Consider the following 72,089-nt stretch of genomic DNA (forward strand, 5'->3'; position numbering starts at 1 on the left):
ATGAAAGGGGCTGCTACAGTTTTTTCTCTGCCGCATGTCTATCAGCTCCCACTCTCCCTTCGTTGTCTCTGCTTTCAAGAGATTGTTTGAATATCTTCTCTCACGGGCCCTTAAGATGAACAACTGAACAGCATCACCTGTAGAACAAGCGAGCCAACAGCTACAAGAAGATCACAAGCAGACAATCAGGACATCCATGTCTCAGGTCTATTTACTCCACGAGCGTGTTTGTAAGAAGTGTGAAAGTATCTGGGCATTTCTGAAAAATCAAAAACGAGAAAGGTGTAGAGGTCCAGTTTGCAGGAGCTGAGTACATGAGACGGCCATCCATCGAGCACTCGACCAGTGGAGGTCACATAGACGTAATCTGTTTCTGGTCGCGCGTTTTCATCCATGCTGCAAAATGATTGCAAGATAGCAGGTTTAAAGGTAATGGAGGTCCATTGCAATGTGCGTAATTATGATCAAACTATTTTTTTTCCTTTCGCCCGATAGTAATTAATAACAGGTGTTAAATTCCATATTGCAACTTACAATTCATTAATGACAATGTCTGAGAACCCACGATCTTCTCTCTTTGTAGTGAGATCTGTGTTTGTTCCCCACACTCAGCAGGAGCCCAGCTACAAACCTTCAAATCTGCCACAGCTAAAAAATAATAAATTCAACTAGTGCTATTGCTACTAATGCCGGGAATTATTTAGCAGCGTAAAATGTGTATGGATCGTTGCCTGCTGACTGTTAATTACAGATCTACACCAGGGCTGTGCGATATTTATTGTCTGTGATTATATCGTAATTGTTTATTTTAACAAAGTACGAGCTTACATTATAGAGTATGTCACTCAATTTGCAAAACAAATTAAAAAAAACACACATTTTGAGAGTCCAAGCATTCACTGCGTGATGAAACGTAATAGCAAAAAACATCCCTGTGTTTACATATATAAATATGTAAGAAATGATATAGTTAAAGAGGCCTAATATCACACAAGCATCAGTGCCGTTTTCCTACATATTAGCGTGTGCACGCAATTTCGCCATGTGATATTAATTTTATCAACAGTTCAAAAAAACCACGACAGTTAACTATAAGTATGTTGCATTTTAGAAACATATTGTCTGAGTTTTCTGTTTTGCCAACAAAATTATTTCCTGAAATGAATCTTTTTTTGAATTAATAAGTTGATCCAGTGATTCTGTGATCAATTCATAAATCACTTGCTTCGTTTCTAAATGAATCAGCTTTTTTGAATGAATCATTTGAATGAATGATTCAAAAAATCACTCATTAAGACAGACACGTGCTGCCAACTACTGGCGGTTTTGGTATCATATATATTTATTCATGCCAGGCCTAAACCAACCAAGGTTCCAACACAAAAAGACACTCAGCAAAATATTGTTTAATTATCATTACTGGAAAATCCCAAATTAATATTGTGATCATTTTTTTTTTTTTTTTTCAATTTCGGACATCCTTAGTCCAAACAGTGTGTTTGTTGACTCTTACCGTCCTCATCCACAGATATGTTTCCAACACCTGTGCTTTTTCATTCTGAAAGGGGAAATATACGCAATCTGTAAAGATTTCTATAATACTGAGTGGGATTAGTACTATGAAAATGTCATGATTTTGTAAATGTTAAGTTAAAGTTGCTGACCACTCCTAAGATTCCATAGAGAGTGAAGTCCACGGTGACGTTGGTGGGAGTGCTCAGACTTATAACTGGCCTTGTATCACTGTAGCTGATGACTTCCTCTCTCATGGCATTAAGGAGCGATTTAGTTGTTGGTTCTGAGCAGTTAAGTGACTCTACAGATCCTAGCAAGAGAGCTGAAAGAGCAAAACATGAATAAAGCATCTGGCTTTTTATATAAAAATAGCGCACAATGCAGTTTGTGTGTTAATTAATGCATGTTTTTTTTTTTCTGCTGTCAAATCACCTCAATTGTTCTTGCTGCAAAATCACGGTCCTTTGAAATAGATTAAGAAAAAAAAGGAACTGAATGGAAATGAATCTTACATTGTATAATGAAGCAGCTGGTGATCAACTGGAACCAAGTGAGAGTGGCGTACCATGTGATAACCTGTTGAATACAATTGCAATATGTCAAATAATCACAAAAGATAATGTCACTGAATAAATAAAGCAAAACTCTCATTACCAAGATTCTTTAACATTACCAAGATATTAAACTGAACATAAAAAAATGGAATTTTATAATAGAATTGATAAAGGGGGAAAAATAAAATAATAATAAAAAAAACGAATTAAAATAATACAAAAAATAATAAGCAATCAAAAATAATACTATGAATCTCTTAAAACTAGTGTTTTTTTTTTTTTTTGCCCAGTACACATAAAATTAAATATTATAACTCAAAATACAGTCTTACCTCCATTCTTGGAAGACGGATAGAAGCCATCAGTCCTCAATAAATTGGACTGCAAGTAAATGTTTAACAGATTTTTAACTTTGCCAATTTCTTTTTTTATGTGTATATGTTTATATATCATAACGGAGAACAGAGAGAAAACACAAAAAAAATCCTTCTCTTTATATACTACATACTTGTGTACACAAATTAGAATGACCACACAGGGGGCATGCCTTCACATCTCTCACACACAAAAAAATTATTCAAACAAATATATATATAAAACAAAACAAATCAAAATAAACATTAATAATACATTAACTAAACAAAAAATCAATTCATCAAATAAAAACTCACCATCAACCACTGTTTTTGAGAGAGGCCAGCTTGAAGTTGCAGTAGTGAAGATGGGATCAGGCTGGGGCCTGAAGCAGAATCTGAGCTTAATGATTTTCTGTTTAAGATGGACCATACGTATTAGCTTATCTTTCTAAAACAAGAACACTTGTGGATTTAGTGATATATGGCTTTAACATTTACACTAAAAATAATGGCAAACAAATCTCCAAAATGAAGAATAAAACCTCAAATGTTCTCCTGCTCAGGCAGAGACCACAAGGGCTTGATGGATCATAAACCAAGCTAACCAAGGTTGAGAGTTGGGTTAGAGCACTTACACTATGTAAATAGAGGCCATTTGTACAACCTGAATATCTGATTAAAACAATCAGATCCAGCATTGTCTTTCATCTCTTTGCCATCTTCTTAAAAGTTTTGTTCTGACAAAAGATGCTGACAAAGTTTTGCAGAAAAGCTGAATATCAAAAAAAACCAAAAAAAACTAATTATGACATCAACAGCTCCCACCAGCATCAAAAAACACTTAAAACCCAAAGCTGTGTCAACATTAATCTGGATAAATTAGGAAACGCCTCCTTTTTCCACACTGAGACTAAGAGTTTTGCCAAGCAATAACTAAGCTTTTTGAAGACGTTTTCCCAAGTGAATACATTTGAAAATATAATTATCACATTGTAGTGTGGACTGTGAAAACGTGGTTATTTAAAAACAATATTCACTCGCAAAAGATGACGACAGTGGCGTTTTAGAGTATACACAGAAAATTGATATACAAAAAATATTTATAAAAAACACAAAAACACTCTCTCAAAGAAGACAGTTAGACTACTTATCACCACGTACTGTCACAATTATGTAACCTATATATTTTACACACACACACACACACACACATATTGGGTTTTCGTGTTTTATGGGGATTTTCCGTAGATGTAATGATTTTTATACTGTACAAATTCTATCCATTAACCCTAACATTACCTCTAACTTAATCCTTCCGAAGACTTTCTACAATAAAAAACAAACAAACAAACAAACAAACAAAAACCATTTTTGGATGATTTATAAGGTGTTTTCATCATAAGGACCAAAAAATGTCCCCACAATGTCAAACATTTCAGGTTTTACTGTCTTTGTGGAGACATTTTGTCCCTATAACATACAGTTCACCTGGACAAATACATACACAGTTTAGCTCCAATCCGAGAAATCTCAATCTCAGTTCACTAATATATTTTATATTAAATATAAATAGTTGTCTACAGTTTCCAAACAAGGGCACAGCAGTACTAACCATTGTGTCTGTCTGAAAAACAGTAGTGGTGTTCTGTTCATGAATAAATCGGTTTCAGTTGAATAATTCACTGAAAAATTACTCACCGATAAAGACAGTCACTGGTCGCCACCTACTGGCGGAATTATGTCACTTTTTGTTTTACATATTTTACACACATATGTTGGATTTTTTTTGTTTGTTTTATGAAGATTCTCCATAGATGTTATGATTTTATACTGTACAAACTTAAATCTTAAATCACCTAAACCTAACACTTACAGAAAACATTATTTTTTATTACTGATTTCAGTATGATTTATAAGCTGCTTTCCCTCATGGGGACTGTACAGTATAGTGTGTCGCCACCTATATATGGAGGACTATTGGCTCAGTGTGTGCGTTACATCTTCTCTGCTTTAAAAATGTAGGTTCATTAGGAATGTGCATGCTAATTAAGCTCTGTGTTTTAGTTTCAGTTTGTAAAAACAAATACAATTTTAAAGAAATATACTTTCAACGGAGGTTTAATGAGAGAATAACAGAACAATAGTCAGAAAAACAATTAAAAAGAGGCCCTCTAGTGACCATGTAGTGATCTAGCTGGCTACTTTAAAGGGATACTCCATCCCAAAATGAAAATTTTGTCATTAATCACTTACCCCCATGTCATTACAAACCTTTAAAAGCTTCATTAGTCTTCGGAACACAATTTCAGATATTTTGGATGAAAACCAGGAGGCTTGAGACTGTCCCATAGACTGCCAAATAAATAACAGTGTCAAGGTCCAGGAAAGTATGAAAAGCATCTTCAGAATACTCCATCTGCCATCAGAGATTGAACCGTAACTTTTAGAAGCGACGACAATACTTTTTATACACGAAGAAAACAAAAATAAGGACTTTATTCAATAATTTCTTTGTCAACGGTCTCCTCTGTGTCTCTCCATATCACCGTATGCTGCGTATGCTCTTTTGTATCAGCCGTGCCACAAGGATGCGCTGTTTCTACGTGTATTTAGCTTTGATTTGAAAGAAAACAGCACATCCTTGTGGCACGGATGACACAGAAGTCGTTATTTTTGTTTTCTTTATGTACAAAAAGTATTCTCGTCGCTTCATAATGTTGCGGTTGAATCACTGATGGCAGATGGAGTATTCTGACAATGACTTTCATACCTTTCCTGGATCTTGACACTGTTATTTATTTGTCAGTCTATGGGACAGTTACAGGCCTCCCGATTTTCATCCAAAATATCTTAAATTGTGTTCCGAAGACGAACAAAGCTTTTATGGGTTTGGAACGACATGAGGGTAACTGATTAATGACACAATTTCCATTTTGGGATGGAGTATCCCTTTAAAGGTGCAATAGGTGATTGTCTTCAGAAATGTTTTGTTATGCTGGTTGAAAGTCTCTTCACATCCTGATAGCAATCATTAAGTTAAGTCAGTGGTTCTCAACCTTTTTTTCCAACGGGCCGCACTATGGTCCAAGTGCAAGTCTTGCGGGCCGCACGCATATCATTTACATATTACGTCACCAATACAAACCAACCTGATTTATAATATTATAGCCTAAATATTATGATATTTAATCGATTATTGAAATAAATTAATAATTCTACTCCCCATAAATAAACACCGATGCTGTCGGGAGCTGACCAAATTTTGTGAAATTCGGCTCGAAAGGAGTAACAGCACCAATGAAGTTGCGATTGTAAGTTGCAGTCTGTAAGACGCGCACGGGAGCATGACTTGACGCGCGACATTGCAGAAAATTGTGCGTTCACAACATGTAGCCTATGTTGATCCAAATATGGGAAGCACTTTCGAATTTAATAATATGAGGTTCTCTCCAGAGATGGTTTTGCCACATTTCTGCAATTAAGAATGATTGCTGCGTAGTATGGGTGTTTCTATTTGCCTGAACTTCTTCAAGTGAGTTAAGGCGCAAACCGAAAATCCAGCACTCTCCTTCACTGCTGATTCTGTGACTTATTCTTGTTTGTATGTGTTCATTTGCTGGCATTTCCACACTTCTTTTTACTCCCTTAAAAACAAATTTGTCAATTCTGATGCTCAATTTTAACTAATGGCTGTTGATGACTATTTGAATTGAATTCTGCCAAAGTGCGCGCTTGTATGTGTTCATAAAATGCGGAACGTAGGTCTGCTCATGTCTGAAAATAATATATGAAAAAAATAAAGAATTTTACATATAAACATTAAGCTATAGCTTATATTCTTTAGTACATTTTTAATGAATGTAAAAACTAAAATGAATTGTAAAAACTGAAAGTTATTTTTTTTAATTGTGTTCAGCATGGTGGGCCGCATTTGAATTCGTGACGGGCCGCATGCGGCCCGTGGGCCGCGGGTTGAGAACCGCTGAGTTAAGTGGTTTAAATGTATTTATCTGTATTTTTATATTTTGTGAAAGGCGTAGGACCAAGAAATATGCGTCCAATCAAAACACTCTTACATTTTATATTATATACCATAATGGGGTCCAAAAGTCTGAGATTCAAAATCTTATTTTAATATAAGTTTAAACATTTTGAAAAAAATATAAAACAAAGAAATGGTTCATGAAGTGTAAATGGCTTACTGTTTCTAGGTCACTAATTAAATAAGCAAATTTAAGACGTTGCTCACTAAAATGTTCATATTCATGTTAAATTTTAATTTAATCTTTTACTCAAATGTAATTTCTAATAAAACAATCTATTAAATCAGAAATATTTGCAAAATAGAAGCATTTTATTTGCAGACTCAGACTTTTGGACCGCACTCTTTATATACAGTGATAGACTTATAAGAGGGATGGTGTCTCCTGTAACCGGAAGCAGATTGTTCATGAGGAGGATGAAGACGGTGTAGCCTAAGATCAAGGTCATCTTAAAGGCAGAGCGATGTTCTGCGGAGGCAGGAGGAAGCTGAACAGATCCACGGTAATCAGGCAGAAGCTGGGGATCAGCAGGTTCACCACATACAGAGCTGGTCTGCGCTTCATGATGATCTAATAAGTGACAACCATTAGAACAAAAAACAACACAAATCAAAGAAATAGTTCATTCAAATTAAAAATTCTGAGCTAACCATGGTCTAACTTGAAATCAGTTAATCCTTGTACAATAGATAACATTTTCATTTAAGACCTGAAAGTGACACAAACATGATAAACGAGTTCATCCCATCTGTACAATCTGTCCATGTTGAAATATGAGTTGACAGATTTTTTGGCGATCATGTCAGTCAATTGCCATTCTCCTTTAGTCTCCATGCACTGTAGATATAGCTACTAGAGACATGCAAAACTACATACATTGATCAAGCAGCATCCATCTGGTATTTATAATAATTGAGATATTGTTATCATGTTGATTAGGGGTGTCACCGTGTCACCAGTATTGGTGATAACCATGATATATTAAAAATTAATAGTTTGCATATGATGTTATGACACATAAACCATCCAATTCCAGTAACTATCTAGTTGGCATCCTAGTGTAAGTGGCGATATTGCAATATTTACATCCCTTTGGGCTTTTAGTCCAAAAGTGTGCTCATTCGGATTAAAAACTTACGAATTATCATATGTTTACTTCAAATATCATTAGAGAGCAGCATTTTTTAAATGAAATGATGTGAGCATTATCGAGCACTAAACTGGAGATGCTCTTATTATTGGGATATACAAGCACCCGCAACGCTACCATTGGGGAAAACATAATAGTCAACTTGGATCATGTGTACTTTAATAACAATAACATAACAGCCTTAACGTAATTTAGGCTGCGTTCGAAAGCTTAGACTGCTGTCTTGTTGCCTCGATGCCTTATCAGGCAATGACTATGCAGGCAGCATTTGCACAAGACACCTCACTAAACTGATTTCGGACAGGCTTCTGAGGCAGTGTAACGGTTTGATGATCTATAACAAAATAGAGCGAGATTTGATGATAACTAAGCAAATATTTAATTACTAAAATACTGATTTCTCGCTAGAAATAACATCAGAGGTGCAAAAAGTTGGTCAGAAACATACATTTACACATAAACTAGCCACCAAGTGCAACTTTCAGATGCCATTTTTATTTTTTGGCTCAACCATCATAAAATGGAACACACAGGAGTGTGGTCACACATATCTGTGCTGCCTTCAAAAATCGGCCCAATGAAGGTATCTCAGGAGACAGGAACTGAGGCTGACGTTGGATTCGGACGTGCCTTGATGCCTTCCTACCTTGGAATGCATCCTCTGAAGACAGTGTTCTTCAGCTTTCAGATGCAGCCTTAAGTTCAGTTAGAGTTGTGGTGACAGTCAGTTGCTGTTTAAGGATACCAAAAGCATTTCTTTTTGGTTGTAGACTTGCACCTTTGGCTAAACTCTCACACGTTATGTTTGTTTCATTCATACTCGACACTGGAGGGTGCCCTCGCACAAAAAGTCCACAACTGAGACTCACAGGAGTAATGAAACTTTTGATGTTTCAGGAAATCTCTATTATGGACAAAGAAATCTGGACTATCACTGTAGCAGAATAAAATGCAAATCAAGATGTTGTTTACTGATTAAATGTGAAGAGAATGCAAATCGACACAGACTTTTATCACTGTGTAGAATACTATAAATTTATAAACATAATAAACATACCACAAAAACACAAAAAACCAATTAATCAAAAATTTCCAAAAATAGTCAACATACACAAACAAATAAAAGAAAATATTCTTAAAAGTATATATATATATAGAAAATGTGTGTGTGTGTATATATATATATATATATATATATATATATATATATAATATTATATATATATATATATATTATTAATAATATATATATATATATATAAAATGAAAGCGATGGGTTTGACTGAAAATATTATTTATTTTCTTTTTTTGATATATAAATATGACAATATATCGTTATAGTTAATTATTTTGGCCATAATAATTGTGAGATGAAAAATCTGATATCTTAATAGCCCATATCTAAACTATCCATTTCATAATTCTCAATAATTTACCCACTTTGTCTATAACATTCACTGTTTGCACTTCATGTCCAGTCTGTTTAAGCTTTTACTAAGTTATTGTCAGTTTAACTCAGTGTAAATTGTTTAATAACCCCATATAATGGTTTGATTTTTAATGCTGTGTTTTGGAACTTAGAATTCATTGATAACAATATTGGGAGTTATTTTTATTTTTTTTCGTGGCAATGTGATTCGGTCTGTTCCACACTCAATATTCCAGTCCTTCAAAATTCATTTTCATTTATATAGTATAAACACTTCTTAAAAACAATTTTACAAATATCAACATATTGTATTTAAAATTAAATTTCAAAATATTATTATTATTTTTTTTAGGACTTGAAGGCAAAGAATAAACAGCAAAGTAATAGTTCATAATAGATACGTAGAGCTCTTACAAACCGCAGCCAGATAAAGGTATCTAAGGTTTGAGCTTTTTCATCCTGAAAGGGAAAACAGACACAATTTCTGTTTAGCCAATTAGATATATGAACTATTTATGTAATGATATTGCATACTGTGATTGGAATATTTGGATATTTACTCACCATATCTAAAATTGCATACATAATGAAACCTCAATTAATATTTGTTGGTGTCCTTGGATTTATAACTGGCCTCACTATGGTTTTGTTGAAGACACTCTTTCTAAGTGCTTGTAGGAGAGACTCTGCGGTTGGCTGGGAGCAGTTTATAGTGTGTGCAGATCTCATGAAAGCAGCTGCAAGATGGGTTCAGCCCCGTAGTTGTCTAGGCTGCAATGACGAACATTTGTTTCTGAATTCACAACACAACCGAATCTCTAATAAATCAACAAAAAGGGTTTCTTGAGCACATTTAGACCTTTTGATTCGATCCATCAACAGTCTGATCAGACCTGACCTACATGAATATCTCCTTCAGAGTTATATCTACAAAATGCCATTAATGCACTTCAATTCCAGTTTATTTGTATAGCACTTTTTACGATACAAATCGTTGCAAAGCAACTTTACAGAAAATTAAGTTTCTACAGTATTTAGTAGGAGCTTATCAGTGATGACTGTCAGTTTACATGCATACGGCAGAAATGTTCGGAAAAATCAATTAAAGACGTAATCAAACAGTCGATGAACACTATTAACAGCAATTACTATATGATGCACTCAAACTTATAGCAAAATGTGGTAGTTCTGTATGTTGTCTCTGGGTTAGCATCATCTGAGGTCCTCTGAGGGGCTGGCATCATCTCTTCTCAGGTGTTCTGGGTCCAGACTGGAGCTTGTGTAAATCCTAGTTACATCCCGTGGCAAAACAGAGAAACAAACAGAGACATAATTAGTGTAGCTGCTGACCAAAGAGGTGTGTTTTTAATCTAGATTTAAACAGAGGAAGTGTGTCTGAACCCAGAACATTATCAGGAAGGCTATTCCAGAGTTTGGGAGCCAAATGCGAAAAAGCTCTACCTCCTTTAGTGGACTTTGCTATCCTAGGTACTATCAAAAGTCCAGCGTTTTGTGACCTTAGGGAGCGTGATGGGTTGTAGCGTGGGTAGAAAACTAGTTAGGTACGCAGGAGCTACACCATTAAGGGCCTTATAAGTAAGTAATAATATTTTGTAACTGATACGGGACTTAATAGGTAGCCAGTTGCTCTTTTACAGTTTGGCTCCTATCTGGATACTTTTAATATTCTAGACCCATTTCAGTCCGGTTTTAGAGCATTGCACAGCACTGAATCAGCATTGCTGAAGGTCTCGAATGACATTCTGCTGTCTATCGATTCTGGGTCTTCTGCCATCCTGATTCTTTTTAGATTTGAGTGCCGCATTTGACACTATCGATCACGACATTCTTTTAAATCGTCTTCAGTGCGTTGTTGGAGTCCAGGGCCAACGCTTTGCAGTGGTTCACCTCATACCTAAAGGGGAGAACTTTCTCTGTGAATATTGGGTCATTCACTTCTCCCACCATGCCTATTCAATGCGGTGTTCCGCAGGGATCCATTCTTGGCCCTCTTTTATTCTCCCTCTACATGCTCCCTTTAGGCTCAATATTCCGGAAATATAATATAAATTATCACTGTTACGCTGACGACCTTCAATTATATCTTCCAATCAAATATGCCAACGACCTTTCCTTAGACCGTCTGTTCTCATGTCTAAATGAAGTTAAATCCTGGATGTCAAATAACTCACTGCAACTAAATGAAAATAAAACCGAAGTGCTTCTACTGGGTCCTGCTGCTACCAACAACTCTGTCAAAACACAGTTAGGTTTTTTAAGTAATAATTTGCACAATCATGCCAAAAATCTTGGTGTCTACTTTGACCCTCTTTTTCAGTTTGACAAGCACATAAATGCAGTTGTGAAGAGTAGCTTTTTCCAACTTAGATCTGTAGCAAAAGTAAAACACTTTCTTTCTAGAAAAGACCTTGAAGTAGTGATTCATGCACTAATTTCCTCTCGACTATAGACTACTGCAATTCGCTCTATATTGGCCCTACCTAAATCTACACTTTCCCGTTTACAGATGGTTCAAAACTCGGCAGCTAGATTGCCTGACAGGAACTAGAAAAAGAGACCATATCTCCCCTGTCCTTGCCTCATTGCATTGGCTTCCCATAAAATTTAGAATAGATTTAAGAGATTCTTCTTTTTGCATACAAAGCATTGCATAACTCGGCCCCGGATTACATTTCTGATCTTGTAAACCTTACACAGCTGTTAGGCAATTAAGATCTGGAGATCAGTTACTTTTATCGGTTCCTCGTTCTCGCTGCAAATCAAAAGGTGATCGAGCTTTCTCTGTAGCTGCCCCAAAGCTCTGGAATGGTCTACCCTTGAGTATTAGGCTTCTCCATCACTGGATGTTTTTAAAACTAGCTTAAAGACATATTTTTTATACCTTAGCTTTTGAGTGATACTGTTTATGTATTTATATTATTTTATTCTTTTTATGTATATATAGTTGGTGTTTTTTGTATAATTTGTCTGTTGTATATGATATTTGCTTATATCTCCACTCTTTTCTATTTTAAATCATGTTTTACTGTAAAGCACTTTGGATCAGCTACAGTTGTGTTAAATTTGTGCTATATAAATAAACTTTGACTTGACTTGACTTGAGTGCAGAGACTGTAGTATTGGGGTAATATGATCATATTTTCTTGACCTGGTAAGGACTCTAGCCGCTGCATTTTGGACTACCTGTAGCTTGTTTATTGAGGATGCAGGACAACCACCTAGCAGTGCATTACAATAGTCCAGTCTAGAGGTCATGAATGCATGAACTAGCTTTTCTCCATCAGGAACAGGTAACATGTTTCGTAGCTTTGCAATGTTTCTAAGATGGAAGAATGCTGTTTTTGTAACATGGGAAATATGATTTTCAAAAGACAAGATGCTATCTAATATAACACCCAGATTTCTGACTGTAGAGGAAGTAACAGTACATCCGTCTAGTTGCAAATTGTAATCCAAGAGATTCTGTGTACTGTTTTTTGGTCCAATAAGTAATATCTTATTTGACTTTAATATGAGAAAATTATTGGTCATCCAATCTTTTAAATTTTTAACACACTCTGTTAGCTTAGATAATTTAGAAGTTTAATCTGGTCTCATTGAGATATATAGTTGAGTATCATCAGCATAACAGTGGAAACTAATCCCGTATTTTCTAATGATATTACCAAGGGGCAACATGTATATTGAAAATAGAAGAGGACCTAGGACAGATCCTTGTGGCACTCCATATTTTACTGGTGATAAAATGAGATGACTCCCCATTTAAATAAACAAAGTGGTAGCCATCGGACAGGTAGGATCTAAACAATCTTAAAGCCTGCCCTTGGATACCTGTATAGGTTTGTAATTGATCTATGAGTATGTTGTGATCTACTGTATGGCAGTGGTTCCCAATCCTGGTCCTGGAGAACCCCCAACACTGCACGTTTTTGGTGTCTCTCTTATCTAACACACATTTTAGGTCTTGGAGTCTTCACCAATGAGCTGATGAGTTGAATCAGGTGTGTTTGAATAGGGAGACATCTAAATGTGCAGTGTTGGGGGTTCTCCAGGACCAGGATTGGGAACCCCTGATCTATGGTGTCGAACGCAACCCTAAGATCAAGTAAAACTAGCAATGAGATGCAGCCTTATCAACAAAAGCCAACAGGTCTGAGAGGAAATCTCCAAATTCTTTTAGGAATTCTGTATATGGACCTGGTGGTCTATACACAGTAGCCAGAGCAAGAGCTACAATAGATTTCTTTTGCATATCTGACAGTGTTACATTAAGCATAAGTATTTCAAATGATTTAAACCTGTATCCTGTTTTCTGGGTAACATTGAGAATATCACTATATATTGTTGCAACACCTCCACCTCGACCAGTCTGACGTGGCTCATGTTTATAACAGTAGTTTGGTGGAGTAGACTCATTTAGACCAATATAATCATTTGGTTTTAGCCAGGTTTCAATCAAGCAGAGTACATCAAAACTATTATCTGTGATAATTTTTTCATTTACAATAACTGCTTTGGGTGTGAGTGATCTAATGTTTAGGAGCCCAAACTTTAAATTATTATTATTTTTTTTAGACATACAGTATATGAAATGCCCTTTGCGACATTTTAAAAATTATAAGGAGAATAATCTTACTGGAATGATAAAAAGCAAAAACGTTTATTTCCAGAATTAAATTTAATATAGAAAATTATAGCAAATAATTTCAAAATGTGTTTATTTTTGTACAGAAGACAGCTGTAAATTACATGCACATTTATTTATTTTTTATTTTTTGCAAATGTTGCTTTGTTGTAACTCTCTGATAGTATCTACAATACTTTGTAAAGGTTTTCAAATTATGTTTTAACATTTTCCCATTATTATATATGACTGTAATCTTTGTAAGTTGTTTTTATTTCTGACAGCCTAAGTTCAACAATTCAAAAGTCATGCATCAAAAGGTTTAAACACAACAGTCTGCACTGCAATGCTACCATGTATTCTCTGCTTAAGTATAAAGTTATAAGTTATAAAGCAAAACCATTGCTACAAAACCATGATCTATCATAACTATTTTCAGCTGAAACCCAGCCTTCTTGTTAATGGCTGAATCTTACCTTGAATGTTGACAGAAGTTCTATATCCATTAAGTTCAGTGTTGTGAGTTATTGGGCCCCAGAGATTTTCATTTCAGAATAATTTCTCAGTTTGACAGGTAATGTGTTAGATGGTGGGTATGTATCCTAAATATAAATAACTGATTTGTTTAGGCAAATTAGTCATCCAGCTAGTGCTACCAGTAAACATTAAGCAAAACTCAACATTTTACTTCTAAACCTTCTGGAAATCTCAGACACTGGAGACACAAGCCCAACATGCAAAATATCAAATGTGTATCAAAATAAATGTGGTGGTAACTGGGATCTTTGAGGTTGAGCATACTTTTGCATACTTAAAGCTGAGGTTAAGAAACGTGGCATTGTCTAAAATTGTGGTATAGATGTGACATTAATATTGCATGGTGTGACACAAAATACGAAAGTCTTCCTCTTGTAGGTCTCCCTCTTCATCAAATTTCCATTTGATGTTTACACAGTTTCCAGGTTAATGAAACACCAGTTACCATACACTCTCAGTAACAAATATACAAACAAGTGTATATTAGAAGCACTTTAGAACAGTGTTTTACACATTATTTGATCTCATTATCGTTGCTTTATATTCATTTTGTTTATTTTTTAATACTTTCCTATCTCTGCTATTTCAGATACTGTCACCCTTGTCTCTTTTGAGAATATTTAATGGTGGAAATTGTACCTGAAACTGGATAGATCAAATCAAAATGCAGAAAACCAATTTTCAAAGTAAGCACTAATCAAAAATTATGATTCAGTTAATCCAGGGCTACTTAATTTACATTCAAATCTGTATTAATCAACAACCACATCTATTTTTTATTTTTTATGTGTTAGATTGAGAGCCTGAGATCTAAAAAAACTGATTTTCACTACACAACCATCTTTGGTGACAGTATTTCTTATCTTGCTGCTTTAGGATTATAAAAAATTTAAATGAGACTTGATGATTTGCAAACTGTTTTGTAAACGGATCTACCTATCTACTAATGTACATGTATGACACCCTTGTACACACCACACATAAATCAAGAACTATAATGAAAAGTACCGAATATTGATGTATATGTACTACTTTTTCTCAAATGTTCAACTCTTCCATTCAGTGACCAATATCGCAGATGACACTCCATATGAATGGATTTCAGATATCAATCTGTTCCATCATGTTGCTGTCAAACATTTATAAATTTTTATACCTCTTAAAATTGCTGAAAGCATATCAATACAGAAAGATCTTTAGATAAAATGTAGTCCTTATTAACAAGAAGAAGAAGAAAGAAAAAAAACAGTAACAATAAAAAAATTAAAATAATCAAATTAAAATCTGATCTGGGGAATTTGGAGGCCAAGACAACACTTTGAACCCTTGTTATGTTCCTCAAACCATTTCTAAACAACCTTTGGAGTGTGTGCTGAAAGAGGCCACTGCCATGAAGGGGTGTACATGGTCTGCATCTTTAGGTTGGTGGTATGTGTCAAATTAATATCTACATGATTTCCCAGCAGAACACTGGTCAGAGAACAACACTACATCTGCTGATCTGCTTTCTTCCCATAGTGCCTCTGCTGTCATCTCTTCCCAAGATAAACAACACACACGCACCCGGTCATTCACTTGATCTAAAAGAAAATGTGATTCATCAGACCAGGCAATCTTCTTCTATTACTCTGTAGTCCAGTGGCTACGCAGCCCTGTACACAGCAAACTGCAATGCACTGTGTGTTCTGACACCTTTTTATCATGGCTAGCATTAAGTTTGTTAACAGTTTAAGCTACAGTAGGTCTTCTGTGTGATCGGACCTGATGGGCTCCCAATGTTCATCAGTGGGCCTTGGGCATCCATTTCCCTGATGCTGGTTAACCAGTTGTTCTTGGCATTTTGGAGATGCTTTGACCCAGTCATCTAACCATCACTATTTCTCAATGTCACTGAGATTTTGCTCATTTTTTCCTGCTTCCAGCACATGTAATTCAAGGACTGACCATTCACTTGCTGCCTAAAATGTCTCACCCCTTGACAGGTGCTGTTGTATTATCAATGTTATTCACTTCACCTTTCATTGGTTTTAATGTTGTGACTGATCAGTGTGCACAGCAGTCATAGACTTTTATTAGTGTTTTTTTTTTACAGTAAATATGCAGTTTTATTGTACCAGTACAGCCAAAATACCAAAATAGTCCTGAAACTAACTGAGAGAAACACAGGTATACATGCAGAAAAGCAAGCGGTCAGTGACTTGACCCAAATGCATCCACTCCTCTGTGCTCTCATCAGTTTTAAATGTTTATCGACCTGCTGATGGATGCATAGCAACTCGTGGCTTATCTTCTTCAGTTCCAGAAGAGTAGGGGTCTTATGTGTCACTTCGCTCTGAGGGGATTCAAAAGCAGGTTCACAACGTTTGGTCTCAGGTCTGTGCTCTACAGGGTCAAGAGAAGTTGTTGAAATAAATGTATTCTGTCTTTACTCAATAACCTAATTAAGCAATTCATGTTTTTAGAGTACTCTTAAATTACTTTTGGAAATGATTACTTAGGAAGAACTTAAAACTCTCTTTATTTTGGCTGTTCCTGTTAGGGGTTGTCATAGTGGATCATCCATACATATATTTGGCTTAGGTGTTAATTTAATAAATAAAAGTAGACAGACTTATTTGATTTTGCATGGTAAGACTCACCTTCAGGAACACAGTTTTGGTCACTGGGTTAAACAAACAAATTTAGCAAGGTGGTTGAGGAAAAGCACCTTGGCCCATCGAGGTAAAGGTCCACAGTGAGTGGAGCCACACTGAATGCTAGAATGTGCAGTTCGAATGAACTGAACTGAACTGATCACATGAATGGGAAGATCATCCATTAACAAACCAGTATGTTGGACATAGAGGTAATATGTGCCTGGGGATTTATTGTCATCCATGCTTCAAAGTAAAACAAAACAACTTTAGGAACAGGTAGCATTTAAATGTTACAGAGCATATCTTCTATTATCCAACGTATTTGTGATAAATTTTGAGTGAGTCTCAAATGTGCTAACAATTCAGGTGGTGTTTCAGGAGATACACAAGAAAGAGTTTCAGATTTGTTTGCAATGTTCAGCATTGACATAAATATAATATTAATTACAATATCAGGAATTCTGTTCCACATTCATCAGGATCCCAGCTCAAACCTTCAATATTCCAAAACTACAAACACAAAATATATATATTTTTTCATTATGATAAAACTTACATGAAAAAGTAGGGAAGCACATGGAGAGGCCTAAAGACAGCTATGGAAAGACTTACCAGATACACCCAAGTGAATGAATCAAATATTTGAGCTTTTTCCATCCTGAAAGAGAAAAATTAAGAATGTATAAAATGTTATCTCACAGTTGCCTACAGATCTGCCATGGTTATCTGGCGTGGTGTTCTTTAAATGAAAAACTTAAAACTAAAAAAATTATTTTATTATTTTTTAAATCTATATAAACAGTAATTCCTAAACTTTAGGGGTTCCTCAGGGTTCAGTGCTCTGCCCGTCCACTTCTTGAAATACACAAACTTACTGAGCCCATAGTCACATTGTATTAATCACATTTTTATAAATACAATATTAAAATCTATACAAGTAAATATGTACCAGCTAAACATTACATACATTTGTTAATTACCTTGTTAATTAAAGCTTTCATAAAGTGATAAAATTATTTGATGTGATTACACATGTAGTTTTAATGAAAATGTAATTTGATCGTACACTGCACAATGTATTTCTGTTACGAACGCACACACAAAACGAAAGATCCAGTTGCAGTGTTAAATGGGGAATCCAAAAATCAATCCAAAAACAGGCAAGAGGTCAAAAACAACAAAAGCAGTCCAAAAACAAGAAACATGAAAAACATTAGGGAACACGAGAAAGCAGGGTGACATGAAACAAGGACTCCATGAAACAGATAGAGACAGACCGGTTTATACGGACAGGTGAAAACGATGAAAGTGGGGACAGCTGAGTGCAATAAACAGGTGTGCAATTAACAGTGATGAATGGGACAAAGGCTTGTGGGAAATGTAGTGCCTGCAGTGGGGTGACTATAGGGAAGTGAGACCACTAGTGGACACCCAGGGAAACACAGACCAGACACTGTGACATTACCCCCTCTAAGGAGCAGCTACCAGATGCTCCACCGAACACAAGAACAAAACAAAGAACACAGAGACCAGGAGGGAGGTGGACTGGTGGAGGATAAGGGGAGGGATGAGGGCCAGGTCCATAGAAGGGAACAGGGACAGGAAATGGAAAAACAACAACAGCAACAACAACAACAACAATGAGACCAGGAGGGAGGTGGACCGGCGGAGGACCAGGGGGAGGGACGGAGGGCCAGGTCCATAGAGGGAAACAGAGACCGGAAGTGAAGTGAAAAAAAAAACAAAAACAAAACAACAACAACAATGACAACAACAACAAAACAAAGAGGCCAGGAGGGAACGGAAAGTTCAGGGGCCCAGGGCAGAGCGACAGGGCAGGAATCCAGGGTGAAGCAGGTGGAACTGGAGCCCACCACAGCCGAGCAGATGGGACTGACGCCCACCAGGGCGGTGCAGAGAACCACCACAGCCGAGCAGACGAGACAGATGCCACCCAGGGCAGAGCAGAGGACCACCACAGCCGTGCGGACGAGACAGAAACCCACCAGGGTGGCGCAGAGGACCACCACCTCCGTGTGGTCGTGACAGAAGCCCACCAGGGCGGCGCAGAGGACTACCACAGCCGAGCAGACGAGACAGAACCCCCCAAAGCAGAGCAGAGGACCACCACAGCCGAGCAGACGAGACAGAACCCCCCAAGGCAGAGCAGAGGACCACCACAGCCGAGCAGACGAGACAGAAGCCCACCAAGGCGGCGGAGAGGACCACCACAGCCGTGCAGTTGAGACAGAAGCCCACCAGGGCGGAGCAGAGGTCCACCACAGTGGGATCGATGGCACAGAAGAGCAAGTCTGGTCAGGTAAGGCTGAAATAGAGAACATGAACAGGTTAAGGGTGGCCTCCGTGGCCATGATGAGATGGTAGATGGTCTCCATGGCCATGACAGGATAGGACGAGTGCTCAGGAAGTTCAGCAGAGACGTGAAGAGGCTCTGGTAGATCCGTGGTGATTTGACTGGGTTCAGGAAGATCAATTGTGGCTTGACTTCATTCAGGAAGATCAACTGTGGCTTGACTTGACTCATGAGGTCTAACTGTGGTTTTGCTTGACTCATGGGTGTTAATGGGGACCTAACTCGACTCTGGAGGGACCACGGGGAACTGACTCGACCCTGGAGGGACCACGGGGACCTGGTCAGTGGGGACCTGACTCGACTCTGGACACTGCATTTTCCAACATGACAATGCCAGACCACATACTGCATCAATTACAACATCATGGCTGTGTAGAAGAATGATCCGGGTACTGAAATGGCCAGCCTGCAGTCCAGATCTTTCATCCCTAGAAAACATTTGGTGCACATAAAGAGGAAGATGCAACAAAAGAAGACCTAAGACAGTTGAGCAACTAGAAGCCTGTATTAGACAAGAATGGGACAACATTCCTATTCCTAAACTTGAGCAACTTGTCTCCTCAGTCCCCCAGACGTTTGCAGACTGTTATAAAAAGAAGAGGGGATGCCACACAGTGGTAAACATGACTGCCTTGTCCCCTAACTTTTTTGAGATGTGTTGATGCCATGAAATTTAAAATAAACTTATTTTTCCCATAAAATTATACATTTTCTCAGTTTAAACATTTGATATTTCATCTATGTTGTATTCTGAATAAAATATTGAAATTTGAAACTTCCACATCATTGCATTCTGTTTTTATTCACAATTTGTACAGTTTCCCAACTTTTTTGGAATTGGGTTTGTATATATATATATTAGGGCTGTCAAATGATTAATCACGATTAATCACATCCAAAATAAAAGTTTTGTTTACATAATATATGTGTGTATACTGTGTATATTTATTATGTATATATAAATACACACACATGCATGTATATATTTAAGAAGAATATGTTATGTTTATATATTAAATATATTTATATAGATAATTAATCTAATTAGAATATAATATATAAATGTATATACATGTAAATATTTTCTAAATATATAATTTATGTGTGTGTATTTATATATACATAATAAATATACCCTGTACACATACATATATTATGTAAACAAAACTTTTATTTTGGATGTGATTAATCGTGATTAATCATTTGACAGCCCTAATATAATATATATATGTATATGTATATGTATATATATATATGTATATATATGTATATGTATATATATATATGTATATATATATATATATATATATATATATATAGATATATATATATATATATATATATATATATATATTAATAAACCTACAGTTTCATGATGTCAGGATTCAAATAGAGTCTCAAACTATGTGTCCCATACTCCGAGAAGCCAACCACATGCAAAGCAAAAAATGTGGTGTAAATCCCACATCGCAAATATGGTGGATTCTGTGGTTTCCTTTTGAAGGGCAAAATTAATAACTGGTACGGAATAAGAATTTATTTACACATTTTAATGAAATGAAAGGATAGAAATTATTTAAAGAAGTGGATATGCTTATAGATATTCAAGGCCATTAACTCAGGGAAGAAAATGGGAGACTTTATACAAACACAAATGTGGGACTATGGACTTAATGAACTAGACACAGGTGAACTGATTAATGCAATTGAGGGGAAACAGAAACTGGGTCAATGAGCAAAAACTAATGCAGGAGAACAGGAACAGAAGAAACAAACTAATGTCATCACTTGTGGTAGTTGCCAAAGCCTCTGAAATGTTAATTTCCAGAAGTAGTGTTAACCGAATCCTGATAACAATATTAAAATGTATGAAAAATGTTGTGTTTGATAAAGATACAAATAAAACATGAAAAATCCCAGTTCAGATTTTATCTATAAAAATACTTGTGTAATAAAATTGTGTTTTCAGCAATTTGAAGTGAAATGTTGTGGAAACACGACAAATAGAACAATCTGGACAGAAATACTTTAAAAACATGCTTAAAATATGTTTTGGTTCTACTTTCAAAAATGACTTCAATGTAAAGTCCCCCATGTTGAGTCATTTGGAGTGAAAGTCTGTTTTTTATCTTCGAAGTCATAAGAAACAAAACTGAACCTAGTACATAGAGTATCAGTGCTTTAGCTGTCAAACTATGAGAGATTATAGCAGACTATAGCAGAATAAAGACTTTTGTATCATAAATATGTGATTTTTACTGAACATGTACACAGAATGAGTATGAGAAATGCTTTTGAAATCTTTCAACAAGACATGAACGTGAAACGAAACTGAAAGTTAGTTTTCACCTCCACCTACTGGACAACAAAGCACAGATAACATAAACATGAAATTAAAACCGATCCTCTTTATGTTCAGAATTATTGCTCCTAGCCTAATTGTGTGTGATTATAAAGTATAAATCATTAAATAACTGTAAAATATTAAATTAGAAAAGGTTTCTTTGAGATATTTTGCTCCAGCTCTGAAACCACTTTCCTTTTCTTTTTCCTGGTGTGAAGAATCCCTCCCTGTTCAAGTATGTAACTCCCACTTTACAACATCTAGTCAGTTCTTAATAAATAACATCAGTTCTGCCCTACATTGTGTTCTTTCTGACAGAAATAAACATCATTTCCACATATATGATTTTTTTTTCAAGAGGGAAATACTATCATATATATATCTTTTTTTTTTCAAAAATGGCAGCTATGGGGCAAAGTGAGCCAAATGTTGTGGGGTAAATTGAGTCAGCATTTTAACTTACCCCACTATAAGGCACTGTAGTTAAGTTAAATCTCTAAATTATAAACTGGTGTTTTAATGTGATATTACTGGTTTAGTTCATCATATACATATTATTTGTAGTTTATTTGATAGGGAAAGTGTACAAGTGCACCAAATCCTTCTCTGATAAGAACCAGAAAATGCTTTTCATCACATTATAATCAGATATATATATATTTCCACCTGTAGTCACTAATGGCCAGCAAACTCTCTGTTTAGTCTGTTTTTAGGAAGGCTACAGCTTTGGTGTTAAACATATTGTTTCAGAGATGCAAACAATTAAATATTGACATTTAAACTGCATTTGGTTGGTTTTTATGTTGTTTAAAGTTACCCTTTAAGAAAAGTACCTTTTTCAAGTATGACTGCTTGTAAGAGGAAATTATTAAATTAGTTTTTAAATTTTATTTATTTTTGATCACATGGGTTTGAATCAGATCCGGTCAGATGGTCATTTTACACCCAGATGGTGCATCTTACACACTAACTCGACCAACTTACAACAAACCCCAAACCATGAGCAACACTATTCTATAATAAGCATTATTTTTATAACCCTTTGTCACAGATACATTCTGATCATTTAAAAGGATATGAATACTTTCACTTGGATAGGACAGATACTTTCATTGTACTTCTGTGTCATTTTCCCTTATCTTGAGGACCACAATAGTAAAAAATGGCTAATCTTACCCCACTCTCCCCTATAAGTATTAGACATTTAATATTTTGCAGCATAAATCTATATTACTGTATATAATAATAAAAAACTAATTTAGAACATTTATATATATTTTTTAACTATTTATAGGCCTACTATTAATTTGGTTTTAATAAAATATGATGTGTTATAGATTACTAGTATCAAGACAAGTGATTATAATGGGAAATATACTTAATTACAAGAATTAAAGTGTGTCAAACTGCTAAACATTGTATATGATGATGTATCTGCTGGCTTGCTGGAGCTTTGAATTCAGGTTTGCAGTGTAAAACCCCCTATAACACCCCCCCTTTCCCCTTTTCCTTTTTTTAAAGGCTTTTTTTTGTCTACAAAGTGTGGCCAACAACAGCAGATTCGGGTACAATAATTTGATTTTGACATTCAGAACATGGATATCTTGTGATTCAGAACAGGGAACATGGATTATCTCACGTACAAGTTGTTAGCACTCTTGGGCTTTTAGAAGGCTGAGTCATTACAGACAAAACATAAAAACAACCAAACTACCATACCTGACGTCACTAAAGGGGATGGACATGGACAAACTCGTTTTTTTTTTATTAAATAAAAATATAGCTTTTATTACCAAATGATCAATACACTCAAATTGAGTAATCTCTTACTTAACAAAATATTAACAAGAGAACACAATTTTTACATTTTATGATTTGACTATATTCAACTCTCATTCAAACTTAATGAGCAGTGCATGGGACATAGCAAAATAACACACAACCTCTTACACAAAACTAATAAGAAAATGTATCCAAAGAGCCATGTAATGCTTTTGTTATGAATATAAAAACTTAGCCTAATAAAACACACCCTTTCATAGTCATTTTTATGTTATCATGGCAAATGAGTTATTTATGTACAGAACACCAAAAGGCACCCTATAGGGATTCTGAACCAAATATATATACATATGTGTGTGTGTGTGTGTGTGTTCTAGTTTATGAAGATAATGGATATAACATTAAAGAAGTGAGATCAAAAATATTTTAAATCATACAAAATATTAATTCCAATATTCCTTGTTTTTTTTCAAGATTTTATTTGTCAGTGGCAACATGGGAACATCGTGAAAACCATTTATAAGAATAAACATAAGACGTAGCCCCCCCGCTGAGTAATTTGTCTCAGTTGGCCTGACTACAGACCCCCTTATTTACAGGCTTCACAGTGGAGCAGTTTCCATGCGGCCCATTATTCTTCCAGCGAACACGGAGGCTCTTGTTTCGAATTCCCCAGGTTCTCTCTGTAGCATTTCACTACGGATATTTTTAAACCAGTCTTCTCAACCAGCACATCAATGTTCTCCACTGAGAAAAATTTGGATCCTCCCACTGAGCTTCGGTGCATCTCCCTGCACTTCTGTTTGAAGCGTCGCACTTTAATGGTTCCAACAGATTGCTTTCTGTGCTCAGGTGGAAGTTGAACATCAGCACCTGCACTCGTTTAGACCCCCACCTTTTCTACCAAGAGAACACCTGAACCTACAAATCAAATGGAGAATGGATGGTTTAAGTGCACTCTATACTGATACTTATTTATAACGATTTATTAATGTTTTAACAGAGGGAATCAAAAAAAATATCCCACAAAAGTCATCTATTTTAGCAAAAACTGGCTTAGCCTTAATTGTTTGTTTACAAATGGTAACATTAACTATGAAAAATACATCTAAACCATTTATTAATCTTAATGTTAATTTCGACATTTACTAAAAGCAATAAGCCAGAATTTGTAAACATTAACAAAATCAAATGAACATACATGGACAGGTGTAATTTTATTAACTACCATTTACAAAGAAATGTATAAATACTGTAACAAATCAAACTCAAACCAATCATATCTATCAGCTATCTGTTGTTCTGTCTGTCTGCAAGACACCCTATAAAACTTCAAACTACAAAGCTTTTTAAACCAGATTCTGCACTAAATGCAGACAAAACAAAGCATACGGACACATTTGTGCATACATTATGTAGTCTTAATAGTCTAAAGAAACACAAAGAATGTTTGACATCTTTTACTGTGTTAAATTTGGTGCTCTTACTGTGCAAAGGAGCCAGAAATGTACTGGTGCCAATCACGAGCTGGCCTGTTTATCACAATCGTATCATCAATTACAATGCTCCCAAGTGTCGTCATGAAGCTCGCTTATTTTCCTCCCTGAAGACAACTGTCCCCACAGGCGATATCATGTCTGTGTCGTGTCGCAGAGGCTCTAGTAGGGAGGGATGCTCTGCTGTCTTATAACCCACCTATATCTACAAGCCAACGCTCTTCAGTTCACTAAAAACGAAACTGAAAGTAAACAAGTACTGTAGGGACAGCTGTTTTCTACAACACAAGAGGGGAACCTTGCTTTGCAAGGTCAAAAAAACAAGAGACTGTTGAATAAAGGGACTAGGGCAGAATAAGTACCTTATTACCAGTAAATTACTGTATTGACATGGTCTTTATGATTTTACTGATTACTGGCATGAAGAACCTCCTGGATTTCCTGATGTCCTAAATCCAACAACCAAAACTGTTTATAACTTGCATTTAAAATAACACATAAAAAAAAATTGCAATGGGTCTGATGATGATAAAATTTCCACAGTCTTTAATAAAAACTGTATTATAAATGCATTTAACCTACAAATTAGGGAACTAAAACTATAATATCTTATAAACTATTAGGCTCTACTGCAATAAGACGTGGGGTCAACCACGTTTTTTGGACTGAATGGCCATTCTTATTCCTTACTTTCTTGATTCTTAGAGAAACTGCCACAAAACCTCTGATAGATGTCAAGAACTAAACGGTCTAACTCATCCAATGAATAGTGAAGAAAAAACGTTAAAAGTTACAGGAAGAAACATTTGTTATTGTTTTATCCTTCCACCTACTGGACAACATGAATATATGCAAAGGGTGCTGCTGAGGTGGGATATGGCTAAGGTTCCGGACAGCTTTGGTGGTATGGTTTTAGGTTTAAGGGTCAAAGGGGGTAGGGTTGACAGTGTAATTATAGACGTTTTTAACTACAGAAATTAAGTTACATGAGAATTACAGGTAGGTATTTTTAATTTGGAAGTACATATAAAAAATGTGTATGCACACAATAGTGCACTGTATCAAATATTGAAAAGTAAGTACATAGTTGTTAAAGAGAGACTTCAGCGAAATATCACAACCGTCAGTGCTGGGTAGATTACTTACAAATTGTAGTCTGATTACAATTTACATGATCAAAATTGTAGTCAGTAATCTAATTACATTACTAATTTCGGGTAATGTATTCTGATGTTAACTTGTGGACCAAATTTTTTAAACAGATTTTAAATGGGATTAATTGTAATGACAAAAACTGAGATAAAAAATATATCATTTGCATTCTTTGTTATCAACATAATGAAAGCACTAAACATGACATTATTCTAGGGTTTCCCAAACTACCGTAAATGAAAGAACTACTCTGGTTTTATGACAGTCATGAAATGAATGGTGCATGATGCATGAATGATGCATGAATTAATGCATGGCAAATGTGAACATTAACCAAATTTTGAGGAACCTGTGAACATGTGAACGTATTGTGAAATTATTGAAAATATTAAACTTTAAATCTCAGGGGACTTTAGGTCAAAGGGGTATGACTGACTCCCTGCATCAAAACACTGATCAACATGAAAATAGCAAATGATACGGTCAAAGGCTTCAAGATTTTAATATTTGTTGTCAGTTATACATCAGGAGTGTTTAGTAAACTGATAGAAGCTATTTATCTATTACCCATTATACATGGTATATTCAAGCTAACATTATATGAAAGGCAGTACAATTTTTTTTTTAGGGGGGGGGGGAAGGGAAGATTTAAAAGATAAAAAAAGGCAAGAGATTTAAAAATAAAAAGGAGAATTAATAGATTATGAATTAATTACTGCCCACTGTGTGATTAATTTGTAATAAAAAAGCAACTGGTAATCTTATTGTATTATGAGGCATGTAATCTAATTACAAGTACTAAGAATCTGATTTTGTAATCCAGATTACATGTAATCAGTTATTATCCAGCATTGACAACAGTCAAAAATAAAGTTTAACGTGAATATAAAACTGCTTGAATGCAAATAACCCACCAAATGTCCTGTCCTGTATGCTGATTGGTCTACAGAAATCCAGTTCTGTTATATCTCTCGATGTATACCGAGCTCCTTACTGATACTCTCATTGGTATTACTTGTATAGTGATGCTATGTTAGGGACTATGTTAGTGATTTGAAAAGAAAATGCCACTATTGAATGAGAACAAAAAACTTGAACTGAAGCTGAGCTGGATAACAACACTATTGTCTTTTGCTGTAGCACTGCTTTAAAACCAGATGAAATTTGTGATGAAGTTTGACACAGGGTATTGTGAACAATAGGGTTTCTGCTACTATTACATAACATAGCCTGCATATATTATGCTTAAGTTTTTGTAATAATAACTGACCTTAAGCATTTTAGCATGTGAGCAGGGCTGCATTCTCAAGGAGGGACTGTCAATGGAAAATGAGATGCATAGTGTCTCCAGAGGTAAGCTACAACAAATGCTTAACACAGAGACTACTTTGTTGCTGGCTGATTGAAAGGAAACGTTTCACTTTAAACTGAAAATAAGTGAAACTTACTTGCAACGATATAAGTCAGCCCAGCAGTTTTTTTTTTAATAGGCCATATTGCATTTCTCAGATATTCAGTACAAACCTGTGTGGGTGCTGGAAACTTTGTCATGCAGCTATAGAGTCATGCTCATGCTCAAAAGTGTCTGCATCATTTGCGGTTTGAAATGTTAGGTTTGATGCTCGCAGAAATTTCTGAGAGAAAGGCGTTTTCATTTTCTACAGCTCTCGGTTTAAAATGCTGTATATGTGACTCCATCAGCACTCCTACTCACAACTGCCAACACATGCATCCACATCTGATGTTATCTTCGTGGCCATGCGCATGTGGAACCTTCACACTATTAAGTAAACAAAATCAAATGCTCTCTGGCACTCAGGGCAGTGTGTTCAAGTGCCTCTGCACTAGGCTGTTTTTTTTTAGTGTTTCAATCACGATGCTTTTGTTCAAAAAATGTGTTATAGGTTTAACTCCATTTAGCAGTTTTACAAATTTTATGAGATTCCTTTGTGGTTATACATTCATATGTAGTACAGAACTCATTCAAGTATATTTACACACACCACAGTGCATTAATCAGCACATTACAATTTACATAATACACAAATTGCTGTGATTTACATTTTAAGATAAATAGTGGTTAGGATACACAGAAACATTTTAGTAGGAAAATAAGAAAATAGTAAACAGGGAGAATAATGAAATCAAAACTAATCTTTACATTTTCTTTTTAGAAAATGCGTGAGTGGTTGTATGTGAATGCAAAACTTGCTGCCACACTCTCAAGTCTCTGAGTCTCAAAATGACTCAGGTCCCTCCATGAATGTAAGTCCCTGGGGATTTTTGGCCAGTTTTATCAAATCATAAGTCTTTTTTTTTTTTATAATAAATGTAATAGCACATAAACCTTCCTCATAAGCCCCACGGTGTGAGGTATCATTCTTGTGTATAGACACAGATGGTGCAAGAATGAGAAATAATACGCTTGTGGTTGCAACACAGGCTCATTGGAAAAAAGTGTCTCTATATTTTTTTGCAAAACGCCAGAAAGGGCGCCTATGCACACAGTTCACACTGCAGTTTCCAGCTGAAATGAACACTAGTTTCAGTAAAACACCAACAACTTTTATTCCTTTTCCACAAAAATTAGGATCAAAGGATCAGATTATATTGATTTTTCATGCCGTTCTTAAAGTAATAATATGGCCATGACCTCAAAACACTTTCATCCCTAGTGCGGTGGATTGTAATTGTGATGTATTGCATCACATAACAAACTCCATATGTATGGTATATGGCACATAGTAAACTTGCTCAGTAGCGCACCTGTACAGCAGCGCACTTGCAATGTGAAACTGCTCCGGATACGAGTTCTGTGCAAACACAAGTCAAGATAAAAGAGCTCAAAGACCTGTAATAAGCTACTTAAAGGGATACTCCACCCCAAAAATGAAAATTTTGTCATTAATCACTTACCCAATGTCGTTCCAAACCCGTAAAAGCTTCGTTCGTCTTCAGAACCACAATTTAAGATATTTTGAATAAAAACCGGAGGGCTTGTGACTGTCCCATAGACTGCCAAATAAATAACAGTGTCGAGGTCCAGTAAAGATATGAAAGTTGTACGTCAGAATAGTCCATCTGCCACCATGAAGTGCAATCTGGGTTTATATGAAGTGACGGGAACACTTTTTGCAAGCGAATAAAAACAAAAATAATCTACTTTATTCAACAATTGCTCTTCCTCTGTGACTCTCCACATCACTGTATTTTGGAGTTGTATAATGGGTACAGATTCATTTTGGAGAATCTGAGCTGAATGCAAGCAGCGACACAAGGATGTGCGGTTCTTCTTTTCAAATCAAAGTTTAAAATACACATAGAAAATGTATCCTTGTGTTGCAGCTGACACAGAAAGTCATATTGCTGCTTGCGTTCAACTCAGATTCTCCAAACTGGTGCTACAGTGATGTGGGAGAGACACAGAGCAGACAATTGTTGAATAAAGTCATTATTTTTATTTTCTTCTCGTACGAAAAGTATTCTTGTCGCTTCATAACGTTACGGTTGAACACCACACACTGATAGCAGATGGAGTCTATTCTGACGATGCTGTTTCATACTTTTCTGGACGCTGCTTGACACTGTTATTTATTTGGCAAGTCTATGGGACAGTCACACGCCGTCCCGGTTTTCAATCCAATATCTTAACTGTGTTCCGAAGACGAATCGAAGCTTTTACGGGTTTTGGAACGACATGGAGGCGTAAGTGATTAATACAAAATTTTTTCATTTTGAGGTGCGTGGAGTATCCCTTAAAATAGCACAGTTGCGTTCAGCAAATGCGTTTTCCCTTCCTGTTTGCTTCTATTAAACACTGTTGGTTGGGTGTCTGCCCGTACAATACCCAGTGCTGGGTAGTAAACCAGTGATTACATGGTTTTCTGGATTCACTCCCATCTGTACTTTCATTGGATTTTACCTCTCCACGTTATTTGCCCGTCATGTGTAGTAAATCTGACCCTATATTTCCTAAAATATAATGTAATGGATTATGCTACTAACTAATATTGTCATTAATTTGTAATCAGTAACATATCACAATTTGTAAGTAATCTACCCAGCACTGCAAATGCTCGGGCTAGAGCAGCATTAACCTCTTAGCAGCACCAAACCAGACATTTCATTCACGGACTGCCAAGACACATTCATCTGTTTTACATCACAACTGAACACACGCAATAAAATATATAAGCACAGCAACATAACATCATTTGCAGAAAAAGACTGTTTTTTTTTCCAATGAGCCTGTGTTATGTAATACTGTACAAAAATACCTCAGGTTTTTCTTTATGGGGGCTTCTGTGGTTAGCACCTCATTATGATTCAGTGTTAAACTCTGTGGCACGTTTACAGTATCGTTGTGAACTCATTAACAGTGAGATTATCACTTACGTGGCCAGTTTGTGATCATATATGATTATTATCTAAAATCAAAACAGTCTTAAACTGTTTAGGATTTCTACGCACTCTCAATAAAACTCCCAAATAGTACATTAGGTTTACATGAACATATATTAAAACAGACTAACTTTAGTGGACAATGCATGATATGGTTTCATGAGGCTGACTATCACTTAATGGCAGGTACTTGCTGTTTATTTCTCATCCGCCCACTCGGTGGCTGTTTTTGCTGAGGGAAAATGATGGCAGCGTATTCCACTCCGTCCTGGGCCGTTGATGTCGCCTCGGCAGGTTCTACTCTGTCATCTCTTTCCCGGTCTATTTTGAAAGTCTAACTCTCCATACTCCACACAGCTGACAAACACAGCCCCGGATGTCCCACACTGCCCCTGCTCATGAAATACAAAAAGGTAAATGAAATGAGCTCTTAGGTTTTTCAGTAGTTTAGTGAAATAAAGAGGTCATGAACCTACCTGTTGGTGTTGTGTTGTTGTGAACTGGAGGGTTTTCTTGCATCTGAAGAGCCATAGAGTTTACATTAGCACATTTTTCTAAACATATAAAAAAATGTTGTAACTTTTTTTTTTTTTTTTTCTGTGTCTTTGTCATGAGGATGTGTTGGGGACTTGCTATTTTAGTAATTGTGCATATTTACTTATTTTAATTGAATATTCATTCATTTTTTCATATTAAATTTCTTTTTACAGACATTTTGTTTATATTTTTCCTTTATTTTAGAGTTTATTTGTGAGACAGTGTAATGCAATGTGTTTTTTAAAATACTTGAAGCTGTGTCCCCGAGTTGTGTATCAAATTTATTTTCTACCATATTTATTTTCCCCTTTAAAAAAGTAATGAACTACTCCATAAATCATTTTATTTTATGTTTTACAGTATTTTTACAGTACAGACAATTTAAAAGTGGACATTTGTAGAAATCTAAAAGGCATCTAGTTTAAAGATTTTGAGCACAAGGCTTGCAAATATTAATCTGTAAAAAACCTCTACCTTGTTACTTTTCTGAAAACATAATTATGTACTAACATTCAAAAGTTTAGTGTTTAGATTTTCAATGTTTTTGAAAGAAGTCTATTCTGCTCAACAAGGATGAATTTATTTGATTGAAAAAAAAGAAATATTGTGAAATATTATTACAATTTAAAATAGCTGTTTTCTATGTGAATATATTTTAAAATGTAATTTATTTCTGTGATGAAAAGCTGAATTTCCAGCATCATTACTCCAGTCTTCAGTGTTGAAAACCTGATCCTTCAGAAATGTTAAATGTTAAAACGACCCATTCTATATGAATCATTCTAATATGCTGAATATTATCAGTGTTGAAAACCTGATGGATTTCTTTTGGACTCTTTGGTTTAAAAAAAAAAAGAATAATTTATTTTAAAAATAACACTTGTCTAACATTTTTGATATCTTTACTGTCACTTATGATCAGCTGAATGTATCCTTGCCGAATAATATATTAATTTCTTTCTAAAAAATACCTTACTGATCCCAAACTTTTGAATGGAAGTGATATATAAAAAGTTCTGATTTTAGCATAAGATGCCACAATGCAATTCAATAACACTTATTTTCTCATGTACAAAATCTTACAAAACATATCTTTAAAATCACCCAAACTGTAAAAGAAATTTGAATTCAAAACAATGCATAAATACTACATTACCTGGTTTTCTTGGATAGGTCCTTACAAGCCAGCACAAATATGCCCACAATGAGACTATAAAATATAAATGAGTAACTAATGCACAGAAGAAAATGAGGAATGGTTTTTGTTCCGAAGACTCCAGTTTAGGGGAATTAGTCACTATGTTTTCATGCACAGCTTCCGTTTCTTTTCCAGTTTCTGAAAGAAAAATCACTTTTTTTCTTAAAATGGCATGCAACACTGAATCTAAATTAATTAATAGCAACTGCACATGCTATAAATATGAGTATTTCACTGAATGAAAAACAGTTTTAAATGGATTCTGTTTTGAACACTGAGCTTTAAAGAGAAAACACATACCTGCTGATTTATTTGACTAATTTGACTTTGATATTGATCTTATTGCTCTCAAAAAGAGAGTTAACACCATCTGGAAGCACTGCGACATTGATATGTCCCTTCATCTTCCAGTGTGAGATTTGTGATGTTAAGTGTGACAGTACGGTTTTCCACAGGACTCAGGGCAAACTTTACTTTGAGGGTGGTGGATTCTTTCCAACTTACTATCTTCTTCCCGTTTTTGTACAGACTAGGTTTGGAGTTTTTATAACATAATCTTGAAAAGTGAATTGAACAGTGATGTTTTCTTCCGACGTGCCATTAACTTCATGTGTTGATTCCACTGGAATAAAAACAGCACTTGATCACTTCAACAGAAATCGTATACATAGACGGTTTAATGGCAGGTTTGAACTCATCTTATTTCATTATTTTTTTTTTTTTGTATATGTTCAACAGCTTTTTTTGTAGTCAAGTTTTCTAGATATACATATAACAAAACCTACGCTGAAAGCATTCACCTGAGTAAGATTTGTACTACAGCAGTCCTCCCCTAAATCATGAAAACTGAAAACTCAGCTAGTCTGTGTCATGATGTTTCTTTTTAGTGTTAAAAAGACCTACTCACTGTTATTTCATTGATGGTACGATAGAGATACGAAACTCTTCAAAAGACGAAAGAGCTGTTGTTCTGCAGATCTCTCTCTCTCATATTTTCCATGAGTCAAAGGAAATTTCTTGGTACTTACAATTGCGTTTTTTTGTACACTACTACACATCCTTTCCATTTTTTAGTTTTTTTATATGTGTAATTGCTTTGGCCTAAAAACTTGAACATTTAAAAATGTGTAAAAGTAAGTATGTAAAAATCACTTAAAAACCAAGTGTAAAGGCACACCTATTCATGTATTGTTCAAAAATACTGATATGTGTGATATGCATTTTCCCGTAGTTTGTGCCTTAATGTAAGAAACATTTCCGAAAGCTGAAGAGCAAATACCGTACAAATCAACAGACAGGAGAGACAAAACCCCAAAAATGATCATGACCTCTTTTACTCACCGTTAAGAGTCAAGTAGAACATGAACGAGAACAGTACGAGTTTCTTCTTGAGGTCACGCTTCATGCTGCAGAAGTGAACGCAGGCAGCCACCGGAGATGCAAACGTCTTTCCGTTTTCCTGCTGATTGTATGCCTTGCACTAACATGCTGTTTAGAATAAAACCTACGTCGTCTTTCAGGGGGAGGTACAGACAGGAACTGAATGCCATTACGCTTTCTTTCTTTCTTTTTTCAATTTTTCGTTCCCTTTTGTTCACTTTCAGATCTCTGGAAACCAAAAACTAGCAGATCTCTGGAAACCAAAAACCAAAAGCAGATGCCAAAAAATAAATGGAAAATAAAATTCTAATAAAATTCTAATAATAGCAATAAGATCATTGTTAGAATAAACAGAAAAATACATGTTCGTGACTATACATATATGTACTGTGACTGTACAGTAGATCCTACATTTTTAGTCAAATCATGTCATCTCACAGTCCCACCACAAGACCACCGACAGACCACCTTGAGTTTCACAATCCCACAGAGGAAATGCAGACTGTGTAAACTGCCACAAAACAGATGTATGGTTCACCGAGACACCTTTAAACAAAACAAACACTTAAAACAACCTGCCCAAAGCTAACATTTATGGAAAATGCCCTTGTTTTAAGAACACAGATGAGGTCTTCAGGTAAAGTCTACCTGCTCTGGGCCTACACAGGTGACCAGTTCAGTTTTACTGTGTTTTGATGACTAACTCATGTCCTCCAGACTTAGTGTATTTGGGCTACTTGTGTTTTTCTAGAAATCAGATTTAAGGCAATGCAATTGTATGTATTTTACCCCTGATGTATAAGGGAAGGAAGATAAGATCTGAACGTGCTTCCCTCCAGAACATGCTGAAACATGTGAATCAGCGCCTCACGTGTTAAAGCGAACGCACCCGACGCCCATGACGCAATCACGTCAGACCGTTCCCCGGATGAAGCCGAGTTGTTATGACAACGACGGTCAACGCACACCAAACGCTTGAAGAGTTTGATTCATGGACGCCGGGGCGAGCGCGTACCTTATAAGACCGAATTATAAAGACAAGTAAGTCGATCTTCTGCTCATTTCAAACGTTTTACGATGAACTTAGCCGACTTAAACAGCAGCTAAGCTTAAGGCTGGCTTTCAGTTGCTTCTAGTTGGTTTACCTAAACGTCCGCTGAGGTTCATCTAAACCGCTTTTTTTCGTTCGGTTCCCCCGGAGGTTCAAGGCGGTTCTGGCGAAAGAGTGTATAGGAGAAATCCTGCGGGAGCAGCTGTATGGAGCGCAGTATGATCCGGAGGAGGCTCCCGCGTTATCCAGAGCTCTAGCAGACTCCATTAAAAACAAGCTGCGAGGTGAGGAACCTGCTGCAGGAGCTCCGCTGGGTTCATCTCTCTCCTATCTGGGGTTACACTGTCAGCGACCAAAGTGTTTTATATAAAAACTCGTTAAACTGCGTTTTTAAAAACGGGTCGCTAGTCCGCTTATATTCTTTTATATCATTATATATCTACCCTACCCTTATTAAAATATATCGGCCTTTCTATTCATCTATCTGTTCATTTCTAAATCTATCTATCTGTCTATTAATCTATCTATCTATCCATCCATCATCCATCATCCATAAATTATCCATCTATCTCATCATCTCTCCATCCTCTCATCAGTCTGTCCATCATCCATCCTCTTCATCTCTCCATCATTCATCTGTCATTCATCTCCATTCATCCATCTGTTCCATCTCTCCATCATCCATCTGTTCATCTATCCATCATCCATCTGTTCATCTCTCTTCCATCATCTGTTATCTCTCCATCATCCATCTGTCCATCCATCTCCATCTATTCTATCTCTCATCATCCATCTATTCAGGCTCTCCATCAATCCATCGATAGCATCTCTCATTCATCCTCTATATTCATCCATCCATCTATTCATCTCTCCATATCCATCTATTCATCTCTCCATCCAATCCATCTATTCATCTCTCCATCATCCATCCATCTCTCCATCATCGATCTATTCATCTCTCCATCATGCCATTATTCATCCATCCATCTATTTCATCTCTCCCATCCATCCATCCATCTATTCATCTCTCCATCATCCATCTGTTCATCTCTCCATCATCCATCTATTCTCTCCAATATCCATCCTCATTCATCTCTCATCCATCCTCTGTCATCCTCATATCATCCATGTCATCATCTCTCCATCATCCATCTGTTCATCTCTCCATCATCCATCTATTCAGTCTCTCCATCATCCATCTATTCATCCATCCTCCATAATCCATCTATTCATTCTCCATCCATCCATCATTATTCATCCATCATCTATTCATCTCTCCATCATCCATCTGTTCATCTCTCCATCATCCATCTATTCATCCTCTCCATTCATCCATCCATCTCATCCCATCCATCTATTCATCATCTCTCCCTCATCCATTCTGTTTCTCTCTCCATCATCCATCTATTCATCTCTCCATCATCCTCTCTATTCATCCATCCAATCTTTCATCCATCCATCCATCCATACTCTATTCATCTCTCCATCATCCATCTATTCATCCATCCATCTATTCATCCATCCATCCATCCATCCATCCATCTATCCATCTCTCCATCATCATCTGTTTCATCTTTCCATCATCCATCTATTCATCCCTCCATCATCCATCTATCCATCCATCCATCATCCCCATCCATCTCCTTCATCTCTCCATCATCCCATCTATTCATCTCTCCATCATCCATCTATCCATCCCATCCGTCCATCATCCATCCATCCATCTATTCATCCCATCTCCATCTCCATATTCCTTCTCTCGCATCATCCATTTCATCTCTCTCATCCCATTCTTATCATCCATCCATCCATCCATCCCATCCATCATCTATTCATCTATCCATCCATCCATCCCTCCTATTCATCTATCCATCCCTCCCTCATCCATATTCTCTATCTCTCCATCTATCTTCTATCTCTATCCTCCCATCTATCTATTCTCTATCATCCCATTCATCCATCCATCCATCTATCTATCTTCATCCATCTCTCATCTATCTCTTCATCTATCCATCCATCTCTCTATTCATCTATCCATCCATCATCCATCTATTCTTCTATCCATCCATCATCTATTCATCTTTCTCCATCTATCTATCATCTATCCATCCCTCCATCCATCCATCCATCCATCCATCCATCATCTACCTATTCATCTATCCATCCATCCATCTATTCATCTATCCATCCATCATCCATCTATTCATCTATCCATCCATCCATCCATCCATCTATCTATTCATCTATCCATCCATTCATCTATCTATCTATCTATCTATCTATCTATCCATCCATCCATCTATCTATCTATCTATTATCTATCTATCTATCTATCATCATCCATTCCATCCATCCATCCATCTATCTATTCATCTATTATCTATCTATCTCATCCCATCTATCATCTCTTCTATATTCATCCACCCTTCTATCTGTCCTAATACTTCAGACATGGTGAAATTTGGAATACATTTGGAGGTCAAAAGTGTAGACTTTGTTATAAATCGTTTATTTTTTATATGAACATATTTTATATGAATGCAGTATTTTGAAAGCAGCACCCAATTTAATGTCTTTAAAAAACTGTAAAAATAATGAGAAGTTATAAGGCTAGGAAATGATTTTTAATCAGTGAGATATTTAATCAGTATGATTTGGTTTAACCGCCTACAGTGTGTATTTAATTTAATTTAATTTGAATCTATTTCTTGCTTTTTGTTTCTCTTTTGTATTATCTATCATTAAAGGGATACTCCACCCTCAAATGAAAATTTTGGTCATTATCACTTACCCCCCATGTCGTTCCAAACCCGTAAAAGCTCCGTTCTGTCTTCAGAACACAATTTAAGATATTTGGATGAAAACTGGGAGGGCCTGTGATGTCATAATAGACTGCCAAATAAATAACAGTGTAACGGGTTCATAAAAGTATGAAAGTTGTCGTCAGAAATACTCCATCTGCCATCAGACGTACAATCTGGGTTTAATTTAGCTACAAAGAAAACAGCACATCCTTGTGGCGCGGATGACAAAGAAGAGCATACACAGCATACAAGCATGGGGGTAAGTGATTAATGATAGAATTTTCATTTGGGGGTGGAGTATGCCTTTAAGTATATATCAGTCTGTAAGGACTTATAGTTTTATTTTGTTCTGTCAATGTTGAAACACACACACACAAAAAACTTTAATGAAGAAAATGCGCACTGCCGGATTTCAGCAGTCTTCGTGTCTGAAACAGAATCATTTTACATACAACCTAACCTTTAAACTTTGCTTTTGATTGATACTTTTGAGTATTGCGTGACAGCAGATCGTTGTGTTTTCAGATGTGGGCTTTGACAGATACAAGCTCGTCGTGCAGGTGGTCGTTGGAGAGCAGCGTGGCGAGGGAGTCAAGTAAGTGCAATACTTCCAAGGAAAATGAATGAAATTGTGAAAATCCCGGATGGTTTCAAACCTGAGCAGTCGTGCTGTGTTTTTTTGTGCAGTAGACCCATGACCACAGATTTATCACATGCAAACGACACATCCTTAGCTGTGACCTTTTGGGTTGTTTGGCACGTATCTGAGGTTTCTACTGATCTTTCTAGGCCATCCTCATTGAGTAAGAGACAGTCTGACTCAGTGCGGTCTTCCTGATGTGAAACCAATATTGCAGGGCATCTGATACCCACAGTTTTTTTGTGTGTTTGCAGATCTGACTTGTCAAGATCTTGTGCCACCAAAACAAAAAACCACAAAACTGCAGTGTAACAAATTTTGTGTTAGTCATATAAGGACACCTTTACACATTTCATTTTATTTAGCACATTGCATATTAAATAAATTATCTTTCTTTTTTAAACATTTATTGTAACGAATTATTCCGTTATTTCCATATTGAGGGGATTCTAATCATGTAATAAAATAATTATTTACATATTATTAATTATATTTTAAATTCGTTTTTCATAATTATATTTATGCATATCTGTTTTTAAGATACAGTTGCATGTTTGTGGCATAAGGACGGGAAACTTTTTTCACTCGTTTTCACAGGATGGCTGCACGCTGCTTCTGGGATGCAGATACAGACAGCTATGCTCAAGATATATTTATGAATGTAAGTGAGGAATCATTTTTACATGAAATGTGATTTTCTTCTCCTGCTTTATTATTTTTATGTTATTTTTTTATGATAGGACAGCTTGTTCTGTGTGGCTGCTGCGTTTGGTGTGTATTATTACTGAAGACACATCACAGAAAGATGTGCTGAGGACCAAACATTTGTAGTGATTTTACAGTAGAATTTTTTGTTTTATTTAATATATAGAACTCTATAGATATGTGTATGCTGTAGATACTATATATTATATATAGGGATATAGTATATATATATATATATATACTGTATATATATATTATATATATATATATCTATGTCTATATATATATATATATATCATATAATATATATATATTTTGGTATATATATATATATATATTATATATATATCCCGCATAGTATAGATGAATATGTATATGTATATGTATATATATTATCTATATATATATATATATTCGGTATATGTATATCTATATATATATATAACCTTCCAATTTAATCTATGATATTCACATTCACATCGATGACCGTTTGGTTTGTCTGTATACCTCATTGTATGATTTTTTCCCTATATACTGTCTTTGTCAATTTTTTTTTTTGTCTTAACAATACTGAAAATGTTTGATTTTTTCAAATAAATATTTATATAAAATACATATTTTTTTTGTCACTATCATTTGCGTGTATTGGTCGTTCAAGTTTTTATATATAATATTATAATATTTTGCTTTTCACACATTAACTTGATTATGAGGTGACTGTGCGATGTGTTGTTTGTTATATTATTAATAAAAATTCTAAAAATTACAGTGATATTTAATATTAATTTATTATTATCATCTAACAAATTATAATAGCTTTAACATGCACTTTCATGGACATAAATGCCACTTTAATGAAAATATTGACATTTTTATGGTTTTAATGTGTAAGGGGACACCCTACTGATGTCTGTGGGACTTACAATAGCCAGTTTATCCACTCTCATCCTGGAATCTAAGGATATGATGAAATACTTTAAAACCAATTGACTTTCTCAACATTGTTGAATGGGATTTCTAAATGACCTTTGACCCTGCAAGGATTATTATTGTGTTTTGTTGTTATGCACATCAGAAAAATCAGCTGTTGCATTTTCAGGAAACGTTTTCAGTGGGAATTTCTTCTTTTCCTCAGCGTAATCTAAAAATTTTGGATGTCATTTCTCCATTTCAACCACTGTTGATGAGATATAATTGTGTGATGAGAGACTGGTGTCCATTTCCCTGCCCATCGGACATTGGCCATTTGTTCTGCAGCTGTCCTGTGTTGCTGAAATAGCAGTCCGTGTGATTTCTGGACTGACAGTGATGGACTAGCTTAGAAAGCCACAGGTGTGCTGTTTACAAACAAATTGGGCTGTGTTATTAATTGTCCAAACAAAAGCCAGTAAAAACAAAACAAAAAACAAAAACTAGAAGTAAAATAAGAAAAGAAGAAAAATTAATAAAAATAAGTAAAAATAAAATAATAAAATAAAGTATTTTTGCATTAAATAAAACAAAGTATAAAAATGAAATAAAATAAAATAAAAAATATAACATTTGCCAGCTGATGTGTTGACACACAAAACTTAACTTCTGAAGGCTATATATATATAAAAATATATAAATGGCATCAAAGGCTTGATCAGTCTATCTGATCAGAGATCATTGCACTAAGATTAAAGGGACTCTCAATTATGAATAAAAATGTAGGGGTACAGGATATTGCTTTGTGGCTTTTAGTATCTCTTCAATGAAATTCTCAGGGACAAAAACAACCTATATTTCTGGCTTCCCAGACTCCATTTTACCTTACCTGAGGGAACTGTGGCATTATCCATCTTTCCTTTATATCCTGACTTTCACCCAATTTTATACATTTCATAAAGAAGGATGCTGCCAGCACATTATGTTATTTATAGATGTGTTTGTGGTTATTGTAGATTTTCAGCAAATGGTTTGAAAACATTCTGCTGTGGTCTACAGACCAATCCTTTTTATTTACAAAGCTTGTCACAAGAAGAGATAGCTGTATATTTCAGGTGAGTTTCACAGTCAGAAATATAATACACTTTTGGACATTAGAGACATAAAATATAAAACATTTCATCACAAAATAAAGCTTTTTTTTTTGTATGGTTTGCGTCTATGAACATTCCATGTAAATGTATATAATGGTGAATGTAATTTTTTTATACACTGAGTTTGGATCATGGTAAAGTCGTCTCCATATGAGATTTCAAAGCAAACATTTTCATTCTTAGCCAAAAATGTGCAACTGACTAAGTCATGGACAAAAAGACCAGGAATGTTCTTTACGCACATACTGTAAATAGAGCCACTTTCGACTAAACAAAACATATTTAAAAAAAAAAAATAGTAACAAATGTTTTCATGTGGATTTTACTAAAGGATCTTTGGTTTGCATTGACATTTTCCATATGACATTTGCGCACGGTTCATGTCTGCAGTATATGCCTTAAGCATTTAGTATAAATTATTTCCATCTGTCTTATTCCTCTTTCTGTAAGCCTGATAATAAAATGTAAATTGTACTCTTATCTAATGTCAAATGTCATATTTTAGGTCATGCAGTTTGCACAGCAAATAAGCCAAATGAATATTCATCCATCTTGCATAATAGAGCCAAAAATACAGGTAGCCTAATATTCACGAATTCACAAACATTACTCTTTCATACATTCACTAAGCATCCTGAACTTTCAAATAACACAAACATCATGTGGAGATGAATGCTATCAGCCAGACTCAATTAACTGTATATCTTATTTTCAGATATTTTATTTTTAAATTTCACTATGAAGCTTTATACAGCAGTTAGCGCTTGAATCCAATTCTTGACTGACTGGTCGGATCTGAGTGTCAGTTCGCTTGATTTTCAGACTGTCTCTCTCAAATATAATGTCTCTGACTGTCTGTGTTATTAGTGATGGGGATTTTCATATGACTCTTTCTGCAGAGTTACATCGTACACCAGTAGGTGTACTACCAGTAGTAGTCTTTTGAGTGAGTTGGTATATTCATTTAAACCCATTTGTTCAAAACACCTCATTCATTCTGTAATGAAATGTGTCATATTTCTGTCATGACAACTACTTCAGAGAGTTAAGCATGGTAACATACATGGCAATGTTAATGTGTTTGGGTCTTGGTGGAATACATCTGCCACGCTGCTGTGGCAGAGCAAGTACTGAGACTTTACTACTGCCAATACATCCAAGACATGCTGCTGTGAGCATGTAGAATAATGGCCGCCCAGAATGCTGCTGAAATACTGCTGGCAGCGCATTTAATATACCATGAAATACCACCCATATATAAACAAATATGAAATCCCCCCATAGCAGATCTACACAGGTGGAGCTGGGGAGGTGGCGGGTTTCTGAAGCATGCTGCAACTGCGACAGCAAGCACTAGCCAGTATTTGAATGCTGAGCAGCAAAGCTCATTGGCTGCTGATGGACCCTAAAACCAGTCAGCTGCACGTTGTGAATCATGTCGGATTGAGTTAGAACACTATTGGCCTAGAGTTTCATGACATAACTTTGAATTTATGAATGATTCATTGAATATTCACTTAGACCACTTCATTAGAACGCATTCATTCAGCGCAAGAACAAGTCTTGAAATAAATTTGTTAGTAGCTATTGACAGTTAGTGCATGAACCCTAAAACGGTTTTTATAATGAGATCATTTCCAGTGGGTTAAAATAAAAAAACAAATCTGCATCACTTGGTAAGCACACAATTGAAAAATGCTGATAAACAACAAATAAAGTGTTACAGTGGTGAAAAAAATATGGGAGAGTCACAGATTTTTTATACTTGATCTCAGAAAAATCACCAAAAACCAATGTATTTTACCCAAGTGTTTGTATACAGCTATCATTTAAAGGTGCTGTGTGTAAGATTTTGACTCTACTAAAGCATAAAACCCATCATACCATAATATGTTTGCAGATATTTAAGAAACACATGCTAAGTTAACATACTTAACATACTTATTTATCTGAAAAAACCAATGCTACAGTCAGTTATTCTTTGAAAACATGTGTTTGGGCAGGAATGTCTTTCTGTTTTGGTTTGTGAAACACCCCCGCCCACACCCTGCCAGATTACCCCCATTGTATCCTCGGCCCCCCCGGGTTGCCAGTTGGTGGAAAACAGCATATTTCATTTCATTCCATCACCAAGTGTGCTCGTTCCTGTTTGGGTCATCAATCTGGCAACCTGCGTGTGTGGCAAGTCTGAGAAGGAGGGGCCGGGTGTGAATAAAACCCTCTCCAATATTTTGGCTTTTTGCCTGCAAAATTACCTAGTTCAACCACAGTTGGTGTCAATCCTACATACAGCACCTGTCTAAGTTTAAATTCATGGTTACTTTTGGAGTTAATTTCATGCACTGAACAATAAACTACAATAAATGATAAGTTGAAGTTCTTTTCTTAGGAAAAGCTGGTCTTATTTTCCGATCTGGCAGTCATCACATGCATAAATCTTCTCCTTCAGTAGTTACTGTGCCATTGCAGGGTGGGATTTCAATCCACAGGTGCTGCGCAGCCCCCCCCACCCAACGCTAACCCGTCCCTGTCATGCTCAAAAGAGCGTTTCCTTGGGACAGGATGCCATTTGTGGTGGCACATCACCTCTTTAAACATCTCCCTGAAGCGGGTGGGCTTGGGCGCACCATGAGGTTGTACGAGAATCGGGTTTTTCCGTTCCTGGCTGAGCTCAGATAGAAGAAGACCCCAGAGATGACCATGGCATATTTCATACACCCGGGAAATCTTAATGTGCTCACACTGTTCTTCTGGTCAAGGAAAACCTCCACATGAGCTGCGATCGGTGTGTGGAACGGAGCCAACAGATGCAAACAAGTGACCACCAGCACAGACTGAGGAGAAAACCTACTGTGTTACAGTGTAATTAGGTCCATATTTAATATGTTTAACCCAAACAGATTAAAAGTCAAAATTCCATTTTTTTTTTCCTTTGTGAAATACATGCCCTATTAAAAATGACCTGAGCATTTCAAAGCGTAAAGCCTCTGAAACGGTGTACCGTCTATGTTGCTCTTGTACGTTATGGGTCACTGATAAAGGGGAATAAATAGGGGAGAAAAAAACAAATATGAATCGTTAGTGTTGCTGAAGTGCGTGACAACATCCAATTTACTGTTAATAACCCGTCAAAAACTTTTCACTCCTGGTATGAATAAGAGTGCTTGAGAGGAAGGTGATTATTTTTCACATTATTTAATCAAACACAAAATTGTAACTCAAATAAAACCGTATCCTATCTGCTCGACAATATAAACTTCCAGCTACTACCGTTTTATTTTTCCTTTTTCTATAATGACTTAAATCTATATTCTCTCTCTTATTACATCTTGGCTGTAACTCTTATGGGTTCTAGAAAGACTGACTCGTACACCCTATAGTGCACAAAAATATTTGGAGTACTTAAGATTTTATTTAAATTCATGTGTATTTGATGTATATGTTGAGTTTGACAGCACTCTATAGGCCTTCGATGTAAGGAAACAAAAAACAGCATCTTTTTATGCGCAAAAAACCAACAAAAAACTGGCGAAGGATTCGGGAAACGGACGGGGGCTGCGTGGATTAAGGTCTTTCTAAATTGGTTAGGGGGTAAGGGTTAGTTTCTGTGTGTTAGCAGTTCTTCTTTCGGCACACCACCTGTTGCTCGCCTATTATTAAAGCATGTCAGCTATTTTTAAAGGATTGCACTGAAACTTACGGGCAAGCAAACAGCCCAAGAGACGAGCCACAAACAGCAATGACCGGCCATTAAAAAAAAACATAAACAAAATCCCAAATGACAGTATGAAAAAGTATGCAGAAGCGTTGCCACCACGACCTTTTTTAACAGATGTAACAGATAGACGTCAATAAGAAGAAGCTGTGAATAAGAAGCTGGATTCAGCCTAGTTTCTCTTTGACTAGCTTTAGCGCTCTAAAATAATAACTGGTGAAAGATGAACATCAAAAATGCATCACAACAAATTTGTATTTTACCATTCTGGCCAATCAGTGGACGATTTGATTGCGATCACAGCATGAGTATGTTTAGAACTTAATTCATATTGAAAATGTGTATGTGTAAAATAAATAGGCTAGTTTCAAATACAGTGCAAATTACTGAAAGTATAATCTCCCATGTAATCGCAGTTTTGGGCCATGGGAAGATTTCAGTAAACAGCTTGTACTGTAAACATGTCAACAATGGTTTGGAGTATAAAATCTAATAATTATATAATTAGAGTGCAGCCCTATTCAGTGCATAAAACTCAAGATGTGTTCACAAAGCACGCAAGTGATGAAGCAGGTAACATATGTTAACAATATGCTTGCAGCTGTATTAGGATTTAATGGGATAATTCACCCAAAAAATGAAAAATTATCCCACAATTTACTCTCAAACTATCTACAGTAGGTTGTATATGACTTCCTTCTTTCAGATGAATACACAATTGAAGTTATATTAAACAATGTCCTGGCTCTTCCAAGCTTTATATGGCAGTGACTGGTGGGTGTTATTTTTCATGGTCCAAAACAGAAGTCCAATAAAATGCATCCATCCATCATAAAAAGTGGCTCCACGAGAGAGAGTGGCATCCAGCGGATGGCATAGGATGTAGCCGTAGCATAAGCTCCGGTGAGAATATGCAAGTCTCGCGAGAATCAAGTTTTGTTTACAGCACAAGGAAAACACAGTATCATCTTGGCTTATATCAAAAATCTCTCCAACACCACATTTTGTCTTTACAAATACTCGTTTGTATTTCTAAGTTCGGGACCAGTATTTTGATTTGCTTCTCCTATACAATTCTGTGTTTGTCGATCTCGCTTACGCCCTAAACATCCTACGTCATCTGCTGGAATGCCACTCTCTAGTGGTGTGCTCAAAAAAAAAAAAAAAACAGGTAGAAGCCAGAGAGTATGGTTGATAAAAGTTTTAAATATGGCTAATTTTCTTACAACAAATCAAATACTTTTCAGAAGGGCCTTTTATTAACCCACTGGAGTCCATGTGGAGCACTTATTATGATTGGATGAATGAAGTTTGTTGGGCTTCAAAAATCTCAACACCAATTCACCTGCCATTATAAAGCTTGCGGAAGAGCCAGGACCATTTTTTTTATATTAACTCCAGCTTGTATAGTCCCAAAGAAAGGAAGTCATAAACACTCCTAGGAGGCCTTGAGGGTGTAAGTCATAGGGTAATTGTCAGTTTTGGGTGAACTATCCCTTTAACACAGCCGTGGCACTGTCATCCATGAGAATTCAAAATATAGGCCAGCTGGCCTACTTACACAGCCTTTTAGTGACCTGCTGGCGCGCGGGTTTTCTGATGCTGACTTTCTCACATTAGAGGAGCTGTCTTGTCCCACACTAGCTTTTGCATCCAGGGACTTGCAAATCTTCTCTAGTTTTAAGCTGCATTGCGCCGATGAGCAAATACAGGCACATGATGGTCACCTGTGGGCATTGAGTGAGGAAAAACAACAGAGTGGTGATTTTTATCGGTGGATGATCAGGTTTGTGTACATCCAGCGTGGCGCTTGAACCAGCATGCAGGTGGCAGATAAAGTGGACATGGCACGCTACTCCTTCCCTTTTGGGAAGAGGAAGGGAGCGAAAAAGCCATGGAGGATGGTGTTGGGAAATGGCACACAATACAGACACGCTCCACACGCTCAAGATCACCCGCTGGCGTGAGTGCGAGTCACTAAATATTTGACCCCTGAGCGGATGGACCAACAGCAATGTAGCACGCTCTACAATCAGTTACTGGTACATTCAAGATGGAGGCGAAACATACGTCTAAAAGAGGAAGTCTTGAAGTAGCAGCCACCTTTGCCAAAAAGGACGGGATTTAGTTACTCCACATTTGCGTTGAGCTCCAAAGGCATCCCCAGAAGAAGCACCACAGCAGGTCCGACACCGCCAGACTCTGAACAGGGTAGAAGTTGGTGGGTGTCCTCATGACCTTGTTGCGAGCAATAACAATGCATGTAAGAATGTTCCCCAGACCAGCTCCCACCAAAAAGATGATCAGGTAGGTGATACCACACAGGCAGAAACACCGGGGAACGTCGGGGCCCCAGATATTTCTCCAGATACTCGTCTTGGTTGAGGCAAAAAGCTCTTCCATCTCCACCTCACTAAGGTTAAACACAATACTGGTGTTGCACAGCAGGTCTTGGACGCATCTTGATACAGAGGAATTCATTGAGGAACAGTTGGGTTTGGCAATCATTCTGGACCTAGTGATGGAAGATGAAAGAGTGGGAGACAAAGGATCAAATTTGCTTGACGATCATGGACAAACTGACACTTTTTGAAAGTGTTTCTACACTCTCAGAAAAAAAAAGGTACACGATGGTACAAATAATGTTCCTCAAAGAACAGTTTTGTACCTTTTCAATAACTGTACCTTGACTGGTACAGTTAAAAGACCTCTGATGATACTGTTTGGTACCTTTCAAGCTACAAATGAACTTAAGGTACATTAAATAGTTCTCACGTCACAGGTACAAGTGTTAGGTGAAAATTACGTTTCATGCATGTGATTGGTTGCTGTATTTTAACGACGATTAGGCATATGCAACAAGACTCTGATTGGTAATCTTGAAGACAACGAGATTTAAAGGTGAGTTTTGACAATTTACGTTTATATTAAGTTCACAAGTTGAAAACGTAAATGTTTCAGCTACTCAACGTGAAATGACATCAAAAAATGTATAACCACCATGTCTACACTGGATTTGTGACAATTATTCTGCAAAATAAATTTTAATTTAGAAAATTTGGACTAAACCGCTCTATTCATATGGATTAGTTTTTTACAATCGCTTTATGAATTTTAAAGCATCAAAGTGGCAGGGCATGGCACGGTCAGTGGAGGGACAGAGATCTGTCAGATTTCATTCAAAAGATCTTTATGTGTTTTGATGAGGGAACTAAAGTCTTATGGGTTTGGAATGACATGAGGTTGAGTAAAGCACTTCGCATCGCTTCATAAAACTGAGGTTAAACCACAGAAGTGAGTGACATATTACTCTGATGTCTTTCTTACAGTTCTGGACCTTGAATGTGGAAGTTGCGTTGCTACCAGTGGAGGGACAGAAAGCTTTTGGATTTCATCAAAAATATCTTCATGAAGACGATCTAAGGTCTTATAAGTGTAAAACAACATAAGGGTGACTAATTAATGACAGTTTTCATTTTGGGTGGAATCCTGGAAAAACACCATAAATCAGATACAGCATGCATTGGGCCAGTTTCCTGGAATAAACTGAAATGCAGATAAGAAAAGAAGAGTTCATTACAATTAATGGTATTTCTTGTTTGCCACTGTATAAAATGACAATTCCCACATTTGAGTATTTAAGTATTTTACATGAAAATAAATATTTAAGCATGCCCATGGTGAACAGGCTTCTCTCATGCATTCTTGAATGTGCAATATAGAGCTAGGGCTACTGTAAGGTGAAAGGTAAGATGTTCACTAAAAAATAAGATGAAAAAGTCACATGGATGTCATTGAATATCATTGTTTCTTTGTGCAACACCATTTACCACCTATTTACCATATAATTTATCCAAAGTGCATTCATGGGACAGCGTCATCTCTTATGTGAACACAACATGAATGCATTGCGGTGCTCTTGTGAAAGTGCATTCCAGATCATTGTTTTTGTAAATAAAATTGTAAATTATGGTTTTGTTTTGTGCAAACTTAGCACTCACATCACTTCATAAAATTGAGGTTAAGCCATTGGGGTTACATGGGTTACTTTAAGGGCCTTGAATATGTAAGTTGCATTGCTGCTTATGGAGGGACAGAAAGCTCTCATTTTTCATCAAAAAATATCTTTGCAGTGCATCTTTGTGGTATGCATGTTTCGTCTTAACACTTTGCTTGTTTCATCTTTAGAGTTTGCTTGTTTTGAAAGTATGGAAAGAATAATGTATGTCTTTATATTTGCTAAATGTCTTTTTAAATGTGGATTTTTTTTTATTTATGCTGTTCTGGTTGTACATCTGGTGATATTCAGGGAGAAAGTGAACAATTGTCACAATCAGACAGATGTTACATGCTAAGAATCTGTAGTAAGATAAAAAAAATATTCAGGGTACAGTTGTAACTAGTCAGTTGGAATATAAATGCAATCAATTTACTTCTGTCTTTTCTAATACTGATTCTTCATTTAGTTCAGGAAGAACCAGCGCACACTATATCCCACTGTGCAGATTTTGGGAACGTCTGACTGGACACAAGTCTTCAGTGAGAAGAGAATTTTCAGAATTGTAAAAATGGAGGGATCTGAAATTTGCAGAGCAGTTGAGGTTGAGGATGGTGTTTTTTGAAAATGTTAAATAAATGCAGGGATGTTGTGTGAAAAGTGGGGGAAAAAAGTTTTCTAGTTTGTTACATAATGTAACATTTTAGTGTAATTGTATTTTATGTACTGTAACCTTTTAGTTTAATTTTATTGTGCTTTTTTTGATACTCTGTTAATTTTCTTTACAGAGTCTTTATTATAATCTGGAAAGATACATTTACACAAATAAATATTTTACTGTTCAACCACTTATTTTATAGTGTGTATTTGATATGTATTTGCAGTTACTGCTATTAAAATATCTTTGGTTTCAGTTGTTGAATGTGCATGTTATTCAATAGGAAAATGGCCTTTAATAGTTCTTGAAGAAACATATTTGGCCACAGTTTAAGGTACAAATGGGCTTGTCACTGGGGTGGTACCTTAAAGGACAATATTTGTACCTTTGATGAAGGTACCAACAAGTTTTCAAAACGAAAAGGTACATTTTGGTTCCTCATGGTACAAATCATGTCCTTTAAGGTACAAATTTGAATGGTACAAATTTATTCCTTTATATTAAGGTACAATTCTGTACCCTTAAAAGGTACTGCCCCAGTGACAAGGGTTTGTACCTTTTTTCCCTGAGAGTGTAGACAGTTTAGAGTGAGACAGAAGGAACTTGAGAGAGTAAATAAGGGACTTTGGGAGATTTCTTATTAAAACTAAAATATTCTCATAAAACTTTTTATCTAATAAAAAAATGGGAAAGTTGATTGTATACAGAGCCCATGGGGTAGACGGTAGACGGTAATGGTAACTGTTATTATTGCAAAAACATGATGCCATGAGGTGAAACTGATGAGGTTATTGTATATTCCATATGGCAATACACATCATGCAAAAAGGCAAATAAAACAAATTTTTTGGAAAGCAAGGCCCTCAATTTCCCTCATTTCCTTCCATAACTGATTTTAAGCTATTTTAATTTATACAAAAACCACAATACACACAAAAAAAAATTTCCCAAATAATAATTCAATCATTCAATAATTTTTTTTTTTTTTTTTTTTTTTTTTTTTTTTACAAATGTATGGACTAGAAAGTTAGTAATGATAGAGAACTGAGATTATGTTAAACCCATAACACGTTTTTATTTTAAATTATGAAAAACACACTATTTAATATACAATTATGTACTGCTGTATTTAACTCTGTTTAGTAACAAATTGATTTTCATAGGTTTCATTTTTTACAGTATGGATAAACAAAGCAAAACTGCTAACACTTAGGTCTCACTTATTAATATTGGTTAATGTATTGACTTACATTAACTAACAATGACCAATACATTTTTACAGCATTTATTACCCTTGTTAATGTTACTTAATAAACAATGCATATGATCATGTTAGTTCACAGTACATAACTAATTATTAAAGATAAAGCTTTTGATTTTAATAATGTATTAATAAAATGTTGAACTTAACATTAACTAAGATTAATAAATACTACAAACAAACAAAACTTTATTGTACAGTGTCAAAAAGAAGCCTACTGTAAGGCATCTTAAAATATAAAAGCCCTCAAATATAACCCATCTATTGGAAATTAGTAGCTATGGAATTTGAAATAATAGGACAAAACTAACCAAAAGCAAAAAAAGTAAGGGGAAAAAGGAAGCAAAGGAAGCTGTATGACCTCAAATTACGGCAGTGAGGTCCCCTAGTGGAGTAGGTGGATGGAGATGTGTAGAATTGGAGGGAAAAGAGTGAAACTGCCACAGGTGCAGGGAAATCTTTATAATGAAGGGCAGAGAATATGAGAATGACTGCTGATTCCCCAGCAGGATCTGACTTCATGGCTGAGCAGCTGTGCTATTAGTGGAAGAGGTTGTGACCATCATTGGAGAGAGCGGGAGGAATGACTTAGAATGAGACACACATTTAGCTTGAAGGATTATATTATAGCAGATTCCTTTCCAAGCCAAAGCGGCTAATATACAGCCACTTTAATGCATTATTTTTTGATGATGTTGGAATCAGCACATATACTGTGCTGATTCCAAGGAATTCAGGGTTTTTAACGATTTATTGACTGCAGTTGACTCAGGGTCCTCAGCAGTTTTTGTTTTATTAGATCTTAGCGCTGCATTCGATACTATTGACCATGAGATTTTACTCTCACGGTTTGAGAAGGTGGTGGGAATCTATAGAATAGCGCTTACATTGTTTAAGTCCTTTCTTTCAAACAGATCTTTTTCTGTAAATGTTGGTCAAGATTATTCGCAACCTGTTTCTTTACTTTGTGGGGTTCCACAGGGGTCCATTCTCAGCCCGATTTTGTTTTCTTTGTATATGTTACCCCTTGGATAATTTTTTCATAAACAAGGAATATAATTTCAATTTTATGCAGATGACATGCAAGTTTATCTTCCTCTGCAAAAGAATAGTAAAAAGCAAATAGAATATTTAATGTATTGTTTACAAGATATTAAACTATGGCTGTCCTTAAATTGTTTAAATCTGAATGAAGTTTGCAGTTTGGAGCTCCAATAATTTATCTGATTTGAGCAGTTTAGCCCCTTTTTGTTAGCCAGTAGTTTGAAGTTTAGGAGTTGTTTTTGAAAGTGATCTCAAGTTTGAGAAACAGACTTATTCTCTGGTTATGTCCTGTTTTTATCACTTGAGATTAATAGCCAAGGTGAAACCATTTTTGTCCATGCGTGATTTAGAAAAAGTTATTCATGCCTTTTTATTCACATGGTTAGATTACTGCAACTCATATGTTGGCATTAAATAAATCATTGCTTAACCACTTACAACTATTCCAAAATGCTGCAGCTTTTGACAGGTTCTCGTTAGAGAGATCATATTACTCCTGTTCTGAGTTCTTTAGAATGGTAAACTTGGTCTTTTTTGTCTATAAATCATAGCATAGTAGGGCTCCATTGTACTTGGTGGAACTGCTTGAGAAATATGAGCCAAAGTGGTCTCTAAGGTGTGCCCGGCTGGTGGAATGACCTCCCAATCTCATTTCGAAAATCCAAGTCTTTACTCATTTTCAAAAAACATCTAAAGACTCATCTTTTTCGCCAGCACTTGACCAACTTATACTAGCACTTACCTTTTATTTTATTGTCTATCCTATTCTTGGAAGAATAAAACAAAACAAACAAACAAAAAAAAAACCTTGCTATGAGTTCTGTGCTAGACTAACTGAGACTTGTCATTGCACTTGTATACTGTTGTTGTTCTCTCATTGGTCTGATTGCTTCTATTGTTCTCATTTGTAAGTTGCTTTGGATAAAAGTGTTTGCTAAATGATTAAATGTAAATGTTAAACGTAAGCTGACCAGCTGGCTTTGATGATTCCTAGAACTAAACGGAGAAGTGGAGATTGAGCTTTTGTAGCGATAGCTCTGACACTCTGGAATAAATTATAATTTTCTCTCAGATCAGTACCCCGTTTAAGTGTTTTTAAACACAAGCTTAAGGAATATTTCCTTGCATTAGCATTTAATGGTGTATAGACATTTGTCTGTATATTGAAATTGTGGAGAGTTTATTTAACTGTCATTTTATTGTGGTTTCAGTGTTGTGTTTTATGTTTGAGACTGTTTTATTATGTGTTTACATACTGTACAGCACTTTGGTCAATGGTCAGTTGTGTGAAAGTGCTCAATAAATAAATAAAAGAAAAAGTACAATTGTGATGGTGGCGTCGTGTTTTTTAGCAAGTGTCCATGATTTTGCAAGTTTGTTTTCGTTGGTGCTAATGATCGCTTGTATGCAATAAGTTGTTTTCCTATGTTGAGCAATGGATTATTTTTGAAACTGAAGTGAATTGTGGCAAACACAGACATGTAAGATCCGTATCACAGACAATAGTAGGGTAAGATTGAGAGTTAGGTTAAGAGTGGTGTGTTGTTTAGCTTTCACTGTTATATTGATGATACTCAACTCTATATTTCTTTGCGGCTTGGCGAAACATACCAATTTGAACAACTAATGGAATGCATAGTCGAAATAAAAAAACTGGATGACGAGTAATTTCTAAATTCTGAAAAAAACAGAGCTGTTAATTATAGGACCTAAAAACTCTGCATGTAATAACCTAGAACGCTGTTTAAGACTTGATGGCTGCTCTATCAATTCTTCGTCATCAGTTAGGAACCTAGGTGTGCTATTTGATAGCAATCTTTCCTTAGAAAGCCATGTTTCTAGAATTTGTAAAACTGCATTTTTCCATCTCAAAAATATATCTAAATTACGGCCTGTGCTCTCAATGTCAAATGCAGAAATGTTAATCAGCGTTTATGACCTCAAGGTTAGATTATTGTAATGCTTTATTGGGTAGTTGTTATGCACGCTTAATAAACAAACTCCAGCTAGACCAAAATGCAGCACCTAGAGTTCTTACTAGAACCAGGAAGTATAACCATATTAGCCCGGTTCTGTCAATACTGCACTGGCTCCCTATCAAACATTGTATAGATTTTAAAATCTTGCTTATTACTTATAAAGCCCTGAATGGTTTAGCACCTCAGTATTTGAACAAGTTCTTGTTACATTAAAGTCCTCCATGTCCACTGCATTCTCAAAACTCAGGCAATTTGATAAACTTAGAATATCAAAGTCAACTGCGGGCGGCAGATCTTTTTCCTATTTAGCTCCTAAACTCTGGAATAACCTACCTAACTTTGTTTGGGAGGCAGACACACTCTTGCAGTTTAAATCTAGATTAAAGACCTATTTCTTTAACCTGGCTTACACATAACACACTAATAGGCTTCTAATATTCAAATCCATTAAAAGATTTTTAGGCTGCATTAATTAGGTAAACCAGAACCATGAACACTTCCCATAACACCCGATGTACTTGCTACGCTAATGGCATCTACGCTAATATTAGTCTGTTTCTCTCCTTATTCTGAGGTCACCGTAGCCACCAGATCCGGTCTGTATCCAGATCAGAGCATCACTATAGTCACCCGGATCCAGTACGTATCCAGCCCAGATGGTGAATCAGCACCTAGAAAGGAACACCACATCTAAAAAACACATCTCAGACCACCACCGGGACAAGACCACAGGACAGAGACAGATCCCCTGGAAAGACCTTGTCTCAGATGACCACCGGGACAAGACCACAGGAAAACAGAGGATTCTTCTGCACAATCTGACTTTGCTGCAGCCTGGAATTGAACTGCTGGTTTCGTCTGGTCAGAGGAGAAAACTGGCCCCCCAGACTGAGCCTGGTTTCTCCCAAGGTTTTTTCTCCATTTCTGTCACCGATGGAGTTTTGTTTTCTTGCCGCTGTCGCCTCTGGCTTGCTTAGTTGGGGACACTTTCATTTACAGCGATATCTTGACTTGATTGCTAAATGATTGCACAGATACTATTTAAACTTAACTGAGATGAATGACATCACTGAATTCAATGATGAACTGCCTTTAACTGTCATTTTGCATTATTGACACACTGTTTTCCTAATTAATGTTGTTCAGTTGCTTTGACACAATCTTTTTTGTTTAAAGCGCTATATAAATAAAGGTGACTTGACTTGACTTGAGCAGTACATTGCTGTAGGAGTATTTTTCTGTAATGAAAGGATGACAGAATTGGAAGTGGATCGATTTTGTGCAGGTGAGATCACTTGGGGAAAGCTTTCCAGGCTTAAAAAAGCTCAGCTTATGGAAATAGTACAACATTATAAAATTGATGAAGTGGAGGGCGATTTTAGGTAGATTTTAGCTAATTAATGAGCTTTTGTTGTATTTTGATGTACCTGATGTGATCGCTGTAACGGCAAGAGAGCACATGAGAAAAAAACGTGAAGCCATTAGAAAGAGCAAGGAGCAGGAGATGGAAAATGAACGTGTGCAATTGGAGCTGGAATGTGATTGAGTAAATAAGCTAAATAGACAGCGACAAAGGGAGCATGAGATAAGATTTTATATAACTAAGTGTTTTGCACTTATGCCTTGATTTCATGCTGATGCAGTTGATGCATTTTTCGAAGCATTCAAGAGAATTGCTGCAAAAAGAGATTGGCCGCAATCTGAGGGGGTGACATTGGTTAGGAGGGAGTTTGATGATAAAGCTCAAGAAGCGTATGTAGCCCTCGATTCTGTTCAGTGCATAGAGTATGAAACTGTGAAACAAGCTGTTTTGTGGGCATATGAGTTGGTGCCTGAGGCCTATAGGCGGCAGTTTCGGAAATTAATATAGGGTCCGAGGAAGAGAAAGATGGGGTCCCTAAGCCTGGAGAGAATTTTGTAGATCTGGGAGATACTTTGTTCTCTCAGTTATTTGGTGGGGTGAGTTGCAAGAAGTTCAGTAGGGATGCTACAATCCAGGGTAAATTTTTTTTTTTTTTTTTTGTGCAGGAGACTGCTGTTTCTTGGGCCGAGAAAAAAGATATAGCTGAAGGCTTATATGGCGTGATGGGATTTTGATGCAAAATGGCACCTTCCCAATAGCCCAACTGAAGATTGGAATTGCAAATTGTGATTCTAAAAAAACTTCTGTGAGGAAATTTTGCGGTTGGCCCATTAAGAACCTATGGCTGGTCATAAAGGTATTCGGAAGACTCACAGGAGGATCTTGCATAATTTAACTGGCCTAAATTGCACAAAAATGTGTAGGGATAGCATATTGTAGGTCATGTCTTACTTGCCAGTTGTTTGGTAAACCCAACCAGAAAATTCCTGTTGCACCTTTGTGTCCTCTGCCAGTGTGTGGGGAACCTTTTTCTCAGGTTCTGATAGACTGTGTGGACCCTTTGCCCAAGACAAAAAAGGGACATTAATATCTTTTTACTATTATGGACTTGATTACTCGCTTCCCTGAAACAATTCCTTTGAGGAATATCAAGGCTCGAACTGTGTTAGATGCTTTATTGTTGTTTTTTTCTAGATTTGGTCTTCCCCGAGAGGTGCAATCAGATCGAGGGTCTAATTTTGTATCTGGGGTGTTCCAAGAAGTTTTGCATGAGCTTGGGATAACTCAGATTGTTTCTTCTGCGTATCATCCTCAGTCTCAGGGGGCCATCGAGAGGTGCCATCAGACCATGAAGACAATGATTAAGGCCTACTGTGCTCAGTTTTCTAGGGGATTGGGATGCTGCAATGCCTTTTTTGTTGTTTCCTTTAAGGGATTCTGTGGATAACTCCACCGGATTTACACCCTTTGATTTGGTGTTTGGCCATGAGGTCTGGGTCCAAGGTCCCTTAAAAGATGCAAAAGAAATGTTTCTGAGGTCAAAAATGAGACCACCTTGTTACAGTATGTGGCTGCTTTTCAGGAACGTCTCTGGTCTGCTTGTGAGATTGCTAAGGAGTCTTTGGGTAGGGCCCAGACCCGTATGAAGGCTCAGTATGATAAGAAGGCGGTGGAACTTACATTTATGGTGAGAGATCAAGTGCTGGTTTTGACACCAATGCAGGGAGACAGACTTGGTGGTATGTTCTGTGGACATTATTCTATTTTGAAGAGGGTTGGGAATTACATGATTAGTACCCCTGGCCAATGGTACAAAACAAGGCTGTGCCATATTAATCATTTGAAGCCATATCACCCCTGTGGGAAGGTGGCGGTTGCAGCCATTTCAGTTAGTTCATCTTTGTCATTAGATGCATCTCAGAGTGGTTCAGTGAAATCATCCAGGGTTCATCCTATAGAGGAAAAGGATGTAAAGTTTGAACCTGTTGGTGCTCATCTTGATAATGCTGCTTATTTGAAGGAGCTTTCCACTCAGCTTGGAAATCTGTCTTTGGAACAACAAGGAGATGTATAAAGTTTGATTGAGGAGTTTCCAGAATTGTTCAAAGATACTCCTGGTCTTACCACTTTGGTGGTGCATGACGTGGAAAATTGGGGAAGGCATTCCAATAAACAGCATCCCTATCACCTGTCACCTAATAGATTGAGTTTAGTGAAGCAGAAACTTGGTATATGGATATATGGAGGAAAGTGGAGTTATTGAGCCAGGACAAAGTGAATGGAGTTCACCAATTGTTCTGGTTCCAAAGCCTGATGGAACTCTGAGATTCTGCGTTGATTATAGGAAGGTTAATCAGGTTATAAAAACTGATGCTTTTCCTATACCACACTTAGAGGACTGCATAGATCAGACTGGCAATGCCCAAGTTGTTTCCAAGTTATATCTTTTGAAGGGGTATTTCAGGTGCATTTGTCAGAGCGAGTAAAGGTAATTGTAACATCTGATACCCTGTACTGTAAGGTTCTTCTGTTTGGGATGAAAAATGCACCTGCCACCTTTCAACAGTTAATGAATTTGGTCACTGCTGGCTTCTGGAATGTGGTTACATATATCGATGGTGTTGAGGTCCATAGTGCCTCATGGTCAGAGCACTTCGAGGATTTGCGATGTCTGTTTTAATGGCTTCGTGAAGCTCAGCTGCTTGTCAATCTACCAAAGTGTGAACTGGGAAAAGGCCAGGTTACTTATTTAGGGCATGAAGTGGGACATGGAAAGGTATTGTCTAGGCTGGCAAAAGTAAGAGCTATTTTGGATCTCCCCATTCCCTGAACTCGTCGAGAGTTAATGCGGGTGCTTGGGATGTGTGGGTTCTACAGGTGTTTCATGCCAAATTTCGCTATCATAGCAGAACCTTTAACCAGGTTGCTGAGGAAGGGGGTGCATTATGTTTGGTCTGATGACAAGGCATTTAGTCAGATTAAAGCAGTTTTGGCTTGTCCACCCATTCTTGCTGCTCCATACTTTGGAAGACCCTTTAAATTGGCTGTGGATGCCTGCTTCAACATGACTCTGGCATTGATAAACCGGTTGCCTATTTCTCTGAGAAATTAAATAAACATTAGAGAGCATATTCTACTATCAGAAAAGAGGCTTTGGCTTTGGTTTTGGCTGTGTGCCATTTTGAAGTTTATGTATCTAGCACCCTCGGAGATTTAGTGGTTTACACAGATCATAACCTCTTGATTTTCCTTGCTAAGTTTCAGACATTGAATCAGCGTGTGTGTTGCTGGAGTCTCTTTTTGCAGCCATATAGTTTGGTTATACAGGATGTGGCTGAAAGAGAGAATGTTATGGTTAATACTTTATCTATGATGCCTGCACATAGTAAAGATTAAAGAGATTTAGGATGATATCTATTTCTAATTTCCTGGTTAGAGGGGTTAAATTTGAATGAATTAGGACATAGCGTAAAATATTATAATTGGTATGTAAGGTTTTAATGAAATGTGTAAAAGGGAAAAGGAGTAAAGGGAAAAGGGAAAATGGTGTTTAAAAAAGTGGTAGGGTGGTAACTTTTGTTTTTCTTTTTGTTTTGTTAGGTATTTTAATAGGAACAGTACTGACTGACAATTGAACATTGCCCAGATGATGCCACTCACCTGTGAATAAGAAGGCGGGGTATATGATCATCAGTGTTTCAAAATAATGGGGGAAGAAAATATGCATAAGGGTTCACGTGAGGGACTAATGCTCTCATTACCCCTTTATCGTTCTCTCCTTCTTTGTTTTGTTTTGTTTTGTTCTAAAATTTTCACCACCACTGTGTTTTATGAAATTAAAGAAAACTTGATTGAAAACTACAGTATATCCATGCTTCTGCTGGATTGAAAAACTTGGACTCCAATAAGGAAAACACGACTGGGTCAGAGTGAAGACGGACTGATTTTGAAGGTGAAAGGCTTCTCTCTGGGCGTTTCGTAGCTGACACACACATCTCCATCCACGCATTTGGGAAAGGACTGACTCCCCTCCCATGTTATTGACATCACGTAGAGAAAGTTGTTTTGTTGCTTGCTATTGAAAATAAAAAAAAAAAACTAGACTGGCCGTGTTAGCTGTTTGTTTTGTTAGGAGTATCATTCGCTGTAACATAGTCAAACATCCAGTCGAACAGTCACAATGAGTATACTTCTTCTTTAAAGCACGACAAAAGACTATTACAACACAATGATTTAGAATGTACTTTTAAAGCTGACATTTGTAATAATGTAATTTAATAGTGTACATAAGTATGTTAAGAAATAGTCATGAAAGTGTCTCTCTTTAAGTTTTTTTATAGTGGACTTTTATTTCATTAACATTATGTTATCTGCAAATACAGTTTTACAAAATATATAAGATTTTTAGTTACACTACAAGGTGCACATTTAGTATAAATAATCACGTTTCTTTTTTTTCAAGGGTAAATACGTATTATGAGAACTACAGTATGTTACACAGCAGATTCACACATTCATACATTCAGTCATAGCAACAGGCTGTATAGTGCAAGTACATGCAAATATAATAGTATGTATTAATGTTCTGTTTCGTTTTCCCACAACTCACTTGCATGAATCAAGAGGGAAATTATGTATAATTTGTGTTTTTTAGCATAATCAAATTGAGAGATCAACAAGTGTGTCAGATATTAAAAAAAAACATAGAAACAGAAAGAGCCCTTATTTTTACACAGTGCCCATGAAACAGTCAGACTGCGAAACAGATCATTCAGTCTGAAACCTACTTTATAAATGTATTCCCTGGAGCATTTCATCACGGGAAAACCACCCAATCAATTAGAATTCGTTCAGCCCTCTAATATCTGACAAGACAGCAATAAAGAAACAATAAAAATTATTAAAATAGAAAATCTTACCTTGTAATCTGGCAACAAATCACGCAATCCAGTATGTTAAAACATCAGTGACATTAAAAAGATAAAGCTGAAGGTTCAGAAGGTTCTCATCAGAATCCCTGAGCTGATATTCATAATGTAAAAATGCAATTCTAGTCTGATAATAAGCCCATCACACAAGGTACTATGGGAGTGTTTTCTTGGTTTATACAGGGAGACAGTTACGCTCTGTATTTCTGTCTCCCTCTCTCTCTCTCTTCGCCCCTTTTTCACTGTATGTAATTGCAAAATCTTTGTTTAACCCTATACAAGCCATGTGCATTGTGCTCTACTGCCTTTGCATCTTTCATCATACTCCGGCACAGTGAATTTAGCACAAAAATAAACTAATTTCATTGAGCTGACTGATTGAACTGTCAGCAGTTTCTATGTTAATTGAGCTGGATAAATGAATAGAATTTGCTAGCTAATTAAATTGAGGGCCTTCGTCACAATGCAGCACACCTCTGGTTTTCAATGATGGTAATGATTTCTCAAAGATAATGAGCACCTGCCATTGTTTTTTCTTCATTCTTGTAGCAGAAATCCAATCTTTCTTAATTATTCCAGCCATCTGATTCAGCCGAGCTTATTCAAATCAAATGCAAACCCAGCTTGTAGGTAAAGGGGTACGTTCAAACAAATACAGAAATTCTTTCATTATTTACTCACCCTTATGTCATTTCAAACCTTATTTTTGTTCTGTGGAATATAAAAGAGTATTTATAGGAATGTTTGCGACAATTATTCCATGCTATGAAAGTCAATAATGTCCTTTCCTGACGAAATGACTTAATTGACTTAATGAACCAAGGTGCCGTTCACACAGGATGTTATGTTTTTGCTTTGCACTGCACTGCTTTTCAATTGTTTTTCTTATGTAAATATTGTGCTAGGCACATGTGTTTTGTCCACTGTTTGTTTCATATTGTTTTATTTTTGTCTTGCTCATGACACAGCATTTTAAAAACATGGTCCTCAAGTTTCAAAATTTGTTTAACCCTTAAAAAAAACGCTTCTGGAGACCTTGCACATTTTTACTTTCTCTGAGTTGGTTCATACAGGGAACAGGGAAATGACACAAAGTGTGAAGGACTTTTAAACATAAAAATAATTCTGTTTCAAGCACCACAATTCGGGGTTATTCTTCACAATTGTTTTTGAAACGACTTTTAACTTAAAATACGATACCTTGCAAAAAAGACGTGAGCGCAAACACGCTTGTCTAGCCTAGCGGAATATTTACATAGAAAAAGTAGCACACTGGAATGATAAAAAGTGTGTCTACGTGAATGGGCCCCTAACTGAGACAATTACAATGTTCTCTGTCCTCTCACTTGGAGATAATGCCAATCTGTGAGAATCTAAAAGTGCCCCTAATAGCCTCTATTACTCATTTAGAGTATTCAAAGCTAAAACATTGGCTATAATGGAAGGAAACGGAAATCTCTTAAATTATCATTAAGTTTTATGATCTGCCCTGCTAATTCTTATAATAGTTTTCACTGCTTTTTCTTTGAGGTTTCAACAAGATTTGAGGCAGAGTTGACCTGCCCTCCACCCATGGGGGTCTCTGAATCGGGTCCATTGAAATGACAGGATGTTGAGTGCTGCCATCCTCCTCTGGTGACAAAGACATGATAGTCATAGTTTATGACAGAGCACTAAAATAACTGTTTTTACAACTCAAAACTCAACCCATGCATCCGCTGTAAAGATTTTTGTAAACCAGAAAGCATTTAAAAATTCATAAAGCATCAACACTTAAAAAATATAGGTTCTTTATTGGTTCCAAAATGGTCCCTTGAAGAACCTTTAACATCAGTTGAAATTATTACAACCTTCTTCACTAAGAAAACATGGTTCTTTTAAACTCTTCAATGTAACATTCTTTGGGGAACCCAAAATGGTTCTTCAACGGCATTGCTGGGAAAACCTCACTTTTGGAAACTTTATTTTTTAATAGTTAATGACTGAGGACTAAAGAAAGTTATTTATTTATTTATTTTGTGAATCTTGGTAGCAGAACTGTCCCATCCATGAGCCTCTCATGAGCAAAGATAGCAAATTCATATCATGTTGCATAATTTCAGAATTTTGTCTCTGAAGAAACTCCTCATGCTCATGCAGCCTAGTGTGACCAAACCGAAAGTGTAGAAAAATATTAGTCGTCTGAGTAACTGGATAATTAGAAATAGATATGCATGTTGTTATGGATACTAGTGACTTTTAGAGGTGTACGTGAGCAATGCAGGGTGTGGATGTGACATCTTCATATGCATGAATGCATGAATAAATTGCATTTCTAATTGGCTGGTACCAGTGTTAATTTTTGTCCCTCTTATTTTTGTTCTTGCTGTGCAGGCTCAAAAGCAACCTGAGCAGAAACACCTTGGGTACTGAACTGAGTGTTCACTCTACATAAAAATTCCACAAAGGCATAAAACTATAATGAAGAAATTAATTTCTATATTATTTCTTATATTTTGCTTTTAATTTCTGGTTGCAAACATGCACAAAACAGAACCCCCTCTGCCATTTTTTTGTTATTAATGTTTTAATTAACTCCATGTGTCTTGTGCAATTTAAATTCATTGTTTCTGAAGTTGCCACACCATGGAAGTGGCAAATCAGAGAGAAATGTGACCTCCAAAGAAGTCAAATACTGATGAAATACAGTTTGTGGGATGGAGATATTTAATGCATACAATTGTTCAATTTCATTACATTGTCCAAGGCGCAGCATTACAAAGAACGGCAAGCAGATCAGACTAGCAATATATTTTGCACAACGGTTAAATAGATAACTTTTTATATTCTTTTGCTGAGGGAGAAAAAAACCTGAGCTATATATACAGATATGGTTGCTGGAAACACGCGTAGATTAAAAAAAATAAAAATAAATTGTCACCTTTCTGTCTCCATTCTGCTGTATTCATGGTTTCTTTTTGTTTTTTCAAAGCACAATTCCATCAGTTTTTTTTAAAATATTAGCTCTGAATGCTTTTTTTAATTGTATGACTCATCTTGTTAACTTTTCATTTCAGTGGAACTGTGATTTCTAAAGGCATTCACAATGAAGCTGAGTTGAGAGGTGTCGCTCCATGTCAAATGGAAAGTCTTTTCCTGGGCCAACTGAAGGGATCTCTTACCAAAACAAATTAACTGAAATCCTCAATGATTAATGGTCAAATTGTTGTTTCAGTCCCTCAACATTTTGAATGACTATATCAATTAAAAGAGAGATATTATTATCCTTCTCTTGCACACAATCAGCGTTGGGAAACATGTCCTCTATTTTTTATCAAATCAGCCGATCACACCAATGATCCAGTTTGGCAACGAATGTCTGAAAGAAGCAAGATGTTGGCATCTCTCCCTTGCATCAATGTGTTCAGCAAATTCAACCTGTCAAAAATATCTACGAGGTGCTAACCACAGGGGGTCGTCCAAGTACCGTGCAAGGTTGGTCTTAATATCAACAAGAAACGTCTTCACCTCTGAACATAATTAATAGAGGCGATGTAAAACGTCTCAGTTACGTATGTAACCCTTGTTCCCTGAAGGAGGGAATGGAGATGTCACGTTGGTGATGACCAAAGAATTGGGATCTCGCCAGAGAGACCAATCCACTTCGAGTGTAACTAAACGAGCCAATGCCACATTGGCATGCGATTATTAAGTGACATTGACATGCGATTATGTAAGTGACATTTACTCAAGTGGAGTAACCCCGAGGGGCCCTATTTGCACATGGAAGTCTCTGAGATGGCTCATGGCTGCATCATTTTAGAGATGGCAGAATGTGGTCTGCCAGGGGAAAACATGGCCTTAGTAACTGTACTGTGGAAATAAACATATGGGATCCCAACCGAGGTCATTCATATGGGCACTAGACTCACACCAGATTTCAGGAATCCATTGGTGGTCTGGGCCGCCGGAGTGCTGGAGGACTCGACAGGGGTCTGCACAGTCAGGGGACCTCTCTGGAAGAACTAGGCATCCAGAACACCCCAAGCCGACTCTGAACCGGGCCTCTCAGCTTGCAACTACCCATTTTAGAAACACAGGAGGAAACCTGTTTGACATGCAGGCTATAGAACCCTAGCGAACGTTTTATGGAGTCGCCCAGACCACAGCTCTACAAATGTTAATGCTAGCGTTTTAGACACCACAAGCCAGCACCCAGGACGATGCGACACCTCTAGTGACCTCCTGTGAGCCACGTGGCAGCCTGAGCGACTGCAGGACATACCTTGTGCTTCGTATGGCCAAGGTCTAGATGGCATCCAATATCTAGTGGCGCCATCCTCTGCTGGAGACAGCCTTCACCTTCTGCTATCCACCCGTAACAGACAAAGAGCTGTTCTGAGGTCCTAAAGCTCTGCGTTCTATCCATGTACAGTGCAGTGCGGGTAAGGACAGATCAAAGCTAGGGCTGGGTCTGCCTCCTCCAGGGGCAGTGCTTGCAGCGTTCACTACCTACCTAGTCCCTGAAGGGAGTGGTAGGAATCTTGGGGCATGTAGCCAGGCCCAGGGTCTTAGTGTTGCATCGTGAATCAGCCGGTCCCCAAACTCAAGGCACGATTCGTCATCTGAAAATGCCTGCCAAGGCCCCCACCCTCTTGATCAAGGCCAATGACGAACCTCGAAGGGGGCAGTTTGTAGGGCTTTTAGCACCAATGCCAAATCCCAAGAGGGTAGGGAGGGCAGGCCTAGATGATTTAACCTCCTGGCCCCCGACATAAGAAACCTGACAACCTCATATGGGCGTTGTGCAGGGGCTGAAATAGCACGCAACATTAAACCTAAAGGTCCGCTTGAGGGGGAAAAGCCTATCTCCAAACCTTTGCTACAAAGAATGAAAAGCACAGGTTTCTACTGATCGAACATCTCCAGGGGTCCTCCCCAATGGGAGGACCCCCATTCGCAGCCAGCGGGTTCCAGCTATCAACAGAGGCGATAGTGAGAGCTACCTCTTGGGGTCGTTCACTTAGAACCGCGCATTCCCATCCAGTGACCACATATGGAGGTTTCAACACAAAGTCCGGACGTGGGTACCAAGGGGCGAAGCAGATCCTTCTTTCTCCGCCTACATGCAAATGCGTTGTCCATGTCGCAGGGGCTGTGGGCGAAACACGTGCCCTATAATTTCTCGTGTGAACCGAGGTCCTGTGTGGGCCAATATGTGCGCCACTAACAAGACATGCTCCTCATCCTCTACACTCATCTTGCACAGTGTCTGCTGCGAAGATGCTCACTGGGGGTGAACACGTTTGCACCGGTCTTCTCTTCTGGGGCCGCGCTTGTGGTGGCCACGTGGCTTATCTTGTGCTCGATCAGCTCTGAGGCCGCGCTCAGGGTCAATGCATGAACTGCTACAAACTCGAGGTCAATTGATTGTTCCCACGCAGCGGGGAACCTGCCCCAGCTCCCCTGACACACCTGCATGCCCATTGTAAACGTTGGAACACCAGCCCATTGGCCGAGGCATCGTTTTGAAATACCACAGTGCTGCATGGATACCTGGTTTCAGGGGCACTCCAGCCTGAATAAACTAGGTATCGTGACCATGGGCTTGAAGGTTCTGCAGCAGGATGTGTAATCTGAACCAGGTGAGTAATGCGTTCTGCCACACCCACCTTGGGACTCAGCCATGGAGCCAGTGCTGAAGTGGGTCTCATATGGAGCAGACCGAGTGGAACTACCACTCACATCACTGCAGCCATATGCCTCTGAAAGATTTTCAATGGGGACCAACGTTCTGCCTGATAAAGTCTTGAGGCATTTCAGCACCGACTGAGCGCACGTTCCTGGGTGAAGGCGGTGCTGTCCTGGCTGACCGAATCCACTCCATGCTGAGAAAAGAGATCCTCTGTGTTAGCACGCAGTTTTGCTCTTTTTCTCATTTGACTGAAGACCTATCTGGCTGAGGTGCCCAAAGCGCAGGACCTTTTACTGACACATGCCTGACCCTCAAATTGCGAACCGCAGGAATGGCCTGTGGCCGCGGGAGATGAGACATGAAACTATGAGTCCTTCAGGTCAATCGCTGCAAACCAGTCTTGGAGATGTGATTCACTCTGAAAATGCATTTCTTTCGGCATCAACATCTTTGAACGGCAGCATGCAAAGTAGGGCAACGGCTTCAAACAATTCTCAGATCCAAGATTGGTCGTAACCCCACTGCTTTTTTTTTTGGGCACAGTGAAGTATGTCTGTAAAACCCCTACCCTCATATTGGCTGGAGGGACCGGCTCTATCGCAACCTTTGCCAGCAGGACTGGCTGAGTTTCTGCATGCAAGACAGGGTGCAATCGACAGCCTTGACTGAAGTAAACCAGATGCCCCTAAACTTGGTGGGACGCCGGGCGAACTGAACCGCGTAACCCGAGTCTGATAAGGTCCCCAGGAGCCACTGAGACGGACTGGGGAGCGATAACCAGGCTCCGAGGAGACTGTGCCAGAGAACCAATGGATCCACCGACATAACCCACGGCGGGGCAAGCGTGGTGGAACACAGGGTCCTCGCCCCGATGCGCCTGTGAGGGCAGAGTGGCGCTTCCTGGACAACTAGCATGGACATCGCATGACTGTGTGGTTACCTTCATCGCTCAAAGTGCAAGGTCCATCACAGTATGCAGTTCATGCAGAACTGTCAGGTTGTGGCCATACCCTCATGCTTTGGCCTGATGACCTGCAGTAACGCCATGGCATGAAGGGCATAAAAGCCGCATTCCCACAATCTCTGTGAAGCACTGCCAGTTTAGACCTGACGAATACCTACAGGCCCGTGAGGAAAGACACGGATCACCCACCGCTGCAAAGTGGAAAGCGGCTGTTGGACACATTTGGCATGGCTACAGACCGAGCCACTGAGGTAATGCCTGTGTACCACAAAGTGGCTCCACCACAAGGGTGGTGAGAGCAGAGGAACTACAAGATTTTTTTTTCGGCGGCAGTAAAAAGTGACTGTCCACGAACTTGTAAGCTTGTTCATGCAAATCTCTGGGGAGACTGGCACTGGAGGGGCCCGCTAAGAACCAGCACGATCTCCACCGAGAACCACTCGTCCCAGCCTCGAAGAGCCCAACGACTTTTCTTGGTGGCCCGGGAAAGCATATCCAACATCTCTGTGTCTGGCTCGACAACGCTGTCACACCCAATGCAGTGATTGACATTCTGGTCTCGAGGGGGTTGAACTGAAGGAAATGGCAGGCTCCCTCCACAGTGGTAAGAGGGGCCAGCGTGTGCCTTGTCTACTCCACCGCTGCGGAGTGCTTGAGGGGTGACGAACTCCCTCTGGGGAAGCCGTCACCCGGTATCCTCAAATAACCTGAGTCCACCGGACGCAGCACCGCCCTAGCCGATTGCTGAGACGAACATAGGATCGTTGGCAGAGGCAGAGGGACCCCCCTCCACGTTTGACATTTCATGTCCCCACAAAAAGAACATGCACCATCCCTGAATTCTTGCTCAATGTGCTCAATGCCTATACACGTGAAACAGCGATCATCCTGAGATGCCAGATAGCCACCCCCCCGCACAGCACCCAGAAAGGCACAGATGATCACCATGGAGATGACCCTACAGCCCATGAAATTGTCCATAATAGATTAGATTAGATATAATGTTGCTTTTATTCTAGTGTGTAACAGATATATGGGGACTAAACAAAAGTACATTTAGAACGAGCAAGCATAGCCATCTAAAGTAGTCAATTACCTCTGCTTATAACCAAGACTGGACGGTGTGAGATCTCTGAGCAACGTAAGAATCGCAGAATGAATGAGTACAATCAAAATAGGAGTGAATAAGATAAACAAATTCCTAGAAGTTTCTAATTCAGTCGACCAATGATCATTTGAACATTTCACCTAAATTCTAGGTCCATATAAAATGGAGTCAGATTAGAATTTAATAGAAATTAATTTACTTTGCTCACCGAAAAGAACAGAATGCACAAGAAACGCTTCAGCAAACCATTAGTTACCTTTGTTGGGTCAATTGGGTGGGACTTTACAGTCTTTCATTTTAAGAGCTGCTTTAACAGCAAACTGAATTTTGTTTGTATTATCGTCACAGAACTATTTTCCTGTTTAGACAACCGTAAACTGCTGCTTTGGCACAATCTGTAATTGTATAAAGGACTATATAAATAAAGGTGACTTGACAATTTCTTCAGAGAGAGAAATGTTTTTGTGCAGTCTAATTTGAATTTTTTTTTTTTTTTTTGAGAATTGTACTAGTAGCCTAAAATTTTCAGCTTCAAACTCTAAACTCTAAACTGTAAATTGTTCACGGAGGGATTGCGGTGTAGGATGTTACATAAGGATGTACAGGCGTAATGTAAGCTCCAATTAGAATATGCTAGTCTTCTGAGAACCAAACCAGCCTCTTCTTGGCTTATATCAAAATCCTCCGACATTTTTCTTTTACAAAAACTCTCGTTTTGGTATTTCTAATTTGTGGAACAGTGTTTTGGTTTTCTGCTCAATCTCCTCTACAGTACGCTTCTGTGTTCGTCATTTCTCACCGAGCTCATGCTAAGTCTACAGTCCTATGTAAACCCATGTACAACATTAGCTGAAGCTAAGATTATGGTTTATAAAGCTTTAAATATTGATAATTTTCTTACACCAAAAGTATCATTTCACTTCAGAAGGCCTTTATTTAACCCCCTCCCCTGGAGCTGTTGTGGAGTGCTTTTTATGATGGATGGATGGATGCACTTTTTGGTCTTCAATATCTTGACCCCCATTTACTGCCATTATAAAGCTTGGAAGAGCCAGGACATTTTTCTAAAATAACTCAGATTTAACTCATTAAGTCATAACACACCTAGACTGGCCTTGAGGTCAAGTAAAATCATGGGGGTAATTTTTTATTTTTGGGTGAACTATCCCTTTAACACAGCCGCCGGCCACTGTCATACATGAGAATTCAGTCGTTGTGTTGGTTGCAGCTGGCCCTACAGATACACAACATTTTAGTGACCTGCTTTTATGGGTTTTTCTGCTGCTGACTGCCGCACATTAGAGGAGCTTGTCATGTCCCCACACTGGCATTTGCCCCCAGGTCATAATAAAGTGGAGATAAAATGGCACAGGTTATATGTAAGCGCGAACCTCGTCCTAACCTGTTGATTCTTGAACACCACTGATTGGCTATTCCATTCAAAATGAGTCAGAATTCACTCATGGCTAAAACACTGAATTTTGTGTGCGCGCTTCCCACGAGTCCCTCTCACTGTAACCAGATGTAAATAAGAGGTTCATTGATTAACAGGAACTTTGTGAGATTGGGATGAACTGAAGTACGTGACAGCTTGTTTAGTGCATTATAAAGGAACTATTTGCAGACTTTCTTCTAGGCTATATGAATCTGTCCAGAATTTGAATAAAAGTTTTTGTTTTTCAGGCTGCTTATGGCCATATACCCTCTACATGCAGCAAAGTTTCATGAGTGACATGTAAACCCCATACCCCCTCATAATAAATGTTGGGTTTTATTTTCGAATGAAAGCAGAGTTAGACTTTCTGTTTTACATCCTCTCATGAATACACAATGTTTGTGCAATGAAACTGAACATGAAGCAAAATTTAAAGGTCATTGATCAACAAAATGGAGGATCGGGACATTAATATGAGGCAGAAATGTTTATGTCTGCTGCACTCTGAAAGCTATTTGCTGTTAATTACCATATATTAAATAGGCAAACAGCTCCTTTGGTTTGTTTTGCAAAGCTGTTCTTCAAAGAGCATGTGGTGATGGATTTAGGCAGTATGGCATAGTTTTAAGATTAGGCTTTGTTTATGGGATTTCCAGCAGTGACGTATTCAACTTATTTGAATTAGGGCATTACTGATACAGATTTCGCAAACTAAAATCTAATAATCGTAAAGAGATTTTTAAGAAGATAATTGTATTATTTAGCCCATGCAATTTAATTTGCATCATCAACTAGAAGCTTGCTAGTGTAAACAAAACTATTAGCAATAGATCTGAACATGAGCAGAATCATACTTAAGACATCAGTGAGGTACAGAGAGACTGAGAAATCTATGTTGACATATCAATACATATTTCTGTAATAATTAACAAAGGTTCAGCAAAACAGAAGTCTGATCATTTATTTTTTTTTCAGCCTTTTAAATTTTTTAAAACGATGGCTTGCAAATGTAATCATTAATAGCCCATTTTATCCTTAGAAATCACAATAAATGCCCATTTCATAGTTCACACAGCTCTTTAACAGCTCTTGTTTGCCTTTTATTATTTGCATTTATCATTGCTTCTCTTTGCTATCTGCAATCATAATGAAGCTAAAACAATTATTGGACACATAAAAAAAAACAGTGACAAATGAATAGGTAATTAATAAATGTATGAACTTTAAAACAATGAAAATCTCTCTTCTTCACAGAAAACAAATCTTATATGTCTGATATAGATGTTTGTAAAAGGTTGGTCCCCATATAGTGGGACTAGAATGATTTTATGTTCACTGGTGAGTCACTGAGGTCGTAACAGATGGAAATACATAATTAAAAGGCATAGGCTCAATGCATAAATGAAATCTGTGCTGGTTTTCCCTGTCATGACACCTACAGAGATTTTCACAATCCAATGAATTATGAATACAAGAAAAAAAAAAAAACATGTCACAATGAATCCATCAACCTAAACTGCAAGTCAGAAACATGAATATTAGTAATCATACTGTTATTTGCTATTTAACAGTGATTCAGAAACAAACCTGTAATTCTAGGCAGGAAGAAAAAAAAAAGAAAGAAAAAACCTTTCCTAGATGCAAATTAATGCTATGTTTATGTGCATATACTATTTGCATATAATATATGTAGGAACAGCATTTTGTAAGATCTTAACACCTCTGTGACATTATGAAGTTGGTAAATGGAAAAGAAAATGAAGAAAACTGTTGCAGTCACCAGTCTTGAAAAGCATACACCCTCAAATACACCATTTTTTTTTTCTTGTTTAAAGTCTCAAGAGCTACATTTGTGGGAAAAAAAATATGTAAAGCGCATTTTCCATTCCTTGCAGAAAGGGTTTTGCTAGGAAAAGGGCATTGTGCACGTACCATTTCTTTGTAACATTTACATCAATTTCAGCATGTTGAAAGCCCTCAGGCAAATTAAGAAGCTTCTACTTTTAGATTCTCAAGCTGTTAATACTGATTCAATACGAAGAGAGAATTTCATGAAAACCAGAAAAAAACGTCTAAAAGGGATTTTTTTTCTACATGTTTTTCTATTCACCTATATCTTATTGTTGAAAAGCTTTTTGAGTTCTACAGTATAATGCTTTAAAAAAACATCAAAAGGAATGCCACATTTACATTTAATTCAGTTTAGCAGATGAAATAAAGGAACACAACAAGCAATTTGTAATGAAAGCTCACAATATGTAGTACACAATGTCAAAAATAGAAGCAATTTGGGCGATTGTGTTTTCCTTAATAAACATAGCCCCTGAATGTTTAAATAACTTATCAAAGATACTCTTTGCTGTCTTTGTCTGAAAGAACATTCTTTTGAGGCGATTCTTTTTTAATGAACCAAAATGAGCCAAGAACTTGTGGAGCAACATGCATTCAAATAAGAATAGCTGTTTCTTTAAGTTTCTGGCATGTGCTGGATAAACATACAATATCATGAACTTTAACATGAAGGTCTTGCTCATTAAGCTAGTTAAAAAGCCTATCCAGACACCAATGCCTGCTCAAGACCAACATCCACAACGTAACTCCTAACCAGCGACTGGTTTTCCCCGCATGGGATACATTGTGTTTGCAGTAAAGTAGAATGCCAATAAAAATATAGCATTTTTTAATTATGTAGTCAGCTTGTTTTTCCAGAGCCATTGTAAACAATTCATATGTGAAAAAGCATTGGGAAAAAGACATGACGATTTGTTTTTTTGAATGATGCTGATGGGGTAGGACACTTTTGAGGATGATGTGCCATTCGCGTACAGATTAAACAAGCTAAAGCTCAGTCCAATGACCAGCTCCCATTAAAAGATAATACATAATTATACATACTCTAAGTAGTACTGCTTTCATATCATAGCAGTTGTTGCCTTAAGCCTCATGGCTGTGCCATGGCTGAAAAATTTTCCCTGCAAATATTACATCAGTTATTATGTGGTTTTACGTATTTCTGTCTACTGAACTAGCCATAACATTAATTATGAATTAATCATACTTAGTTGGTACTTTTCACTGAACTGGCTAAACAGCTTTGCAAAATGGTCTGAATCGATTTGCATTCGTTTTGACCATTCACTCAGTGAATCATCTAAAGCAGTTTCTTCTACA

The 72,089-nt window shown here is 37.1% G+C and overlaps 1 protein-coding gene and 2 pseudogenes across 1 annotated transcript; 1 reads left to right on the forward strand and 2 right to left on the reverse strand.

Annotated features, from left to right (window-relative positions):
• Positions 1 to 23,929: 23,929 nt before the first annotated feature.
• Positions 23,930 to 27,779, reverse strand: LOC122135032 (annotated as a pseudogene).
• A 6,650-nt stretch (positions 27,780 to 34,429) lies between these two features.
• LOC122135050 (dynein light chain Tctex-type protein 2B) lies at positions 34,430 to 38,819 on the forward strand. Its single transcript, XM_042712500.1, has 5 exons — positions 34,430 to 34,570; positions 34,731 to 34,864; positions 37,910 to 37,979; positions 38,622 to 38,685; positions 38,765 to 38,819. The coding sequence occupies exons 1-5, from the start codon at positions 34,521 to 34,523 to the stop codon at positions 38,810 to 38,812; spliced, it is 366 nt and encodes a 121-aa protein (XP_042568434.1). The 5' UTR covers positions 34,430 to 34,520; the 3' UTR covers positions 38,813 to 38,819.
• A 4,489-nt stretch (positions 38,820 to 43,308) lies between these two features.
• LOC122135033 lies at positions 43,309 to 47,183 on the reverse strand (annotated as a pseudogene).
• Positions 47,184 to 72,089: the final 24,906 nt, after the last annotated feature.

This window comes from Cyprinus carpio, chromosome A22 (assembly GCF_018340385.1).
Source record: "Cyprinus carpio isolate SPL01 chromosome A22, ASM1834038v1, whole genome shotgun sequence".
NCBI classification, from domain to species: Eukaryota; Metazoa; Chordata; class Actinopteri; order Cypriniformes; family Cyprinidae; genus Cyprinus; species Cyprinus carpio.

Coding starts and splice junctions, on each gene's coding strand:
- LOC122135050 (XM_042712500.1), top strand. CDS start 34,521: ATGGACGCCGGGGCGAGCGCGTACCTTATAAGACCGAATTATAAAGAC. Junction 34,571..34,730: donor AGACCGAATTATAAAGACAA/GTAAGTCGATCT, acceptor GTTCCCCCGGAG/GTTCAAGGCGGTTCTGGCGA. Junction 34,865..37,909: donor CATTAAAAACAAGCTGCGAG/GTGAGGAACCTG, acceptor TTGTGTTTTCAG/ATGTGGGCTTTGACAGATAC.